The sequence below is a fragment of the Bufo gargarizans genome, chromosome 4 (assembly GCF_014858855.1).
Source record: "Bufo gargarizans isolate SCDJY-AF-19 chromosome 4, ASM1485885v1, whole genome shotgun sequence".
NCBI lineage: Eukaryota > Metazoa > Chordata > Amphibia > Anura > Bufonidae > Bufo > Bufo gargarizans.
Window position 1 is genome coordinate 192428481 of NC_058083.1, and position 72089 is coordinate 192500569.

Here is a 72089-nt window from a genome sequence, read left to right on the forward strand (position 1 = left end):
AAGGGCTAGAAGCTGGAGTGGCTTGTCCATGATAGGAGACTCCATGGGCTGGAAGTCTGATGCTATTCAGAGGGTCTCCTTTTTGAAAATCAGTGTCTTCAATAGGAAAGCTCTTTGACTGTTGTATTAAGGCCTGGATAACTGTCAGCCTAGGCTCAGGTAGAGTTTGCTGTCTGTGAAAAAAAAAAAAAAAGAGAACCAAAGAGAGGTAAACAGTGCAGCACTAATACATGGAACAGGCTTTAGCTGGGTCCTGTCGGAGGTTGTGGAAGATTTCAGCGCAGGGAGGGACAAGCAAGGGAGATCTGGTTGCATTGAATCCTGAAGTGTTGCCTGGTTGCTCAGTCCTTATCAGTAGAAAACTGATCTGGTTTTCTATTAAGAGAGGTGCTTCAATGGAAGCAGTGCTACTGTCCCAAACTTGAGATCAGAGCCAAAGGAGGAGAGGTTCTTAGGAACAGGGCCAGGAGTATCAATGACCCTCCAACTATGTACAGAAAATTGTGGTGCGTTTTATTGAGAGCTGTCATTTGGGTGTCTGCAGTACCCTAGAATAGGTTAGGGCTCTTTCACACCTGCGTTCTTTTCTTCCGGCATAGAGTTCCGTCGTCGGGGCTCTATGCCGGAAGAATCCTGATCAGTTTTATCCTAATGCATTCTGAATGGAGTGAAATCCGTTCAGGATGCATCAGGATGTCTTCAGTTCCGGAACGGAACGTTTTTTGGCCGGAGAAAATACCGCAGCATGCTGCGCTTTTTGCTCCGGCCAAAAATCCTGAAGACTTGCCGCAAGGCCGGATCCGGAATTAATGCCCATTGAAAGGCATTGATCCGGATCCAGCCTTAAGCTAAACGTCGTTTCGGCGCATTGCCGGATCCGACGTTTAGCTTTTTCTGAATGGTTACCATGGCTGCCGGGACGCTAAAGTCCTGGCAGCCATGGTAAAGTGTAGCAGGGAGCGGGGGAGCGTCATCCATGCGTATGGGGAGCGCCCCGGGAGCCGCGCGGACTGTAAGTATGCTGCTCCCCCGCTCCCCGCTCCTACTATGGCAACCAGGACTTTAATAGCGTCCTGGCTGCCATAGTAACACTGAAAGCATTTTGAAGACGGATCCGTCTTCAAATGCTTTCAGTACACTTGCGTTTTTTCCGGATCCGGCGTGTAATTCCGGCAAGTGGAGTACACGCCGGATCCGGACAACGCAAGTGTGAAAGAGGCCTTACTTGCAAACTATTCTTGTCATGTAATGTTATGTGATGTTATTTAATGCTTTGCAATGTACCCAGTATACAATAGTTCTGTATGGATCTGCCAAGGGTTAATAATACTGACATCGCATCTTTTCATATACCTCTGGTTCATCAACTTCCTGCTTACTTTTCTAACCAATGTAATGTTTCTCAAGGCTTGATCCACCTGCCACACTGCTCTCTATAGCGGTCACAACCCCTACAGCTCCCCTGTCCAGGGGTGTAACTGCCATAGCGGCAGACCATGCGACTGCTATGGGGCCCAGGGCAAGAGGGGGCCCAGTCTTAGTTGGGATTATCTCCTGTTCTACTGGAGGTGAAAACTTGGTCAGGACTCTACCCTCTAAAGGAACAACTTTTAGCAAATAAGGCAGTGGGAAAATGGCCCAAGGGTCATTGAAAAGGGTTTAGGCGGAAACCCATCCTGTGTGGGGGGGGGGGGACCTGGTTTGATCCTTGCTATGGGGCCCTCACTTCTCTAGGTATGCCACTGCCCCTGTCTATAGTAGGTAGGCAGAGCAAACCCTGTGCAACATTACAGAGCAAAGCATGCTGGGTTTGGTTAGAAAACCAAGCAGGAAGCAGATGCAAACAGGAAGTTCTACATGTAAACATCCTGGCAGGATACTGTGATGCTGAGGAATGGGGATTCTTCTGTTTGGGGTACTCTGGGCTGACAAACATTTTTTTAGAATCACAGCAACATTCACCTGCCTTCAACCAACAGTTGAAAGCCATGGGTAAATCTCACAGCATAAACTGACATTCTGCAGACTGAAAACCTACACCACAAATCAGTTTATGATGCAGCTTTTTTCCAGTGGAAATCTCATCCATTTTGCTGTTGCTGAACATACCAGGTAGTCCTCACAAATATCACAGATTTACCAGAAAATGTACTGTGCATAAGTAATTGTACTGCATAGTATATGGCAGGAATCAGGGGCGGAGTGGGAACTTAAGGAGGCCCTGGAAAAATACTAAAAGTGGCCCAGTTTTGTAGTTGGTTCCAAATTGATGGGAGGCAGGGTCAGCAATACTATATTGTGGCACATTATACCACCCCAACAGAGCCAAATACCACAGTGTATCAGAAAATACTACCAACAGGACAAAATACAATCCCCAAAACTTCCACTTGCCGGCCATGAAGAGGGCTCAGGCGACCCCCTAGGCATCTGCCCACCGGGAAATTTCCCTGTAAGGTCTATGGCCAATCGCCCCTGGCAGGAATGGCCAACCTGTGGCTCTCCAGCTGTTGTAAATCTACAACACCCACCATGCCCTGCTGTAGGCTTATAGCTGTAAGCAGTCTGGACATGCTGGGAGTTGTAGTTTTGCAAAAGCTGGAGAGCCACAGGTTGGCCATCCCTGGTATATGGTATGTAAGAAGTACTAAGCCCTGACGTCTTAACCCTGGTGACTCAGACAGGAACTAGCTGAACAGCTGGTTCTGCAAAATGATAGAATCATGAGCATTGCTTCTTACACAATGTCTGCATGATGTGTAAGATATGGCTTAATCATAGCACAACTCTTTGATTAACGGACAGATTATTGAAAGGGGAATTACATGCTTCCCCCCACCCCCGGTCCTCAGGCACACACACACAAAGTAAGGCCTCATGCACACGACCGTATGTATTTTGTGGTCCGCAAAAAATACGGATGACGTCCGTGTGCATTCCGTATTTTGCGGAATGAGCAGATGGCCCCTGATAGAACAGTACTATCCTTGTCCGTAATGCGGACAATAATAGGACATGTTCTATTTTTTTGCGGAACGGAAATACGGACATACAGAAACAGACTTCACACAGAGTAACTTCTGGTTTTTTTTTGCGAACCCATTAAAATGAATGGTTTCGTATACAGTACGCAAAAAGCCCAGAACGGACACGGAAATAATATATGTTTGTGTGCATGAGGCCTAATAAAGAGGACTGTGATTATAGTGTCTCTTCTACCTGATGCTCCCACAAACTTCCTCCAACTTCTGCTGTTGTTTGATTTTATAATAAGTGTGCAGGGGCACGTAGACCTATAGCTATAGGGTAATATCTGGAAGAGTTGATTGTATTATTTTGTACGTTTTAACCAAACAGAGATTTAATTGTTTAAATGTCACATCTAACATCCTTGAAGGGGCCACAACTGGTCTTAAGGACTACAATGTAGCAGTGCATCCACAAGAATACATGGGGTCCCAGTGCAACTGTGATCTCAGAATTGCCAAAAATCTAACTCTGCTGTGTGTTGGGCAGGGTAGTGGTGGAGGGGGGTGCAGAGATGGTGACCTGTGCTGGCAGAGCACTGATAAAGAACGTCTTGTCGCAGGCGGTGCCAGGGAGTTGTATGGTGCCTGTGGGTGATCTTAACTAGCCACAGGAGTGAGGATTGCAGAGAAATAGCTGGGGTTGGGGGGGGGGGGGGGGGGGGGGGGGAATTGTAGGCCAGTCCAGCCGAATTCTGCTGCAGGTTCAGCTAATATTTGTCTAATGTGTATGGCCACCTTTATACCACTGCTTTCTATTAAACCATCATAGATATTTGTATAGACTGTTTCACTGAATCATAAGGAAAATCAGTGTTCTGCTAAGTTATACTAAAACTATATAGACGCACATGGACAAGATAAGACGTCCAAGTTTGATGATCTTATTTGTCTAAAAATTTTCATATAAATCATAGAGAATGGGAAATGGAAAAACAGACTTTAGTTCTCGTGAGACCAAGAGCCCTGCCAAGATCCCTCTCATTTTGAAGAATGTTCACACATATCCCATAAAGAACATTGCAGACATTTGTGCATCTTTTTTTTTGTGACAAAACATTTTTGCATATTTGTACCATGACAATGTCATTATATGTAAAAGTTTGGGCACTGGTACGCAACTGAAACTTTACTGGCCACAAGTCAAAAGCAATAAATAATATTTCTGCAAAGAAAGAGTGCAGGGGTGTAGCTTGAGGTGGTGCAGAATCAGTAGTCACACCTCAGCTCCTGCACCATATAAGAAGACAATAGTATTATGAATGGCACCTTTAGATGGAGGGCTTTTTCACAGATTTTACATTAGGACCCTGGAATTTATGCATCTGATTACTATTTTCTAACATACTCTCCATGTTTACCATGGAACAGACCATGCAACTGCTATGGGGCAAGGGGCAAAAAAGGCCTCAGCACCTAACTCCTCATGCTTACCAACATCAATCTATGGTATTTTCCTGCAGCTGCCACTAGGGGGAGCTTATTTCATAGATATTTTTAAAGCTACCACTGAGTTTAAGGTAACTGTATAAATTACTATGCCCCAGAGTTCCCCTTAGTGGTGGCTGCAGGCACACAACTTCATGTACTGAAGAGATTTATCAATGCGCTTATGACAGTTTTCGGGTGTGAATACATTGAGATAAATGGTGTTCAGAATGATTGCCATATTTATGAAGTACCTCTTCTACTGTACTTTTTCTGACATAGAAGTTTGGCAAAGTGGAGTCAGAGAACATATTTTTCTAATTACCAAAATAATTCCTGCAACTTATAAAAAATTGTAAATTCTACAGAACACTTACTTTGGAGGAAACTTTACCGATTATCAAGGATGAAACAGTTCTAGTCCCATTCACTGAAAAAAAACTAACTGCGTGTAAGTAGGGTGAAATACAGTATATATGCTTCACTTGTACAGCACATAGACTATAGTTGTATCCTTTACCAATGGCTGCCTATAGTGCTATTTATCAGGAAATAGAACAGACAGTGACTGAGGCCTCATGGTGAGGTGTGCGGTGGTTGCAGTAGCTCCCTCGACCCCTGTGAGACACAGCTGAAGATAGGACAGGTTATGACATAGTAGGATAAAAGCTGGAGCACAGTGGTGGTCTTGTGAGTGGCAGACCTAGAGGTTGCTTGCCTAGGTATTGATGCCATTGTCTTTTATGTATGTAGTGTGCTTGTGATGTAAATGCTGTGTGTAGGGTGCATGCTGTGTTTTTCTGCTTTGCCCCGTACTGTTGAAGCAACTGTTGGAGTCAGTTGGTAGTGGGCATGACTCTACTCCATGACACCTCCATATTTCTCGTTTAGCAGTGTATGTTTGCAGCACCACCTGGCACTAACATGCTGCAATTTAATGCCAATAGAGGGGGTGCATATGGAGTTCTGCTTGACCTAGGTGCCAAGTAAAATTGAGGCTTTTTCCACTAATTCGAAGCATAGCTTACCTGCAGTTTGAACATGCCCACATCCCTGCAGATGTGAGACATGAGTTGCCTGGTGCACTGAGGTGAACCACTGAAGGAAAGCAGTGACTACAAAGCAGTCATCGCAAAAGAAGAAAGTGAGCTAGCTTAGCAACCATTATTTAGACTGGGGATTAGGTAGGCTAATGGTGGAGGCAGGCAAGCTTGTTGTATAGATCAGTGTTTCTTAATATCTTCATGCCAAGTACCCCATTGTGAAAAGAAGTTCCAATCGGGTACCCCCAAGGAAGTGATTAGTAATTTGCTCCGAGCCTCTATCAGCAGTTCCTTTAGATTTAACAATAAGAGTGGCAAAGCGTGCAGCAATAATCTTTCCGTCAAAATGACAGACAGCACATTTGGACCCATGATGAATGGCTCTTACTTTTTAAATTATATTCCACACTACCAAACATACCGGAGAATACAGCACTAGATACCCATTATATCCAGTGACATTTCCTCTGGTGTAGACATTCTCTTTCCTCTTCACCATTCTGTCCAGACCACCATAATGACTTCTTCAACCACATCTTGTCTCTGCAGTTTGCCACACAGACATCTTATGTTCATCACTTTTTCATAATCCTCCTCGCCTTCTGAATACAAACCCATCTTCCTAGTGACCCCACACTGTTATCCTGCTGCCATCCCCAATATTGGGACCGCTATACTCCCCAATGCTGACAAATGCTACACTGCATAAGTCCCACAAATAGTAATTATTCTAGTAGGCGTGCCCCTAATAATTATTCCCCAGAGTGACTATAGTTGTGATAACCCCCCCCCCCCCCCCATAGTGCCCCAGGCATAATAAAACCAACCATAATCGCCCATAATGCCTCTAGAAGTGTTAGAGCCCACCATAACACGCTCAGTAGAAATAAACCCACTATGGTTCCCCCAATAGTAATAATGCCTCCCATAGTGCCACAAATGTAATAATGCCCTCCTATAGAGACTCTGTAATACTGCTAATATCACCCTATATTGTCTCCAGCAGTAAAAAAAAAAGTCACCATAGTGTCCCCCAATAATAATAAAGCTGACCATAGTACCCTCAAGTAGTAGTAATAAAGCCCACCATAGTTTGCCCAGTAGTAAAAAAAAAACCTCTGTAGTGCTCCTAGAAGTGATAAAACTCACCATAATGCCACTCAGTAGTAAAAACGCCCCCATTGTGTTCCCCAGTAATAAAAATGTTATCTAGAATGCCCCCAGTATTCCAAGTAGTACCAATGGCCCTATAGTGCCCCTAGAAGTTATAAAGCTCACATGGTGCCCCAAGTAGTAATAAAGCCCCCCCCCCATTGCTTCCATTAGCATACCTCTCACATCCAGTGCCTCCCAGGTGATGTCTCCTCCGATGAAGATCTTCTCTGTCATTATCTTCTCCATTTGGTCCGTACAACTACTTTGAGCTTCGCCTCGTCTCTGCAGAGTGTGACACACACATTTCCTCACATTTCTATAATCATCTCCCAGCCTGGAGTCCCAACAGTGTTATCCTGCTGCTCGCTGGGTTCCCCAATACCACCAAATACTATCCTGGAGAATAATTATTGCCCCATAGTAATAGTGCTCCTCATAGTCCCACTAATAGTAATTCTGTTCTAGAATACCCTCATATGTAATACTGCCCCCTACAGTGATAATGCTCCCCAAGAATGCCCCATTTGTAATACTACCCCCTACAATGCCCCCCAAGATTGCCCCCATTAGTAGAAGAGACCTCCAGTATCAATAATACCCTCACAAAGCCTCCAGTAGAAATAAGGCCCCCTATTGTTCCCCCAGTTGTAATAAGGCTCTCTACAGACCCCTCAGTAGTAATAAGGCCCCCATAGTGCTCTTAGTAGAAATAAGGTGGATCTAAAAGTCACTCCTATAGAGCCCCCAGTAGTAATAGGAATGCCTATAATGTTCCCTGGATTTATAATACCCCTACAGTGCCCCCAGTATTTATACTGCCCCTACTGTTATTATACTCACCCTCAAGTGCCCCCAGTATTCATAATGCCCCTGCAGTGCCCCCGTAGATATATTCCTCCCTCCACCATACAGTCTCATGTGATCAACATCACACCATCTCTCCTGCCCCCTCCAAAATACAGTCCTATGTAAATAACATCTGTCCCCTCCCTTCAGCCCCTCCAATTTACAGTCCCATGTAAATAACACTATTTCCCTCCCTCTGCCATAGAGTCCCATGTAAATAACATCACACAATCTCTCCAGTCCCCTCCAATATACAGTCCCATGTAAATAACATCCCTTTCTATCTACAACCCCGTCCAAAATACAGTCCCATGTAAATAGCATTCCTTCCTCCCCAGCCGCCTTCAACATACAGTCTAAAGTAAATAATATCACCCTCTCCCCAGCCACCTCCAACATGCAATCCCATGTAAACATCACCCCCTCAACATTCAGTCCCATGTAAATACAAACCGGATTCCAAAAAAGTTGGGACACTATACAAATCGTGAATAAAAACTGAATGCAATGATGTGGAGGTGCCAACTTCTAATATTTTATTCAGAATAGAACATAAATCACGGAACAAAAGTTTAAACTGAGAAAATGTACCATTTTAAGGGAAAAATATGTTGAATCAGAATTTCATGGTGTCAACAAATCCCCAAAAAGTTGGGACAAGCCCATTTTCACCACTGTGTAGCATCTCCCCTTCTTCTTACAACACTCAACAGACGTCTGGGGACCGAGGAGACCAGTTTCTCAAGTTTAGAAATAGGAATGCTCTCCCATTCTTGTCTAATACAGGCCTCTAACTGTTCAATCGTCTTGGGCCTTCTTTGTTGCACCTTCCTCTTTATGATGCGCCAAATGTTCTCTATAGGTGAAAGATCTGGACTGCAGACTGTCCATTTCAGTACCCGGATCCTTCTCCTACGCAGCCATGATGTTGTGATTGATGCAGAATTTGGTCTAGCATTATCTTGTTGAAAAATGCAGGGTCTTCCCTGAAAGAGATGACGTCTGGATGGGAGCATATGTTGTTCTAGAACCTGAATATATTTTTGTGCATTGATGGTGCCTTTCCAGACATGCAAGCTGCCCATGCCACACGCACTCATGCAACCCCATACCATCAGAGATGCAGGCTTCTGAACTGAGCGTTGATAACAACTTGGGTTGTCCTTGTCCTCTTTGGTCCGGATGACATGGCGTCCCAGATTTCCAAAAAGAACTTTGAATCGTGACTCGTCTGACCACAGACAAGTCTTCCATTTTGCCACACTCCATGCTAAATGATCACTGGCCCAGTGAAAACGCCTGAGCTTGTGGATCTTGCTTAGAAATGGCTTCTTCTTTGCACTGTAGAGTTTCAGCTGGCAACGGTGGATGGCACGGTGGATTGTGTTCACTGACAATGGTTTCTGGAAGTATTCCTGAGCCCATTCTGTGATTTCCTTTAGAGTAGCATTCCTGTTTGTGGTGCAGTGTTGTTTAAGGGCCCGGAGATCACGGGCATCCAGTATGGTTTTACGGCCTTGACCCTTACGCACAGAGATTGTTCCAGATTCTCTGAATCTTCGGATGATGTTATGCACAGTTGATGATGATAGATGCAAAGTCTTTGCAATTTTTCGCTGGATAACACCTTTCTGATATTGCTCCACTATCTTTCTGCGCAACATTGTGGGAATTAGTGATCCTCTACCCATCTTGGCTTCTGAGAGACACTGCCACTCTGAGAAGCTCTTTTTATACCCAATCATGTTGCCAATTGACCTAATTAGTGTTAATTGGTCTTCCAGCTCTTCGTTATGCTAAAATTTACTTTTTCCAGCCTCTTATTGCTACTTGTCCCAACTTTTTTGGGATTTGTTGACACCGTGAAAATTTGAATCAACGTATTTTTCCTTTAAAATGACACATTTACTCGGATTAAATGTTTGATCTGTCATCTACGTTCTATTACCAATAAAATATTGACATTTGCCATCTCCACATCATTGCATTCAGTTTTTATTCACAATTTGTTTAGTGTCCCAACTTTTTGGGAATCCGGTTTGTAACATAATTCCCCAAACCAGCCACCTTCAACATACAGTCCCATGTAAATAACATCGCCCCCCACCTCAGCATTCAGTCCCATGTAAGTAATATCACTCCCTCCCACAGCCGCCATCAATATACAGTCCCATGTAAATAAGATCACTCCCTCCCTCAGCCCCCTCCAACATACACTACCATGTAAATAACATTGCTCCCTCCTACAGCCACCATCAACATACAGTCCCATGTAAATAACATGACCCCCTTCCCAGCCCCCTCCAACACACAGTTCCATGTAAATAACATCCCTCCCTTCAGCCCTAACATACAGTCCCAGTTAAATAACCACAACTCCAGGCATTGCCTCTCCCTTCACTTACCTCTTCTTATGTAGCAGACATCACCACAGCTTCATCCCCCAGGACTTCTCTTCTTCACTGCTGTCCTCTCCTGCACTGGTCACATGATGGTGACATCATTGCAGGTCCTTCTAAACCACTGCTTATTTTACTGGTCACATGAATGTGACATCATTGCAGGTCCTTCTCAACCACTGCCTGTTTTACTGGCCACATGACCTGTGATATCATCACAGGTCCTTCAGCTCTTCCAGTGCATTAGATTCAATTGTATATTGATGGCGGCTGTGGGAGGGAGTGATGGCAATACAGTTGTATCTAGCTGGCAGGCAGTACATTCTGGGCCTGGGACAAAATATCAGGGGCCTAGGCCCCAAAAGTTTTGACCTTGCAACGCCCCTGCCTGTAGGCCAGTCTGAGCCTGGGTTCCAGAATGTTCCTGTCCTCTTGGTTTCCAGAGTGACCATTGGCTTACAAGCAACAATGGCACATGGAGAGAACAGTAACTGCCAAGCTTATGTACCACTGCATCTGTAGCGGAGTTTAGTAAAAACACCCTTTGCACTGTTGTGGTCTGCAATTCCTTCTTAAAGGGGAAAGCCACTGTCCCACCATGTGTGGCCAGTCCCTGTCAAAATGGCCATTACAACTAAATTTAGTCTGCTCCTCCAAGGAAATAGCACTAAGACAGTCGTTAGGATTACTGAGGATTCCGGTGCCCAGACACCCACTAGTCACTATGTATCACTTATATCTAGTTCTGAGAATGAATAAAGGTAGACTTTTTGGGTCTCTGGACTTTCTGTGAGTAATATAAAGAACACTGCAGTCAGCTTCTCCCTGACCTGAAATGGCTTATAAAAGAATGTACTGCACCCCACAAATAAATATAAGTTTCGGGCTTAAATTTCTTTGATTGAATATTATTGTGTTGATGTTATTTTGTAAAAGATGTTCCTTAAAGCACTTTCTGATATACTTTATTGCTAAAGAAAAAGTGCCTAATCTTCTGCTGTCAGCCTCAGTCCCATGTCCTGACAACTCTACTTTCTTCTTGCGCTCACCCTAGAAGTCTCCTGCATCCGCACATGACCTATGCTGTATGTGAAGGGGTTGGCTGACTGACTTATTTAAATAGTTAAGCCAGCCCCCTTCTTGTCGTGACCGAGATCCCAAGGAGGGCTAGCTTAGCTATTAAAATGAACCAACCAGCCAGCCCTTCACATACACACACAGGAAACTCCTGCGTCCAACACAAACTGGAAATAGAGCTTTCAGTACACTAGTCTGTGGTTGACAGAAGACTGGGGCACATTTTGGCAATAAAGTTTATCAGTAAGGCCACTCATTTACATAACACATACATTGGAATAAATGTTTTCCCTGCTAGAAAACTCCTTTATTAAATCTTTTATGGTATTACCATCAGAATCTCAGTGTTGATCTCTATTTTGCATTCATTTTAGTGAAGAGGGAAAGTCTGCCCCTTCTATGGTCAGAAGTATGCATTTGTTTAGATTTTCTTCATTTCTAGGAGGAGTGAAGGAGTCACACTGAAACTTTTCTACTCAGTGTATGAAAATGAACTTGAGCTCAAGTACAGAACTAAACACAAGAGAAAAAAAGATTTTGTTCTACAGATTAATAGCTTAATCACTGGGAAATCCCATTCCAGAGTCAGGCAAGCAGTAAGGAGGAGGGCAGTACCCACCAACCACCAAAACTACTATGACTCCTGGAAAAACTGAAGAAATGCTTTAACCTATTGACACATCCCCCTCTGCTGATTCATTGATCTAAGAGCTTTATATAGGAGGGAACCAAACCCTTCCTCAGTCTATACAGCTGCAACTCAGAGAGCTACAGGATAGCCAACAACCAGGGTAGGTGACATCTGGATGCTCTTATGCTGTGTGCTGTGTTCTTACTATTCTGAATAGACTTTCTTTTCTACTGAAACTTTCTATATTTTCACTAGACTGAATCATAATAAGATCTATATTATTATACAGTTTTCATTATTTATAGGTCTACATACCTCCCTTAGACCATATAAAACTGTCTGTAGATATCAGTGCATTGAAACAGAATAAGATCTGTTCAAAATATAACAAAGCTCCAATATTTGCCATGAAATGTTCTAACAAATATTATACAATCTAGCAAATCAATATTTGAAAATTTCATAGCAAATTTTTTAATATTTTTGAACAGATCTCCTTATTCTTGTACTGATATTTACAGTTAGTGGAATACATTATATATGGTCTAAGAGACTTATGTACAACTTAGATTTAAGGAAAGCACAGCCTGTTTAGATTTTCTAACATTGCACTGTGGGTGCAGCCTATATAAAAGCATCATGTCTCAAGAAGCTGCTAATATATGCTGCATGTTCCTCCGACTTCACAGTCTTTAGTGAGTGTCTAGTTCAGTCTGGAGCAGGACTGATACAAGCACACTTGGATTGCTGAGTTTCTTACAACACATCCTGAGACCTGCAAGTCAGAACAGCGATTACCGATGTGAGCACCAATTAAGATGAATGTGCTTCGATTGACTCCAGCTCCTCAGAGTTTATAATGAAACGTTTCCAATGCAATGTATATAACACGCCAAAGCACTCCGTAATCCACATTTATTGTTCGAGTGCACAGATTCCAGACCTAGAAGAGTTGACTTGGAAACGTTCCAGTTAAAATGACGTTACTTTTGGATACAGATACAGTGATTCAGTGCGTGTACAGTACAATACAATATTGGGACCACATGAATACGTTTGTCAGGAAATCCTTCTACAAGGATAAGACATTGTTTTGGCTGAGTTCAAAGTGTTCAAGACAAAGCGCAGCCTTGTATACGTGCAATACGGTCCTTGTGAAAAGAAGAAAGCAATTTGTGCAGAGCACTACTCCCTACAAATGAGCTACATGATGTGACCCATGTTAGATGCAACTTCTTGTAAAAGTGCATGATTGAAAAGAACCCAATGGAGAAGTTAATTTTTTGCCCTCATTACATTAAGATTTTCACAGTTGTCTGGTTTTATTCCCAAAAGTTACTTTTCCATGTTTCTTCTACTGGGATCCATTCATTGGAAAGAAGACTTGTATTATTCTTCTGTAGACATGTTGACATGAAACATTTTATTACCTTATAATAACAAAACTTTCTACCAGTCAAGGCATTTAGAGAGTGAAAAAATACCCAGAACCCGTGGGAAAGCATTGTTAGGAACTTAGGATCTTAGGGGGATCAATTGTTAGTATTAGGGGGATGTATGATTTGTCTTTTCTAGCAGTTAGGTTACATGATCCTATGTTATGTTTGCCGAGTGGCTCAAAATTTGTCTGATCGAGTGCAGAATTAGCCTAATCTTCTATTTTATACAGTAAAGTCACACCCAAGTAGATATTGCATGTGATAATACTCAACTTTATTGATTCCCACTGATTAACTGTTGAAATGAGAAGGCACACAAAGACAGAAAAGGGTCCCTACCATATGTAAGAACACTATATGGGCCCCTTGGTATCTAACAGTCTATCAAAGATCACCCCCATGTCTTTCTCCCTATCCAGCGGTAATTGAGAGATTGAAATTTGTCGGCTCAGACAGTAGGAAGCTGATTTTAAGGTGTCAGTTGGCCATCTTTTCTGTTGGGCCTCAAGTTGCACATATGGTGTGTCTGCCTGTGTCCCAGGAGTTCTCTGCGTAGCTTCACCACTTTTTGCTCTTTTCCTAACATTTTGTGATTTTCTTTATCCCTTACTGACTTGGACAAAGATCCAATTGCCTGTGTGGTTTCTATGTGTGTTACAGCAGTGGGGAAATGTATTATATTTTACTGGTATGCCAGGAAACGGTGTATACATTTTCAGTATTGGTTTGTTCACATTGGCATTTTCTTTCTTCCTTTAGGGTTCCTGTGTATTTGATGCCAAGAATAGTATAGTTTACATAAATATTTTTGCCATCAAAAGCAGCAGAACCTCAATGGAAATCTGATGGATCTCATTATAAGGATGGAAGTCACAACATTCCTGTGTGAGCCTAGCTTTAGTGCTCATGTGCACTGAGCCTGTGAGGAACCAAATAGAGCCCCTGTAAGTCTGTATTATATTTCCGTGGGCACATGTATGGCACGGCATGTGAGGCGTCATATTGCCTCTAGAAGTGAGACGCCTAGGGCAGTAGCTCAGTATACAGCATGGAGCCTGTTCTGATTTTTTTTTTTTTTCGCACAACCTAAGGCTTCTTATATAATTACTTAAAAGCTGATAGTAGTGATAGACTAGACACATGCAATTCATCCCAGCTTTCTGGTGCAAGTAATATTAATTTTTTCTGGCCTTGTTCCTTCTCACTTTTTAGAAAAAGTTGGCTTGCACAAAAATAGACAACTTTTTGGACCACTTTCTGGCCGAGGAGCTTGATAAATTCCCCCCATGTGTTCTATGGCAGTCAGCCCTTTAGCTGTTCTCATTCTGAAAGGATTAATCCGCACCATGTTGATCTATGTGTTGCCAGCATTGTGGCCTTTCCGTGCACCTCTTATCTTTCTTTACCTCAGCAGAATTCTGGGACTGTGAGCGTTTCCATAACCCTCTGCAAATAAATTGTAGACTGCAAGTGTGTCATTTTCCATCTCCTTCATGCTGAACCGCACTAGAGAAATATTCAACTGAAAAAATGCTCTTATTATGAAAGTTATAACTTCATGGAAAAAGGGTGTACAGTCACACATGTAACTGATTTTGCCATTTTGCCGCTTGGTAAATGCCGCTTGTGATTTACCACAAATTGGCACAGTTTTGGCAATTCAGAGAGTATAGATGAAATAAATACATTTATGAAAGTCACCTCTATTTGCTGTACAGCTGAAACATGCTTAACTGCAACAATTCGTTGTAATGTCTCGTGCACATGTGTGCTGCCTGGGCCGTGCATTGGGGGGCTGTAAATTGCGATCCCCAATGCACAACTGTCTGTGTGGCCGGTGCTGATGGATGCAGATAAATTCCACTTGAATGGGCCTGCGATCTCTCTGAGCTGCAAAAAAATAGACCATGTTCTATTTTTTTGGGCGGTGCAGAAGCATATACCAAAATGCCACGGAAGCGCTCCATAGTATTTCCGTTGTATTCTGCAGATTGTGGACTCAAGTAAATAGGTCCTCATCCTTGATACTGTAGTGCCCGTCTATTGCCGCTGTTTGCATGGCCGATGCATGTTTGTGTGCATAAACCCTAAGACTCTGTTTGGTTTTTGCTGGATGATTCTCATAGCTAATGGGAGACCTGTGGCCCAGCCTTACTAATGTGTCTGCGCTAAGAATCTGTCTAAAAAGTGGGGCAGATTAGCTCACTTTTGGTGTAAGTTTGTTCAACTAGGGTTTCTCCAATTTTCCAATTTGCTCAAAAGGGGCAGGGCTTAGACGGAAGGAGCAGGGCTTAGATGGAAGGGGCGGGCTTAGACGGAAGGAGCAGAGCTTAGATAGAAGGGGCAGGGCTTAGACAGAAGGTGTGGGGCTTAGATGGAAGGGGCAGGGCTTAGATGGAAGGGGCGGTGCTTAGATGGAAGGGGCAGGGCTTATATGGAAGAGGAAGGGTTTAGATGGAAGGGGCAGGGCTTAGATGGAAGGGGCAGGGCTTAGATGGAAGGGAAAGGGCTTAGATGGAAGGGGCAGGGCTTAGATGGAAGGGGCAGGGCTTAGATGGAAGGGAAAGGGCTTAGATGGAAGGGGCAGGGCTTAGATGGAAGGGGCAGGGCTTAGATGGAAGGGTCAGGGCTTAGATGGAAGGGAAAGGGCTTAGACGGAAGGGGCAGGGACTTGCTTAAATGGGAGCAGGTCACAAGATGCATCATATTGTGCTAAAATTGAGCTCCAATTCTAGCGTAAAATAATATCTTAGAGTAAGCCAGCCAATACTTGGTATAGACTCAGAAAAAAAGTGTCTATATCAACACCAGAGTTATCATCCAGGCTGAGCCAGTGTGATAAATCTGGTGCAAATCTAGACCGCCTAAGTTTACATCATCTGTAGGTTACCTATAATGAATTATTGCCAGCTGATTACTGGTAAAATCATACCACCAATGGTGATCAGTCACAAATGTTTTGGGGGAGATTTATCATGAATGGCGTTCTCATACAATCTAGGAGGAGATTTATCAAAACGAATGCAAAGAAAAGCTGGCTTAGTTGCCCATAGCAACCAATCAGATTCCATCTTTCATTTGTCAGAGTTCCTTGGGAAAATGAAAGTATCAATCTGATTCGTTGCTACCAGTTTTCTTTTGCATTAATTTAGATAAATATGCCCCTTGTTCTCCTATGTGCTGAAGGAAGATGCCTCTCAATAAATTAGGAGTATCTCTGACCTTCTATGGTTCAGAATCTATGCCAGTTGTTGGCATAGAACAGCTATAGTTAATGCCAGTTTCTAGCAAGTGATAGTAAATCTGGCAGGCCACAGGAAGCCCTGCCCCTTTATTCTCCACTTTAGAAAAGTGCCCAGAAGCTGAAAAAGTAGCAAATTACAATGCAAATATGGTTTCCGCCATATTACTCACCTTTTTAACACCTGAAAAGCGGAATTAAAACATTGATATATCTCCCCATAGTGAATTGTTTCATTCTGTAATAGTAACAATATTTACAAGTAAATTCTGATTTCGGGAAATTATTCTTATCAGGTAAGATCAGAAAATATCATGTCAATGCCTAGGTATAGGTTGTGCGGTTAATACTTTATGATGTGTTACAATGTTTTGTCCACCATTCAAAACTAAAACTTTGCCTAAAGTTCTTCTGACTTATGTTGTAGTATCTCCTAGTTACGACCAGCTCCACAAATCATCAATCAATGTGTTGTAAGGAAATATAGCACCCCAATATGAAAATACAATACAACACAGTATTTATACTTACAATCAACTTTATTGCATAATAAATTAATCATAAAACCACATAATTGGTGATGGCATACATATACAGAAGAAACTGAGAACACTAAAGCTGTGGCAACAATCCATAAAACCCACTACTGAGCCCGGTGCATGGCAATATAGCACCTCGCTTCGTATATATATGCCGCCAAAGTAAAGTGCATAGTGCAGATCAGGAATAAATGACAGTAGTCTATAAGCATAGAATCAATATACTATAGATAAACAAAGCAAAGGTCCAGAAGGGGAACATATAAAATATATGTAGCCTCGACGTACATTTCGACTTAAAGGGGTTGTCGGGTTCAGAGCTGAACCCGGACATCCCTCCATTTTCAACCTGGCAGCCCCCCTGACAGGAGCATCGGAGCAGTTCATGCTCCGATGCTCTCCTTTGCCCTGCGCTAAATTGCACAGGGCAAAGGCATTTTTAGGAGTTCCGGTGACGTACCGGGGCTCTCCATGGGGCTGACAGGAACCCCGGTGACGTCACCGGCACTGATGGGCGGGATTTAGCTCTGCCCTAGCCAGTAAAACGGCTAGGGCAGAGCTAAAGCCCGCCCCTCAGAGCCGGTGACGTTACCGAACACACTGCCGGGCGGAAGTTACCACCCGGCAGTGTGTTATTGAAAACAAAAGAGCCCGTGCCCTGTGCGGTTTAGCGCAGGGCACGGGATCGCATCGGAGCATGAGATGCTCCGATGCTAGGCTCAGGGGGGCTGCCGGGGTGAAAATAAGGGTATGTCCGGGTTCAGCTCTGAACCCGGACAACCCCTTTAAGCTTCCCCAGGGGTTACAACAGTGGCGTAGCTAAAGGCTCGTGAGCCCTGGTGCAAGAGTTCAGCTTGGGCCCCCTCCCCTCAGTGCTTTGTGGCCAGGGGCAGGGGAGCACATAGCCTTCATGCTGCCTGAAGTAAAAATGTAAACTTCAGCCCCCATGCCAAATTCTTGACCTAACCCCTTCCCTCCAGCCAGAGGTGTAACTGGACCAGCATGCACTTTTTATTATACTGGTGTCTTGTTATGCACCACAAGGGTCTTTGGGGCCCCTCAGGCTCCTAGGCCCTGTAGCGACTGCTACCTCTGCACCCCTATAGCTACGCCCCTGGGTTACAAGTGTACTAGTCTATCTCCAGACTGTTGAGAAATCACTAAAAGGAAGGACTTTCAATTGTCTATGTGAGAATATGTAGGAATACAGTTAAATCCACCCATCCATGAAGGCTCCAGACTCTATTGATTTTTTTTAGGAGAAGCTGTCCCTGGGTGACATCACTTGAACCTTACCTCCCAGCATTCCCTCCTTTGTATAAATGTAAAATCTTGCAGCTTTATAGGTTAGGTTGATGGCTTTATTCTGTAAGACACATCCCTGGTGGAAATAGAACTGTTTGGTCACACCAGATCATGTTACAAACTCTGCAAAAAACTTCACTATCTATAGCGAAGAGGAAAGTGGAGGATGCCCTTGGTTATCACGGGAGACAGACATTAGTCCCATAAGTGCTAATGTGGCTGACAATTTTAACTGCCAGAAACTGAAGGCAGGATCCTTTAGATCAAACATCTGATCCTACAATATAAGGCCTATGCCAAGTTAGTAGATATAGGGTATGTTCACAGTTGGTATACTTCTAGAAATGTCAGTCAATGTTCTGTACATCTGAAAGGGGGATGTAAAATGTGTGTCCATTCTGGAGAAATAAAACCACATTCAGATAAATGGAACATATTTCAAGTCTAATACAATTCTGCCAAGTGTGAATATATCCTAAAAGTTCTCAATTTAGTTTGGAGGTCTTCTTTAAAGGGGTTCTGCACTTTCATTTAACTGATGATCTATCCTCTGGATAGATCATCAGCTTCTGATCGGCGGAAGTCCGGCCCCCGGGACACCTGCCGATCAGCTGTTTGAGAAGGCAGCGGTGCTCCAGCAGCGCCGCGGCCTTCTCACTGTTTGCCGCAGGCCCAGTGACGTCACGACTAGTATCAACTAGCATGGGCGCGGCTAAGCTCCATTCAAGTTACAGGGATTAGCCCCGCCCACGCTAGTTAATACTAGTCGTGACGTCAACGGGCGGGCGGCCTGGCGGTAAACATTGAGAAGGCCGCGGCGCTACTGGAGCACCGCTGCCTTCTCAAACAGCTGATCAGCGGGGGTCCCGGGTGTCGGACCCCCACCGATCAGAAGCTGATCTATCCAGAGGATAGATCATCAGTTAAATGAAAGTGCAGAACCCCTTTAAAGCAAATAATATATAGACAGTAAACCTGGTAGTGAAGATCCAGCCAGCAGCCTGCAGTGTGTGTGGGCGCCATTACTTTCCTAGCAAACACTTTCAAGTTTATAGAAGCATTACATTCAAGCTTCTAGGCATTCCTTGTTTATTCTAATCATCTCCTCCTGCCAGACACAGTCTACTTCTTCAATGTGCTCTCTTTTGTGTATACAGTGCATTTGGAAAGTCTTCAGACCCTTTGACTTTTTTTTTTTTACATTTTGTTATGTTGCAGCCTTGTGCTAAAAAAAAGTTCTAATGTTCCCCATCATTCTGCACTTATCACGCCATAATGAGAAAGTGAAAACAGAATGTTACAAATCTTTGCTAACTTATTGAAAAGAAAAAACTAAAATCTTGCATTGAGATAACTATTCAGACCATATACTTAGGCTACTTTCACATTAGCGTTTTTTGCGGAACCATCAAGGATCTGAAAAAACGCTTCCGTTACCATAATACAACTGCATACATCCATCATGAGCGGATCCGGTTGTATTATGTCTTCTATAGCCATGACAGATCCGTCATGTACACCATTGAAAGTCAATGGGGGACTGATCAGTTTTCTATTGTGTCAGAGAAAACGGATCCGTCCCCATTGACTTACATTGTGTGCCAGGATCCGTTTTGCTCCGCACCATATGGCGGACAAAAAAAAGCTGCTTGCAGCATTATTCTGTCTGCGATGTGGACGCAACCAAATGGAACGGAATGCATTTTGGTGCATTCTGTTTCATTCAGTTTTGTCCCCATTGACAATGAATGGGGAAAAACCTGAAGTGTTTTCTTCCGCTTTTGAGATCCTTTGACGGATCCCAATAGTGGAATTGAAAAACGCTAATGTGAAAGTAGCCTTCTTGGGTATGATGCCACAAGGTTTACACACTTGGATTTGGGGATTTTCTGCCATCATTCTATGCATAAGGCCTCATGCACACGAATGTTGTTCGTTTCCGTGTCCGTTCCGTTTTTATGCAGATAGGATGTGGACCGCAAAAAATGCAGACATCACACAGTGTGCGGTAGGCATCAGTATGTCCGTTCCGTAGAAATAGAACATGTCCTATTCTTGTCCGTTTTAGGGATTGTTACAATGGATCTGCAAAAAGAAAACGGATGGCATACGGATGCCATCGTTTTTTTTTTGCGGACCGCAAAACACATACGATCGTGTGCATGTAGTCTAACATAGTTGTCAATCACCAATAGGACAGCCTATTGGACTCCTAAGCATGAAGATAAATGAATAAAGTACAAGTTACCAGAAAACTATTCATCAATCAGCTCAGCTCCTCCTGCTTCATACCATGCTGCCCACAGATAGAACTGCATACATGATGAGACAGGTGCCCTTTAAATCCACTTAGCCTGGAGCGAATACATAAAAAGGGTAGACTTACCTGCCTGGTCCATGCCCTTCTCCACTTCCTGTTGCATGGATGATGTCCCACAGAGGGACGTGCCCTCTGCAGCCGATCACTGGCAGAGGGTATGCTGGAAGAGTTGCCTGATCTTTATGTGGGATTGCTCTTACAAAGAGTTAACTTTTGATGTACAATGCAGGGCAATAAAATCACAGTCATACATTCATCTCAGTGTCTGTAAACCGCTATGGCATAGTATATTTCATGCAGTTCAGCAGAATGTCTCAGCTAAACACATCTCCACTTACCACAGATCACTTAGAAAATAATCGGAATTCTTTGCCTAACCTTTGCCTGTGCTATTCTATCGTATAACCATCTGTGGGGAATAGTTTGGGCAGATAGCGGTATTATATAGTCATTTTTGGTCATTCAGTTCTGATGGGAGATTGAGGAGGCGGCTCGTGTTTGGAAGTCTTCCTAGAGCAGAAGACTTCAGACTGTAAGAGTTACTGGACCGTTAGGATGGGAGGGCAGACGGGGATAAGAGGCTGCTGCCTGCATTCTTGGATTCTGCGCTGCTCAGAAGAAAATATAAAATCTAGTCTTGTAGGAGCTAAATGTGACGTTAGTACAGGGGCATAGTCATACATAATGGCCTCTGGGCTACCAGTATTAGGTTTCCAGCCTGCAGAAGATATGCATGATGGCCTCTGGGCTACCAGTATTAGGTTTCCAGCCTGCAGAAGATATGCATGATGGCCTCTGGGCTACCAGTATTAGGTTTCCAGCCTGCAGAAGATATGCATGATGGCCTCTGGGCTACCAGTATTAGGTTTCCAACCTGCAGAAGATATGCATGATGGCCTCTGGGCTACCAGTATTAGGTTTCCAGCCTGCAGGAGATATGCATAATGGCAAACAAGTAGTGTGCAAAATCTCCATGAGCCCCCACCACCTCTAGTGTGCAGCTGGACTCATAGGGGGAGATTTATCAAAACTCGTGTAAAGAGAAACTGGCTGAGTTGCCCATAGCAACCAATCAGAGTCCACCTTTCATTTTTTAGAGCTTCTTTGGAAAATGAAAGAATCAATCTAATTGGTTCTTTTCCTTTGCACAAGTTTTGATAAATCTCCCCTATAGTCTTCTGCCATAAACATTGTAAATGTCACCTGTATCCTGCCGCTGGAGCGTGGTGGGCGACTTGAATCTCTGCACCCTGAAACAAATCCATTAGATGTGCTGGTTCATGTAGAGAGGGGGCTTTGCAAGACAAATGCATTGTGCCATTCCTCTGTTATTCCACCTGGGAATGTATGAATTGACAATTGGGCATTACCATCAGGGGCGGACTGGGAACTGAAAGTGGCCCTGGAAAAAATACAAAAAGTAGGGGTTCAAGTTGGGTCCAAATTGATGGAAGGCATTGCCAGCAATATTATATTGTGGCACATTATACCACCCCAACAGAGCCAAATACCACAGTGTATCACAAAATACTGCCAGCAGCACAACATAGAAACATAGAATGTGTCGGCAGATAAGAACCATTTGAATACTATGGATAGCCCCTGGCCCTATCTTATATGAAGGATGGCCTTATGCCTATCCCATGCATGCTTGTCCACTTTATTAATACATTTTCAAGAGGAATAACAGAGTGATTGCACAATCCTGATTTCTAAGAAAGGATGTTTTTTTATTTTACAGTGTTAAGTTAAATGAAAACATACGTGACAGGAGAGCTGACCGATCTTAAGCCTAAATATATATATATATATGTAAATATATATATATATATATATATATATATATATACACACACATATACACACACACATGTACTGTAATGCACCAGCATTTGGCAATAAAAAAAGAGTAGAATGCATACTTGAAATAATTTAATTTCCCTAGTAAAACACTGAGAACGTGCTGTTCCTAAGAATGTGGAGGTGAAATTTCCAGCGCCCTTAATGACTTTAAAGACTCTTAAAGACTTTATTCTGAACTGGGCAGACTTAACTCGCTGCTGAATACAGCCATCGAATTAGAGCCATAAGCTTGTTGGCAGCGTGTAACGCTGGACTGGGTGATACAGATGCACTGTGTGAATGGAAATGTCCCACAGTAGTAAAAACTATTATTAACCTCTTCTATGACACCCTGTAGTGAGATGGGGAAGAGGCTTGTCTTCAGGTGAGCAATAACACAGGAGTCACAGAACTGGTGATAATCTCTTGAAATGTCATACTTTAGGAAGTGAGAAACTGATCAATTTGCCAGAATACCAAGTTGGTGCATTAAAGGGGTTCTCTGGGATATTTATATTGATGCCCTATCAATTCAACGGGAGCAGCACTGCAGTGACCAGCTCCGTCCACTACATCAGACAGGGCTGTGCAGTTCGGAAGCTACTCCTGAACAGCTGATCGGTGGGGGTGCCAGGAGTCAGGCCCCTGCCAATCAAATATTAATGACTTTGATCCGAATTTCAGGGAAAATTTGATTCTACGCAAAGCAGAATTTCCTCGTGCTTTGTGGTAATGAATTGATTTTCCCTGAATGGGAAAAAAAATCATACTTACCTCATCCATTTCTGCATAAAGAGCCGGCCGTCGGCATCTTTATTGCAGAGCCGGCGCGAAATCGCATGTGCCAGCAGACGTGATGATGTTGTCACAGGCCACGCAAGATTTTATGCTGGATCTTCAATCAATATGGCGGTGGATAGCTCTTCGCTATCAAACAGATGAGATAAGTATGACTTTATTTATTCATTTTCCTATTTTACACTGTAATATTAATGTCAGATGCCAAGATCAGCTATGAACGTGGCATCTGAGGGGTACAATGACGGGCAGCGGCGCTCCCCGTCATTGCACCCATTACTTGCAAAGAAATGCACTTGACTGTAATAAAGTAATTCGTCATGAAGCAGATTTGTTTGTAAAATTCATCCAAATAGAATTTTCTAATATTTTGCACATCTCTATTGATGACCTATCCTAAGGATGGCACAGTACAACCCCTTATATGGACTGTATATGACATATTTTTAAAATGCTACTCTGTTCACAGAAGAGACTGCACAGCGCTGCTGCCTTCTTTTCTAAGGCTATACAGCGCTGGTGCGGTCCTTTCTAAGGCTACACAGCGTTGCTGTCGTAATTTCTAAGGCTACACAGAGCTGTCGTCCTTTCTAAGTCTACACAGCGCTGCTGCTGTCCTTTCTAAGACTACACAGAGCTGCTGTCCTTTCTAAGGCTACGCAGCGCTGCTGCCATCCTTTCTAAGGCTACGCAGCACTGCTGTCATCCTTTCTAAGGTTACACAGCGCTGGTGCGGTCCTTTCTAAGGCGACACAGCACTGGTGCAGTCCTTTCTAAGGCTATGCAAGGCTGTCACTCTTTCTTAGTGTCATGGAACCATGAACCAGACGTACAACAAGAGATAAGTGGAAATAAGAAGGCTTTATTGAAAATCAAGCTGTAAGGCAAAAGTCCAAACGGATGGCTAAACCGAAGCAGGGTCTTGCGAAGCCAGAGGTCAGGAACCAGAAGGGTAGTCAGACGAAGCCTGGATCAGGAACCAGCAGGGTAGTCAGACGAAGCCTGGATCAGGAACCAGCAGGGTAGTCAGACGAAGCCAGGATCAGGAACCAGAAGCAGCAGCAGTCTTAGAAGCATGTGAACACAGGAGGACCAAGCAAGGAACTGAAGCCACAGACCTCCTATATATATGAGCTAGGCATCCAGCTCCTCCCAGTGGGAAGGAGAAGCCGCAGGGTGGGAGGCTACAAGAAACCCAGAAACCAAGATGGCCGCCAGCACATGTCAAACGAAGGAGAACAGCAGAAGGTAAGACCATGACAGTACCTCCCCCTCAAGGGCCCCTCCTCCGCGGAGTAAAGAACGGTTTCTGAGGGAAGCGTGCGTGGAAGGCTCGGAGCAAGGCAGGAGCATGGACATCTGCGGAGGGAACCCAGGAACGCTCCTCTGGACCATAACCACGCCAATGGACCAAAAACTGCACCCGACTGCGGACCAGGCGTGAGTCCAGGATATTGCTCACCTCATACTCCTCACGATTGCCCACTTGGACCGGACGAGGCCGAGGAACCGAGGAAGTGAAACGATTACACACCAGTGGCTTCAACAGGGAGACATGAAACACGTTGGAGATCCGCATGCCAGGAGGAAGCGCAAGGGCATAGGCTACCGGGTTTACCCTGCGAAGCACTCGGAAGGGACCAACAAAGCGAGGCGCCAGCTTGGGAGTGGGCACTCGAAGGTTGAGGTTGCGGGTGGACAACCATACGCGGTCTCCGACCTGGTAGGAAGGAGCGGGCGCTCGTCTGCGATCAGCCTGGAGTCTCTGGCGCTGCGCAAAGACCTCAAGGGACCTCTGGATCTGTACCCAAGAAGCACGTAGGACGGAAAGGTGATCCTCCACAGCCGGAATATCCTGGGGAGAGAATACCTCCGGTAACACGGCAGGTTGGAACCCATAATTGGCCATGAAGGGAGACGTCCCAGAGGAAGAGTTCACCGCCGTGTTCCTGGCAAACTCAGCCCAAGGCAGGAGGTCAACCCAATTGTCTTGGTGATCGGAGACATAGCAACGAAGGAATTGCTCCAAGGCCTGATTGGATCGTTCTGCGGCCCCATTGGACTGAGGGTGGTAGGCCGAGGAGAAAGAGAGATGAATCCCCAACTGGGAGCAAAAGGCGCGCCAGAACCTGGACACAAACTGACTCCCCCGATCCGACACAATCTCCTTGGGCAAACCGTGCAACCGGAAGACCTCCCTGGCAAAAATCGAGGCCAACTCTTGTGCAGAGGGTAACTTCTTGAGAGGAACACAGTGGCACATTTTGGAAAACCGATCCACAATCATGAGAATGACCGTATGGCCTCGGGATGCAGGGAGGTCCACAATGAAATCCATCCCCAGGTGTGACCATGGACGCTCCCCGGTGGCTATGGGTTGCAAAAGGCCCAACGGAAGGTGCAGAGGGGACTTACTCTGGGCACAAACGGAGCATGCCGCTACGTATGCGGCGATGTCGGAACGTAGAGAAGGCCACCAGAACAGACGTGAAACAGCCCAGGACAGCTGATTCTTTCCAGGATGCCCCGCGGCCTTGGAGTTATGATAGGTTCGCAACAACCGAGTGCGCAACTCCTCAGGCACAAAACATCTGCCGTTGGGTCTCCCAGAGGGAGCACCAGATTGAGCCGCCAAAATCTGCTCACCCAGGGGAGAGGTCAGGCTGGTGCGAATGGCGGCCAGGATCTGATTCGGAGGTATGACCGAAGTCGGAATCGACTCCTCCCCAGACAGCTCGGAGTACTGCCGTGATAAGGCATCCGCTCTGATGTTCTTGGAACCAGGTAGGTAGGAGACCACGTAATTAAAACGTGACAAGAACAGAGCCCATCTGGCCTGACGTGGTGTCAATCTCTTGGCCTCAGAGAGGTAGGTCAGATTCTTGTGGTCCGTCAGGATGAGAACCGGAACCACCGAGCCCTCGAGCAAGTGCCTCCATTCTTTAAGGGCCTGCACGATGGCCAATAGCTCCCTGTCACCAATCTGATAGTTGCACTCCGCGGAAGACAGTTTCCGGGAGTAAAACCCACAAGGAAGCAGAGGACCCTCTGGTGTTCTACGCTGAGACAGAAGGGCGCCTACTCCCGTCTCAGACGCGTCCACCTCGAGGACAAAAGGCAACCCAGGGTTGGGATGCGACAGAATCGGAGCCGACACAAAGGCGGACTTTAGAGCCTCAAAAGCTCGGATGGCCTCGAGCGGCCAGACCTGGGGATTACTGCCCTTCCTGGTCAGATCAGTGAGAGGCTTGGCTAGCATGGAAAAGTCCCTGATGAACTTCCGATAATAATTGGCGAAGCCCAAAAAGCGCTGCAGGGCACGAAGACCACTGGGCTGGGGCCACTGTAAGACAGCCGAAACCTTCTCAGGATCCATGGAGAACCCCTCAGCGGAAATGATGTAACCTAAGAAGGTTACCTGGGATCGGTGAAATTCGCATTTCTCAAGCTTACCGAACAGCTTGTTCTCTCGTAACCGTTGCAACACTCGTCTGACATCCAGAATGTGGGCCTCCATGGATTCAGAATATACCAAGATGTCATCCAAATAGACCACCACACACTGCTGCAACAGGTCACGGAAAACATCGTTGATGAATTCCTGGAAGACTGCGGGCGCATTGCACAACCCAAAGGGCATAACCAAGGATTCATAATGACCGGTCCTGGTGTTAAACGCGGTCTTCCACTCATCGCCCGCCTTGATCCTTACCAGGTTATATGCCGCCCTCAGGTCGAGTTTGGTAAAGACCGTGGCCCCTTTGAGGCGATCGAACAGCTCGGAAATCAAGGGTATCGGGTAAGCGTTCTTGATCGTGATGCGATTGAGACCCCTGTAATCGATGCAAGGCCTCAACTCACCGCCCTTCTTTTTCACAAAGAAAAATCCAGCCCCTGCCGGGGACGAGGATTTGCGAATGTGTCCGCGTGAAAGCGCCTCCCTCACGTACTCCTCCATGGCCTCATTCTCCGCTACCGACAGTGGATAGACTTTGCCACGAGGAGGAACGGCACCAGATTGTAACTCTATGGCACAATCGTATGGGCGGTGCGGAGGTAGGGCAACCGCACGCACCTTATCGAATACATCCCGGTACTCCTCGTATTCAGGAGGCAACAGAGAGTCCGAGGAAGTACACAGCAACTTGACAGGCCCATGGATGCAACTAGCCCCACACTGCGGTGACCACGAGAGGATCTCGGCCGATCTCCAATCGAAAGTCGGATTATGCTTCTGGAGCCAGGGGTACCCCAAGACCACCGAGTAGTGTGGAGACGAAATAACCTGGAGACAGACCGACTCTCTGTGAACGGCACCAATGGCCATCCCCACTGGAAGGGTCTCCTGAGTCACGTGTGGCGGCAGAAGGGGTCTGCCGTCTATCGCCTCAAGAGCCAGTGGGGAACCTCGAGGCTGCAGAGGAATGGAATTGGCGGCAGCGAACACACTATCAATGAACAAACCACCAGCACCAGAGTCCACAGGGCCGATCCTACACGGGGTGCAGTGGGTGCCCCGCACCCCAGCGCTGTCACCCGAAAGGCGCCGAGCGCAGGGCCGGACTGGCCTGCCGGGATAGCGGGAAATTTCCCGGTGGGCCGGCAAGCCTGAGTGCCGCAAGGCCGCGGCCCTGGTGACAAGTGGGGGCGACCGCGGCCGGCGGCAGGGCAGAGCAGGAGATGAGCGCCTCCATTGCGGAAGCGCTCATCTCCATAGTCATCTGTATTGCCGTCCTCAGGACGGCAATACAGATGCCTGTGCTGCGGCAGAGGAGGGAGAGGTGTGTCCCCTCCTGTTCCTCTGATAGGCTGCCGGCTTAGTGCTGGCAGCCTATCAGAGCTCAGGCCGGTGCAGGCGGCGCGATGACGTCATCGCGTCGCCTGAGCCGTATAGCGAGGGACACAGACGGAAGAGGCGGCCTGCATCGCATCGCATTGCTGGAGGTAAGTATAAGTGTATTATTTTTTTTTATTTTTTTATATAGGTACAATACTGGGCTGGCACATGATAAGGGGGGCTACTGGGCTGGCACATGATAAGGGGGGCTACTGGCACATGATATGGGGGGCTACTGGCACATGATATGGGGGCACTCTGGCTACTGGCACATGATATGGGGGGGCTCTGGCTACTGGCATATGATATGGGGGGCTCTGGCTACTGGCACATGATGGTGGGGGGGCTCTTATTTCTGGCACATGATTGGGGGCACTCTGGCTACTGGCACATGATATGGGGGGCTCTGGCTACTGACACATGATATGGGGGGGCTCTGGCTACTGACATGATATGGGGGGGCTTTGGCTACTGGCACATGATGGTGGGGGGGCTCTTATTACTGGCACATGATTGGGGGCATCTATGGGGGCACATCTTACTGCAGATTATTGGGGGGCACTATAGGGGCATCTACTGAGGCTAAAAAGAAGATATTTTATATGGGGGCTCTGTATAGGGGCATTTTATACTGGGACACATTATGGTGGGTACTATGGGGAAGGGGGGGGGCACTATGGGGGTCATCTACGGGGGCACTGAGAAGGGGTATTTTATATTGGCACATTATGGGAACATTAGCTCAACTGGGGGCATTACAAATGTTTTGCATATTATAAGGAGAATTATTACTACTGGGGGGGCATTATGGTGGGCTTTATTACTCCCCCATGGTATGACCCCCTAGTAGCAGCACCAGCCTCTCCCTGCTCTGCTATCACTCTGCCCTTTCTCCAAATCCTTATTATGAAATCTTTCTCATTAGGTTAAAGCACAACATCAGCTCCGCCGAGCCCCCGGCCAAAGTGTTGAAGTGGCGTCCGAGATCCCCAAGGGCCAAGTCAAGTAACTGTAAGTTTTTATGGGGGTTCTACAAAAGAGCTATCGTGGGGCAAAGTTCATATTCGTGTTTACACACGTGTTTTAAAATGAATGCTTTCTCCTATTATAAACAAGTAAATAATGACGCAATGCTGTGGGGCTGGTGTGCAACTTTTTCCAGGGCTGGTTTTTATCCCCAGTCCGGCCCTGGCCGAACGAGCCGCCGGGACTTTTTTTTTTTTTTACTTTTTTTTTTTTAAGCCGAGCCGCCGATTCGTGGGGCTGATGTTGTTGCCATAGAAACATTGTAAAGGGGAGGAGTTAGTAAGATAACCACGCCCATGTGGGGGCGCCAGAAATATTTCTGCACCCAGGCGCCTGTGACCCTAGGAACGGCCCTGAGAGTCCACCAACGCCTGGGTCGTCACCGAGCCCCCGACCCAGGAGAGGACAACAGTAATCAGTGGTTTGTCAACACGGGAAACCGGGGACGAGGAGACTCCACCCAAGATCTGCCCCCGACAGGATCTCAGGTGCGAGCGTTTCCCGGACGGTTCGGGCATGCCAACCGAAAATGCCCACCGAGACCACAGTACATGCATCGGCCCTCGCGTCTCCGGAGTACCCTCTCCCCCTCGGACAGGCGAGCAAACCCCAGCTGCATGGGTTCACCCCCAGACAAGTCATCCCCAGGAGGCGTGGGAGGAGAGGGAGGCACGGGTGGGACAGCAAACGTAGGCGCCAATCTGTTAGAAGACCTCCGCAGGCTCTCCTTAAAGGAAGGTCTCTCCCTGAGTCTGGTGTCAATCAAAATCAGGAAAGAAATAAGAGACTCGAGCTCCACTGGTAGGTCCTTAGCTGCAACCTCATCCTTCAAGGCATCCGAGAGACCATGAGAGAAAGCAGCGACCAGAGCCTCATTATTCCAGCCCACCTCTGCTGCCAGGGTACGAAACTCAATGGCGTATTCAGCTACGGATCGTGAACCCTGTCTGATGGACATAAAGAGCTTCGCAGCAGAGGCAGCACGAGCCGGCACATCGAATACCTTCCGAAGAGAAGCAACAAAACCGGAAAACTCGGCAACCACCGGATTGTTGTTCTCCCATAAAGGGCTGGCCCAGGCCAAGGCCTTGTCCGAGAGCAGCGAGATCAAGAAGCCCACCTTTGATCTCTCAGTAGGAAAGGCATGTGGCAGCAACTCGAAATAAATGCCCACCTGGTTAAGGAAACCTCGGCACTGAGTTGGCTCTCCCCCAAAGCGCTGTGGAAGGGGGGCAGAACCGGTCATACCCCGAAACACTGCAGGCGCAGCAACAGGTGTCGGGGTAGACTCTGGCGCAACAACCGGAGCGGCAGTAGGAGCGGGCCCAGGAGCGACAACCGACCCATCGGCAACGGAAGCTAAATGAGCCGTGCGTTCAAGCAGGGTTTGCAACGCCACAGCGAACCGACCCAACAGGTGATCCTGCTGATCAAGTCTGGCAACCAGCGTAGGTAGCGAGGATGGCCCTGTACCGTCAGAATTCATGGCTTGGTCCTAATGTCATGGAACCATGAACCAGACGTACAACAAGAGATAAGTGGAAATAAGAAGGCTTTATTGAAAATCAAGCTGTAAGGCAAAAGTCCAAACGGATGGCTAAACCGAAGCAGGGTCTTGCGAAGCCAGAGGTCAGGAACCAGAAGGGTAGTCAGACGAAGCCTGGATCAGGAACCAGCAGGGTAGTCAGACGAAGCCTGGATCAGGAACCAGCAGGGTAGTCAGACGAAGCCAGGATCAGGAACCAGAAGCAGCAGCAGTCTTAGAAGCATGTGAACACAGGAGGACCAAGCAAGGAACTGAAGCCACAGACCTCCTATATATATGAGCTAGGCATCCAGCTCCTCCCAGTGGGAAGGAGAAGCCGCAGGGTGGGAGGCTACAAGAAACCCAGAAACCAAGATGGCCGCCAGCACATGTCAAACGAAGGAGAACAGCAGAAGGTAAGACCATGACACTTAGGCTACACAGCGCTGCTGTCATCCTGTCTAAGGCTACACAGTGCTGCTGTCGTTCTGTCTAAGGCTACACAGCGTTGCTGCGGTCCTTTCTAAGGCTACACAGCGCTGCTGCAGTCCTTCCTAAGACCACACAGCGCTGCTGTCCTTTAACTACATCTAACTCTCCACAGCAAATCACTGACACATTGGCAGATGTTTGTATACATGGTAGCTCATAATTTATAATTTTGGCATTCCGGATGACTAAAAGTAAAAACGTGTATCAGGTACAAACTATCAAATGAAGGTTGTGCTGTAGTTTATATTAATGTGCACTGATGGGCAGATTCCCTACCACATGGCACCTTTAATCCATAACATAACACCAGCAGCACCAAACACCAAGATGTAATACACAATACCTCCCAGCAGCACCAAACACCACAGTGCAGCAACACTGACAACAGTATTGTTACCCTTATCCACCTCTCCCTCACTGACAGCAGTATTGTACCCTAAACCACCCTCCTCCCGCTAACAGCAGCATTGTTACTCTTAGTAATTCATAAGATAGTCTCAAAGACCACTAATTACAGCCGAAAACAGTCCCCCCCCCCCCCATTCAGTTTCAGAACCCTCGGCCCACTACACCTGTGAAGCATTTATAGCCCTGCACATCATTGCAAGCTAAGTCTTTAGACCTCCATACCTTCTTGGCTTGAGAAATGTTCCATTTTTTTTTACTCTGATTAAAGGGTTTTTCCAGGATGCTAATGTTGACGGCCTATTCTTAGGATAGGTCAGTGATGGCGAACGTTTTAGAGACCGAGTGCCCAAACTGCAACCCAAAACCCACTTATTTATCACAGTCTAATACAGTATATCTTCCATGTACTTTATCACTTAGCTATAATAGCCTGCCTACATTCAGTGCACTGCCTGTGCTGTTCATAGTGTGCCCTGCGCTGATGAATGACAGGAAAAGTCTAAGGCATATTAGATTTTTTCCAGGGCGTGGGTGCCCACAGGGAGGGCTCTAAGTGCCACCTCTGGCACCCATGCCATAGGTTCGCCACCACTTGGATAGGTCATCAATATCAAACTGTGGTGGTCCAAAGCTTGTCATCAGTATTAATCAAACATCACTATAAATCAGCACTTTATTAGGAATGTATGTAATTGGTAACTGGATGGCTGAAGAGTCCTTGCATGAACCTGTGATCGGTATTGGACCAGGATCTAAAGCAATACCAAGACAATGTGAGACAAGAGATTTCCATCAAGGATGTTTGCATGGAGAAGCACATTAAGGACAACTAATGCTTATCACGTGCTACAAGTTGGCTGATCCCTGCTCTATTTTTATCTTGAAAGAACATGGATGTCTGTATTAAATGCAGCTGGAAGCTCAGTCTGAGATACATGTGGCCTGCATTAGACATGTTTTCTTTTCCTATCCCTTCCCCTGGCTTGTCTGACATGATAGAGACAGCAAAACTTTAGTTTCTTGGACACAGCAAATGCTGTAAACCTGCAGATAAGGCACACACTGGCTGTAATTTGAGAGCAGTGTTCTTATTATATATTATTCATGTATCACTCCCTGAAATTGTTAAAGAATATGTTTGCCACATTCCCGATGAATCTTTATTATAAGCTGCATTATAGACCCCCTTCTTATTTATATTAAACCACATAATTAATGTAGCTGGAAAACAAGTCTACATAAAAATGTAGCCTTTTATTCCTAGCAGCTAGTGATGAGCGAAATATGTAAAAATTCTGATTCGGCTGCTTCACTGAATTTAAAAAGAAAAACAAATTGTGCCGCTCCCCGTCATTGCACCCCTCAGATGCCGCATTCATAGCTGATCATGGCATCTGACAGCAATAATACAGTGTAAAATAAAAAATCAAATCAAATCATACTTAGCTCATCCATTTGATCGCAAAGATCCGGCTGGCACCATCTTGATTGAAGATCAAGATGACAATCTTCAATAAAGATGGGGATGGTCCGCTCTTCGCGCTCAAATGGATGAGCTAAGTATGTTTTTTTTTTTGTTTTTTTTACCACCATTTAGGGAAAATCATTTCGCTACCACAAAACACAGGGAAATTTGGCATTGCGGCAAATTGAATTTTCCCTTAAATTTCGATCTAATTCAACTTTGTGGAGTTCGATTCACTCAACACTAATAGTAACGATTTACATCACGCCCATTTTTTTACCTAGTATGAAGAATATGAACTTAAATGTAGTTCGTTGTTATAAGGAGATGAATCACATTTGCCAGCGCTAGCACTGCACTATGTAGTGCATGTATGTGTTCTCTAATTGGTTGGGGTCCAACTGCTGGGACCCCTACAATCTCGGGTCTTGCTCCCTCGTTCTGATGGAGCAACAGGCAGAGCACTCTTCCTGCCAATCCATTCTCTATGGGACTGCTGAAGACAGTTGAGTGCAGTGCTTGACTATTTCTCGCAATCCCATAGAGAATGAATGGAGTGTCAGGGCGTAAGCTCAGCCTGCCACTCCATCAGAATGGAATCCCTGTTTTCGCGATTGGTGGGGGCTCCTGCAGTCAGATCCCCACCGAATTTATGGATAAATTACACCTTTATGTTTAAATATCATTATTTTATGTTACTTCTAAATCTCTTAAATAGTTATTGGCACCTTTATGAACTTTTTGAATAAGGATAATTAGCAAAACCATGTATTTGGTTTTATTGTTTAATAGACAGTAGAGGTAATTTGCAAAATGTGAATGCCAGTTGCCAGGTGTACAAAAGTCTCAAAGTTTTGCACAAGCGGAATTGTGCACAAAAGTGTATGTTTTTGAGTTTCTACACCTCTTTTGCCACTTTCTTCAAAAACAGCTAGCAGAAGGGGCGGAGCCACCTTGGGCTGACACATTTCATATAATAAATGCCAAAAAAAAACTGTCAAATTATAACTGAAGCCCCTAGCCAGTGTAAATTTCAGTTTCTGGGGCAGAGACATTATGGCTGCAACAAATATATTAAGAGGCTCCATCAGTGGTGGTCGTGCTTGTACATTGTAGGAAAAACACTAGCCTTTGTGTCCTCCCACAGTCCCTGGCCCCAAATAGGCCAGCGCTTATTCCTATAGTGTGCAAGCACAACCACTGTTGATGGACTGCAGGATGGTTGTAACCATGGAAATGAGCAGTGTATAATGTGGAAGGAAGCAATATGGATAATAACTACATTAGTAAGTGGTTTGTATTAATTTTCTCTATATAATTAAATGCTATTTGCGGAACTGAGACAACCCCTTTAAGAACTTACGGTATATCACACAAATTAGAAAACTTGCTTATTCTTAAATATGAATATGAAAGATTAAATGCAACATTCTTCCCTTTCTTTTCTAGATAACAATGTGGAAAGGTCACCTTTTTGGAATTGTACTTTACCTTATGAGTCATCTGGTCTACAGCCAGTGCCCTAAAGAATGCAAATGCCTTCGAGATGGTCAAGTGGACTGTTTCGGAGCAGATATTTTTGAGATCCCACGTTCTATCCCTCAGAACATCAAAAACCTTCAGATAAGAAGCACTGAAGTCACTGAAATTGAAGATGGTGTCTTGGAAAACATGACATCTCTGTTAATCTTGAGAATTGAAAAAAATGAACTGTTATCTGTTTTAGCTCCTAATGCATTCAACAACCTAATATCTCTGAGATACTTAAGTTTGGCCAGCAATAAACTGCAAGAATTGCCTGGAAGTTTATTTAAAAACCTCGCCAAACTGGAAACTCTCATTATATCAAACAACCTGATTAGTCAGATTCACCCATCACTTTTTGCTCCACTAGTTAACGTGAAGGAGCTCAACTTATTGGGAAACAATCTTCGAGTCATACCAAGAGGAGCCTTTGATCAGATGAGTGGACTTTTAAAGCTGAATTTAGCTAAAAATAATCTTACACGTCTACACCTCAAAACTCTGGAAAAAGTCACTAAGCTTCAAGCTTTGAGAGTGTATGAAAATCAGCTCAAAGATATCCCTGAAGGTTTACTGAAAACACTTACAAGTCTACAAGAAGTTGCACTGCAAAGTAATCAGATAAGTCAAATATCTGCTGATATGTTCTCCAACAACCCTAATTTACAGAAAATATACTTATCAAATAACATGATCACATCACTGCCCCGAGGATTATTTATGAATTTGCCAGAACTCTCTAAACTAACTTTATTTGAAAATTCCATTAAACACATTTCCACTGGGGTGTTTGGGTCCAATGCCAAAACTAAAGGAACTCTGGTTATATGATAACTTCCTTGAAGAACTTGTGGATAATGCCTTCTCCAATCTAACACAAATACAATTGCTAATTATATCCAGAAATAAAATCCAGTCCATCTCTGCAAATGCCTTCAATGGCTTAGATGAGCTCCTGGAGCTTTCACTGCATACCAATGCACTATCCACTTTAAATGAAGATGTTCTCCAGGGCATGCCCAAGTTGCAGAATATTTCTCTTCACAGCAATAAGATTGAACATCTTCCTGCAGGGATGTTTAGAAACTTGGACACGTTAATGACCATACAGTTGCAAAACAATTCTCTAGAGAACCTGCCAGAAGAATTTTTGGACACTCTAACACATGTAAAAGAAATAAGACTGTTCAATAACCCATGGAAATGTGATGCTCACATTTTTCCCCTGAAGAACTGGATTACTCATAATCTGATAAAACTTGGAAACCAAGGCCAGCTTGTGTGTATAAGTCCTCCCTTCGTAGGTATGCCCATAGCTGAGCTAGATGAAGAAGAACTATTATCTTTGGGATCTACAGTTGCACCAGAAGAGGAACAAACAATATCTATTTATGAAGAAAGTACTACTGTCCCTGTCACAAAGTTCTGAAGAGCCCAAACATGTTACCAGTACAACAATAGCAGAAACAAAAATAACAGGACAATCTGGCAACTCTATGATGATGATATTTTGGACACCACAGAATCAGACATAATCACTAAAAATAAAGAACGTGGTGGAAGCAGGCTGGTTGGAGTTGTTGCAGCAATAATTGTTTTATGTTGCGTAGCAACTGTTTGTACAGTTATTGCATGTGTACTATACCAGAGAAAGAAGAAGAACCATGTTGTACTCATGAGAATGAAACAGCAGAATGAAGCATGAAGGAAATTGTTCGTAATGTTTAATCACTGGGAAACATTCTATAGAAGCACTGTTTTAAGATTGCTTCAGTATATTAGACTTTATGGAAGGTACCTGATTCTTGACCCTTGGATCTTAAATCAGCCAACATTACCTATTTTTCACATGGCTTAGAAAATGTACTTTGCACCGAAGTACAAATAAATTCCACTTTAGGTTTGTCAAATATTCATTTCATACCAGTTTCATATAATAATTTTTATCAAGCCGTAGATAAGGAAAGAAGAAGGGCTAACCTCATTCTCATCACTGATGGTACTACCACAGCTTTTTTTCAAATAGAACATTTTAAGTACTTTTATACAACACCTCTAGAATTTTTTTGGGTGGGCAGGTGTGATTTTTATTTTTTTACTTTGGAGTTGTGGTGATCTTATTACATATTAATGTATATTAGAAGCTGACTGTATGAATGTATATGCATTTCTTCAGTTTAATAAAACTTCCTAGAGGCATACTCTGTCTCTTATCAAGAATTAGAATCAGGTAAGGTATAATGGCAGAACATAACATTTGATACAGTGTCTATAATCATTACATATGCTTCTTTATGATCAATATTACACTAAGTGACAAGGCTATGACTATGGCTCTACTGCTGGTCCACACAATGCAGTGTTGGTACAGTTTTGATACAATCAACCATGCATGTTCCCAGAAATTAATTGGCGTTAAGAAAACAGCTAAGTGAACAAATACCTTAAAGGGGTATTCTCACTTCAGCAAATGGCATTTATTATGTAGAGAAAGGTAATACAAGGTACTTACTAATGTATTGTTATTATCCATATTGCCTTGTTTGCTGTCTGGATTCATATTTCCATCACATTATACACTGCTCTTTTCCATGGTTACGCCATCCTGTAATCTAGCAGAGGTGGCCGTGCTTGCACTCTATAGGAAAAAGCACCAGCCCACGTGCTCTCCAACAGTCTCAGCCGCAAGGGAGGCCGGCTCTATTTTATATAGTGTGCAAGCACGACCAGCACTGATAGATTGCAGGGTGCTTGTAACCATGGAAACAAGCAGTGTGTAATGTGATGAATGAAATGAATCCGGCCAGCAAAGGAGGCAATATGGACAATCACAATACATTAGTAAGTTCCTTGTATTAACTTTCTCTACATGATGAATGCCACTTACTGAAGTGAGACAACCCCTTTAAAAGTCTGTAAGTGTCTCCTAATTGGTTCTTTGATGAGTGCATTAAGATGCTTGCCCGTTGGCAGCACATTTCCCCATGTAAACAGGAGATGTGCTGTCAACATAATGTAAACTGTTTCCATCTGCCGGTGTAAAGGCTCTTGAAAGGGAGTCTGTCACCAGGAAATTCACTGTTAGACCAAAACTGGTGTAAAGGAAAACTGGCTTAGTTGCCCATAGCAACCAATCAAATTCCATGTTTCATTTTTCACAGCTCCTTTGGAAAATAAAACATGGAATCTGATGGGTTGCTATGGGCATCTAAGCCAGTTCTACTTTACACCAGTTTTGATAAATCTCTCCCAATGTCTTGTAGGGCTACCTCAGCTTCATGTAATGATACCGTTCACTTTTTTGTACTTTTAATCCACATGCAAATGAGCAGTTAAGTGTGCTGAGGGCATGCCCAAGCAACTCTGTCCACCCTTGCCCCTCTGCTTCCTCTGCCATACCCTTCTCTCCTTCTTGATTGATATTGGCAGGTTCGTATTGTGCATAGTCATCTCACCTGGTCCTGTGAGTCAAAAGGAAAAGGGAAGGGCTGACAGAGGAGCAAGGGTGCACCCAGTTTCTTAGACTTACCCTCATTGCACTTAACTTCGCATTTGCATGTGGATTTAAAGTAGTTTTTCTCAAGAATGAAGCAACAGATCACTAAGTGAAACGTATCATTACATTCAGCTGTACTAGCCCTACAAGGTATTGTGTCCTGGTGACAGAGCTTTAGTTGTCAACTTTTTTTTTATCACTATAGACATGCTTTATAGCCCTGCATTGGGAGCAATCTGATAAAAATGAAAGCCTCCAGTACTAGTACTATATGGTTCTATGTTAATAGATTTTACTTTGCTGTGGTAGCCATGTTTGCAAAAGTAGAGGAACAGAATGTGAAGCCATATTTGTTGGCATTCTTTTCATCATCTTCTCAATAGCTAATGATTAAGTCTGTCAGTATGTTCAACAAATAACAAGGTGACTGGTTTTCTGCTAGTTGCTTAGAATATTATACAAAATCACAAGCTCACAGCCAATATGGCTGCCTTCCTGTTGTCACTAGAGAAGGGAAACAAATTTTATAAAAAATTCCAGTATGAATTGATTGATATGCATTTTGGGGTAAGAGAGAGAGACTCACACACACAAAAAAAAGAGAGACTAGAGAGAAGAAAAATAGATGGGGTCATTTACGAATAGATACACGCAACTTTTGTGGCGTATATATGGAGCACGCCGGCAGGCCCGTCTCGTTCATCACCCATCTCATTTAGGCATAGAAGATGGGCTAAATGTAAGACAGCAAGGAAGCTGTCTTACATTTCGAATTGACCGTGGATACGCCAAATTTATGTAGAGGCCGACGCCTCTTCATAACTCTGGCAGATCCACCACCAACGCAGGGGCTTATTAAGACCGGCGTCTAAAACGCTGGTCTTAATAAATGTGACCCAGAATTACTAGAAGACCTCAGCGTCTCATACACAAATTTCCAGGCCAATTCCAGCACTTTTGATTGGAGTATAATTGATTTGGTCCCGAATTGAACAGGTTGACCAATTTGGCTGAATTAAAGCCAAGTCAAATTTTCAGCAATTTGCTCATCTCTAGTTGTCACTTTTGCAAAAATAGTTGCCACAACCACAAAAAAATAATGCGCTGACTTCTGATTTTCTTTATATATGGCCATTTTAGTGTTTTGGGATGTAATGTTATGTAAATGATATTACAAGATCAGTTTATTTGCAGTGTAAAGTATGATAATTGTTTATAAGGCTGGTAGTGTGTTAGACTCTTGTTGCTTAAAATGAGAAAATAATCTTTCTATTTAATTCATAATTTTTCAGCTGTTTTCTGGTACTGAAGTTAGTATATAAAACAAATATAGACATGTTAAGTTAATGTTTTGATGGCTAACCTCCGGCACTCCAGCTGTGGTGAAACTACAACTCCCAGTATGCTCCATTTATTTCTGTGGAGTTCTGAGAACTACCAAGCAAGTGGGTATCTTGGGAGTTGTAGTTTTAACACAGCTGGAGAGCCAGAGGTTAGCCATCACAAATATAGAATATTCAATAAAGGGAACCTGTCAACAGAAGATTGCCCTGCAAACTGGAGGCATTGCCTTAGAAATCCTTTTATGTTGTCCCTGATGTACGTTTTTTTCAATTCTTGTGAATTGTAAATGCAATGAAAAACATCTTAAATTTCCCACTCCTGTTGTATGCAAATTAGTGCTTTGACGTGAAAGTGGCCTGCCTCAAGATTGCCACCTCTATATCCCGCTCCGTGCCTATTGATTGACGTTTCCAATCACACGCAATAGGAGGCCAGGGGATGACATTGCCTGTGATAGTGTCAGTGAACAGACAAGTGGAGGGAGTTTGGCATGGAACTCTTTTCTCAGAGGAACTTTAGTGCTAATTATTAGTGTTGGGCGCGAATATTCGAATTGCACAAATTTTAATTGCGAATATCGCCACTTCGAGAATTCATGAATATTTAGAATATAGTGATATATATTCGTATTTTCGAATATTCTAGATTTATTTTTCATCTGAACCTATGATCCCTCCCTGCTTCTTGCTTGTGGGTCAATGAGAAGGCTGCAATGTCTTTGTCTGAGCTTAGCAACATCCCTAGCAACCAATAGGAAAGCTGCCTACCCCTTACTATATAAGAACCTCCCCAGCAGCCATTTTCTGCAGTTTTTCGCAGTTCTGAGAGAGAGAGAGAGAGAGAGTAGTGACATTGCTGTGCTCTGTGCTTTGTGTGTCATTACATTAGATAGTCAGTTAGTTAGCTCATACGGTATATATATATACAGATAGTTAGTGGGAGACTAGTCAGTGTAGGTTATATCCTGATATAGTGTAGCTGATAGTTTCCAGTGCAGGGTGTTAGGTAGTGTGAGAGGTTCTGCCGTCCATACATAGATGCTACAGATATAGTGCTGTGATGTCACAACAATACTTAGTGCACCAATCAGTGATATGTAGTCAGACCTGATCAAATGGGAAGTTGCACATATTGCGCCAAAATATGCGCATCATTAATTGCCGATTTGCGCAATCACAAATATTGTAATGCTCTGCCGTGCCAACCATTTTCTCTAGTCTCCAGAAACTTCTAGCAGCTTGAAAAATGTAGCAAAAGTGTCCCACCCCTGTATTGCGCGCAGATTACACCCGATTTTCGCAATCAAGAAAATAATGGCGAATTTATGACAAATATTTGACCAAATATTCGTAAAATATTGCAAATTCGAATATTGCCCCTGCTGCTCATCACTACTAATTATCAGACCATGGTAGGGGAAGTTATTTTTCTCTGCATTTGTAAAAGAACACAATTAGGACAACGTGAAAGTTTAGAGTGTAACGGTCATGCAGCATTATGCATAAAGCAATCTTTAGTTTCTTCACATACCACTGTTTTCCTTGAGTTTTTGCCTTAGTTATGGCTGTTTTAACCCCTACAATATGAGGACCTTCTCAAGATGGCTCCTCTGCCAGTTCTCTGAGGCCAAAACTGCCTTCCTTCACGTCACATACACACTTGCTGTAGCTAGCAGCTTCCTGCCAGCCAATCAGATTGGATTACTGAGAGACACGCCTCTTTACTCTGAAGTCTAATGCAGGCATTCAATGCCCATCTGTCTTCTGTTTATACTAAAGGGAAGACAGAGAATCCATAGCAATGGTCTTTTGAGGGATCAGTGGAAAGGGACAGGGGACATTGATGAAAGCTGTTATTAGGCAATTACAGATCTTTAGGCAATCATTGACAGACTAACTCAGGTATACATGCCTAGCTCTAATAAACTAGCAAATAAAAAAATATGACAGTTACACTTTAAGGTAATACCGGCAATATGCTGCTGACAGGTTCCCTTTAATTTAATTAGTTTTTAAATTCTGCTCACATCAACATAAACCATTTTCACGATTTTGTACATTTGCAGTTGATTGAGGCAAAAATTAAAAGAAAGTATTTTGTTATCTCCTTTATGGTCCAACATATACCCCAACATATAAAGTCTATACTCACTGCAAGATTAAAGTAATGAAATTTGGCCATGCAGTATACAAAGTCATAAAAAGTGAAAAACTTCATCCTCCCATTTTTCCTCCTATGTTTAGATGCAGTAGTGGGAAATTGTATGACATGATGGTTGAGCATTTGGAAACAACTGGGCTTTAAGCATGTTGTGCCAATGCTGCACACAGTTTCTCCCTATTATTTCGGGGGCAGCTCACCAAGACCCAGGGTATCAAAAACTCAATGTGTTCCCATTTGATTATTCACTAAAAGAATAAATGAATGGTGCTGTTTATGCAGTTAATATTTTATATTAAAAAAAAAGGCTCAGAATGGGGTAAAATGGTAAAATAATGCATACCGGCCTTACCATTCCCCTGTCGCTCCCATGCCGGTACTTAACAATCCTCTGTTGTTCTCTATTTCTTGTGAGTAACAGAACACCAGTGGTTGAGTCATCAGTTCTCTACTAGAATTTTGATGTGATACACACTTGGCACATCCATTTGTAAAATATTGCAAATAAATGTTTCTATACAGAAAAACCTATTTCCAAAGTCAAAATATTGTATGGTGGCATTTATGATTTATGTTAGTGTTATTAAACATTTATTTCAGTTTTATAATAAAATTCCAATTTTGTATTACTGTGTTTCTCTTAATTACTCCATGGAAAGTATATAAATTATATTCATTCCTAATTTTGATTTAGACGTCTCTATAACTTGCTAAAACAGTAAGGCCTCTTTCACACAGGCGTGTCCGGATTAGGTCCGGATGGCTCCTCGGTGCATTGCAGCACACCCGCGCGAGTAGGTACGCAATTGCAGTCAGTTTTGACTGCGATTGCGTTCCGTTGTTCAGTTTTTATCGCGCAGGTGCAATGTGTTTTGCATGAGCGTGATAAAAAACTGAATGTGGTACCCAGACCCGAACATCTTCACAGAAGTTCAGGTTCGGGTTCAAGGTTGTGTAGATTGTATTATTTTCCCATATAACATGGTTATAAGGGAAAATATTAGCATTCCGAATACAGAATGCTAAGTAAAATATTATTTTTTTTTAAATAAGTTAACCATGGTGATGGACCATGTGAATGACCATGTGATGAGCGTAGTGACGTCATCAAAGGTCCTTTTCCTCACAGATGAAGACAGAAGAGATGGCGGCTGCGCTAACAAGTGGATTAAGGTGAGTTAAATTATTTTTAATTTTTTTTAACCCCTCCAGCCCTATTTTACTTAGCATTCTGTATTCAGAATGCTATTATTTTCCCTTATAACCATGTTATAAGGGAAAATAATAATGATCGGGTCCCAATCCCGATCGTCACCTAGCAACCGTGCATGAAAATCGCACCGCATCCGCACTTGCTTGCGGATGCTTGCGATTTTCACGCAACCCCATTCATTTCTATGGAGCCTGTGTTACGTGAAAAACACACAAAGAGGAGCATGCTGCGATTTTCACGCAACGCACAAGTGATGCGTGAAAATCACTGCTCATGTGCACAGCCCCATAGAAATGAATGGGTCCGGATTCAGTGCGGGTGCAATGCGTTCACCTCACGCATCGCTCCCGCGCGGAAATCTCGCCCGTGTGAAAGGGGCCTAAGAGTAAGGCCTCATGCACACGACCGTTGTGTGCATCCGTGTTCGTTGTTCCATTTTCCGTGATTTTCTGTGGACCCATTGACTTTCAAAATGCACCGTTGTTCATCCGCGTCCGTGATCCATGTTTCCTGTCCATCCAAAAAATAGGACCTGTCCTATTTTTTGACGGACAACGGTTCACGGACCCATTCAAGTCAATAGGTTCGTGAAAAAACACGGATGCACAAAAGATTTTCATCCGCGTCAGTGATCCGTGTCCGTAGGCTACTTTCATACAGACGGATCCAAAGATCCGTCCGCATAAAAGATTTTTCAGAGCTGAGTTTTCACTTCGTGAAAACTCAGATCCGACAGTATATTCTAACACAGAGGCGTTCCCATGGTGATGGGGACGCTTCAAGTTAGAATATACTACGAACTGTGTACATGACTGCCCCCTGCTGCCTGGCAGCACCTGATCTCTTACAGGGTGCTGTGATCCGCACAATTAACCCCTCAGGTGCAGGCACCTGAGGGGTTAATTGTGCTGATCACCGCCCCCTGTAAGAGATTGGGATGCTGCCAGGCAGCAGGGGGCAGTCATGTACACAGTTCTTAGTATATTCTAACTTGAAGCGTCCCCATCACTATGGGAATGCCTCTGTGTTAGAATATACTGTCGGATCTGAGTTTTGACGATCTAACTAAAATCCGATTGTATAGTCTAACATAGAGGCGTTCCCATGGTGATGGGGACACTTCAAGTTAAAATATACCATCAGATTGGAGAAAACTCCTATCCTATGGTATATTAATAGGGACTCCTGACTTTACATTGAAAGTCAATGGGGGACGGATCAGTTTGCAATTGCACCATATTGTGTCAACGTCAAACGGATCCGTCCCCATTGACTTGCATTGTAAGTCAGGATGGATCTGTTTGGCTCCGCACGGCCAGGCGGACACCAAAACTACTTTTTCCTTCATGTCCGTGGATCCTCCAAAAATCAAGAAAGAACCACGGAAGAAAAAACGGACACGGATCACGGAACTACGGAACCCGTTTTTGCGGACCGCAAAAATAAACGGTCGTGTGCATGAGGCCTAATGCTGATGCATCTTTTCTTAGAAATGTGTGCTGTTCCATTCCTCTTTTATCCCGCCTGGAAACGTATGACTGGACAACTGGGTGCTACCATTCCACTTGTCATTGAAGTAGGTCCCCACACAGTCTAACACTTAACAATTAATGCTGACAGGTCCAGAGTTGTAGTGACACACTTTATTGACTAGAGCAGTGATGGAAAACCTTTTACAGACCAAATGCCCAAACTGTAACCCAAAGCCACTTTATCGCCAAGTGCCAACTCAGCAAATTAACCTGAATACCAATATAGTATACAGTATCTTCCATGTACTTTATAATTTAGCTACAATAGCCTGCCGACATTTAACGCGCTGCCTGTGCTCTTCATAGTGTGCTCTCCAACGATGAATGGCAGGAAAAGACTTTTTCCAGGATGCGGATGCTCACATAGAGGGCTCTGAGTGCCTCCTCTGGCACCCGTGCCATAAGTTTGATACCACTGGACTAGAGGAATAGTAACACCTAGTTGTCAATGTAATCATATATTTACAGGAGGAATAATAGAGAAATGGTACAATAGTTCTGCGAACAGATGATCCAGCATTATGGAGAATACAAGTTTTTTTTTTCTACCAAAACTGCTGATAAGCTGCTTTTTTTTCCCTAAGGCTAGTTCAAAAGTCTGACCAGATATAGAGTTAAAATGGGCAAGAAGTATAACAGACTTTACTTTTTATAATGCTTTTGTGCAAGAAAGAACAAATATATAAATCTTTCATTTAGAAAATTGGCATTCTATGCCATCAGTGTATGATCAATAGGGATTCAAGAGTTGGGATGGCATATCCTAGGTATAATCCATCAATTCTAAATATGAGAAATCCCTGAAAATAAGTCGTCCTATCATGACAACTCAAGTCCATATGTACTATGTAAGGACAAGTCCTGCTCCGGCAGACCTGGACTGTCCATGCATTACATGGCTGGACACAAAAAAGAATGACCAGCAAGTTACGCCAAATTATCCTATGCTGCAAGGAAAACAAATGTCCAGATGAAGCTTCCCTGGGCAATATCTGATTGCTGGAGGTTAGAAAACGTGATCAGCTTGTTGGAAATTTTTTATTAATTATAAATAAAATATAAAGTCATTACTTGGATCAATACATACACCAAATATACACTTACTTATGATATTTGTCAAACAGTGTAAGAAAAAAAAAAGTGGAATCATGAAACAATTCAAGGCCTCTTTCACACAAGCGAGTTTTCCGCGCAGGTGCAATGCGTCACATGAACGCATAGCAACGGCACTGAATCCTGACCCATTTATTTCAGTAGGTCTGTGTACTTGAGTGTTTTTTTCCATGCATCAGTTCTGCGTTGCATGAAAAACGGAGCATTTTCTATATTCTACGTTTTTCAAGCAGTCATGGCCCCATAGAAGTGAATGGAGCTACAGTGAAAAACGCATTGCATCCTGAAGCAAGTCCGGGTGCGATGCGTTTTTCACTGATGATTGCTAAGAGATGTTGTTTGTAAACCTTCAGTTTTTCAAAACGCATTGCACCCGCACTGAAAAAACTGAACAACTGAATGCAATCGCAGACAAAACTGACTAAATTAGCTTGCAAAATGGTGCGAGTTTCATTGAACGCATCCGGACCTAACCCGTCACGCTCGTGTGAAAGAGGCCTTACAGTATACCTCGGTTTTTTAGCAATTCTTTCATCTGAACTTGCCCTGTCCTATGACTTACTAGGATCAAAGATCCCTTCAGTCATACACCATACCTACCTACTTACCACTCCTGCACCCTAAATTAACACACAGAGATAAATTCTTGGAGAAAAGCCTTCACGGCCCAATTTATTAAAAACAGTACATTATTCACCAACTTTTTCATGATAATAATAATGAACACATAACATATCAAAATGTAATAACATTCCTAACCTAGTAATAGGATCCTAGAAGGCAGCCAGGCAAGCTATGTTCAACACTCTTCACCTCCACTCGTCATGCCACCTTACCCTTGGCCACTGTCACTGACCCAATGGCACCAAATCCTCCAAATTATAGTTCCATCAACGCCTGTTGGCCCCTTTTGCCCAAACAGAAGCCCCATCCACAAGCTTACCGAACCTCATGAGATGCACGCTCCAACTTGTCATGCACCTATTAAAAGCTTGCATTGGCTTCCAGGACCCTCCATTAACATGCCCGTGTAAATACCCTAACATCACCTCCTAACAGGGAGGGTGGGTGGGAAACTTTGCTAACTAGTACTGGACAATGGTGGGAGGTCCCTCCCCTCCCCAGATTATATACAGCCAGTGAATCACATGCACCACCTCTTATCCCAAGGGCCATAGCTAGCTTGAGGCCAAATTAACCCCTTCCTGCCTCCAACTTCCCCCTAAGTCAGGCTACACTAAGCTATAGCTGCGCCCCCGCTCCGTTGCTCTCATGACTAACTAGGGTGGAAGATCCCTTCAGTCATACACCATACCTACCTACTTACCACTCTCTCACCCTAAATTAACACACAGAGATAAATTCTTGGAGAAAAGCCTTCCCGGCCCAATTTATTAAAAACAGTAAATTATTCACCAACTTTTTTACGATAATAATAATGAACATATAGCATATCAAAATGTAATAACATTCCAAACCTAGTAATAGGATCCTAGAAGGCAACCAGGCCAGCTATATTCTTCACTCTTCACCTCCACTCGTCATGCCACCTTATCCATGGCCGTGGTCACTGACTCAAGGGCAACAAATCCTCCAAATTATAGTTCCATCTACCCCTGTGGGCCCCTTTTGCCCAAACAGGAGCCCTATCCACCAGGTTACCGAACCTCATGAGATGCATGCTCCAACTTGTCATGCACCTATTAAAACCTTGCATTGTCTTCCACGACCCTCCATTAACATTCCACAAACGACCAGAGGTGACACAACTCACCTATGGGCTTCCTGCCACACCCTAAGGGCCGTCTCCAAGCCCTCTTTAAGCCCCAATGCCCATAAGTCCATTCCCACACCGTTAAGATGTACCCCGTCATCCCTCAGGAACTGAGACGAGGCTGCCTCCAATTCCCTATGGCGTACCACAATTCCGCTGTGACGCCGCACAAAACGCCCAACTTCCTTATTCAACTTCACCCGCACCTTATTAATCCATTCCACAGATCTCGCAAAATGCCAAGCTCTCCGAGCAACCACCTCAGACAACACAACCAACAACCCTGGAAAATCACACCATACCAACAGGTCCAGTTTAATGTCCCTAATTACCTCTCTAGAACTGCGAACCCCTAAATTGTTCCCACCAACATGCAAAACCAAAATATCAGGGGGCCTGTCAAAAGAAACAGAAGCATGAAATTCCTGAAGCACCCTTCCCCATTAAAGCCCACGCAAACCAATCCACCACACTTGTAACTCGTCGGGTTGGAAACCCAATTGCCTTCCGTTCCTCCTCACGTCCACACGCAAAGCTCCCCAATGTCCAAGAATCCATGCCAAGCACGGTGATGACCCTACAAACAAACACAATTAGACTTGCCGACTGAGTAGCACCAAAACGGGAACCTCATAACATCGCTCCCAAACACAGCATTTACAACATATGAGGACGAATATACGAGCGATAGCACACTGACTCCCAATGACCAACCCGCTTGATAGCATCCTCACCCAAACCCCATCTAGCTGCCTTAGTCGCAGCACCAATCCTAAAAGAATGAGACTCAAACGCAAACAAATTGAAATCGAGACAAAGCTGACCCGTCCCGATGTACCAACAATGAACCCGGAAAATCAGGTCGAACCCTCAAAAATTCTTGCACACACCTAATGGGACTGGATTGCCCCTGACTTCTCTACTCCACCAGAGGAAATTGGATGAGCATAAAGGCACTTTAAATGTGGCTTTTATGATGTATTGAATACACTGTATTCCCATGCACCCCTTCCACCACAAAAACGGGCATATGGTTTAATCTTCCTTTTCTCTTCCTCCTCCTCCATGCTTATTAGGCTGTCCTCGCTCCTAATGTTTTAGAGGGTCAGCTCAGTAGCAGGCCCTCAACCATAATTTTTTCGATGGTCAGCTCAGCAGCAGTCCCTCACCCATAATTTTTTCCATGGTCAGATCAGCAGCAGGCACTCACCCCTAATGTTTTAGAGAGTCAGCTCAGCAGCAGACCCCCTACCATAATTTTTTCGATGGTCAGTTCAGCAGCAGGCCCTCGCCCATAATTTTTTCCATGGTCAGATCAGCAACAGGCCCTTGCCCTAATGTTTTAGAGAGTCAGCTCAGCAGCAGACCCTCAACCATAATTTTTTCGATGGTCAGCTCAGCAGCAGGCACTCGCCCCTAATGTTTTAGAGAGTCAGCTTAGCAGCAGACCTTCACCCCTAATATTTTAGATGGTTAGCTCAGCAGCAGACCCTCACCCCTAATGTTTTAGATGTTCAGCTCAGCAGCATGCCCTCGCCCCTAATGTTTTAGAGGGTCACAGCAGGCCTTTGCTCCTAATGTTTTTGAGGGTCACCAGCAGGCCATCAATCATAATTTTTCAGGGGTGTGTATGATGCCCTCTTTTATGTGTAATAAAAGTTGTATTGGAGTGCTGGTTCCTTGTAATTTTTGGCAGCCCTTTCACTATATACAAGTAATTATACAGGAAAGAATGTTTCCTAACAATTTTTCCTCTAAAATCGATCTTCTGTTTTGTGCGTATTATTGTCAGTCTGTAAAAGTGGCGTACTTCTCGGACAACATCATTCCCAGCAGCGACCTGGGAGTCCAAGATGCATCCAGACATCCTCCCCATGCTGTTCCTGAACCATTTCAGTGGTGTTTCCATCAATTTCTGACCTTTTCCTATGAACCAGGCACCCTCCCCTCTTCAGAGAAGGGGGTGCCTGGTTTAATGCTCGGGTTCTCCCATTGACTTCTACCGAGCACCCGAGCATCCCGAGGTGTTCTACTTGAGCACCTGAGCACCCAAGCACTTTGGTGCTCGATCAACACTACTAAGCATGTTTCTTGTTAACGTCAATTCTGAAATTTATTGTTTGCAAAAATACCTTTAGTTTCCTCATTTCTGTTAAACAGTTTGTTTTAGCAATGGGTAGGCTTGGTACATTTCCTTCTGCTTTGGACATTTCATCATAAGTTTAAACATAAACTTGAGATTAATCCTTTTTCTAAATGCACATTTTATTCTTTTAAGCTTGTTTCAAAAGATATTCCCATCTCGAACAGTGATATGCCCTCAATGTCTGATAGGTGCGGGTCCCAGAGCAACTATACTTAGAACGGAGCCTGAAAAGTACTGGACGGCACACTGCGCATACGCAGCCACCTTTCATCCGTGCCTATAGGAGCTCCGAAAAAATAGCAGAGCAGCACGCTTGGCTATTTTCGGAAGTCCCATTGAAATGAATGGGAAGTGCACAGCGCAGGAGCAGCCACTGCTCTATTCACTTCTATGGGGCTGACGGAAATAGCCAAGCGAGTGCTTGGTTATTTTGAGCACTCCCATAGGAATGAATAGAAGGCGGCCTCGCATCCATGATGCACTCTCCGGAACTTTGCGGGCTTCGCTCTAAGTAAAGGTGCGGGTCCCAGAGATGGGTGCCCCCAATGTCCAAGATGAGAATACCCCTTTAATATTGTTTATGAAGCAAAAATAAAGAGTTGCACATGTCAGGATACAATAAGGCAGGGATCAGCAACCTTCGGCACTCCAGCTGTTCTGAAACTTCAATTCCCAGCATGCTTCATTCATTTCTATGAGAGTTCTCAGAGGAGCATAGCAAGTATGCATGCTGGGAGTTGTAGTTTCACAACAGCTGGAGTGCCGGAGGTTGCCTACCCCTGCAATAAGGGTTTGGAGAACCAATATAAAGATAACAAAAGTCCTCAATGGAGGTGGATTGGGAAGGATGAAAAATTAAACGGCTAATGGGGATAGGAATTATAACTAAAAGTGCATTAATATACAGGTGAAACTCTAAAAATTTGAATATCGTGCAAAAGTCCATTTATTTCAGTAATCCAAAATTAAAAGGAATTGCATTAATGTAGCTTAGAAATTAGAATTTTGTGAAAAGGTTCAATATTCTAGGCTCAAAGTGTCACACTCTAGTCAGCTAATTAATCCATATCCTCTGATCAAAGGGTACCTCAAAATTGTGACTTTGGGGTTTCATAAGCTATAAACTATAATCATCAAAATTATAACAAATAAAGGTTTGAAATATCTCGCTTTGCATGTAATGAGTCTATCTCATATATTAGTTTCACATTTTAAGCTGTATTACTGAAATAAATGAACTTTGCACGATATTCTAATTTTTCGAGTTTCACCTGTACAATGTAAAATAGACTTGAATCCAAGCTGACCATCTGTGTGAATAGTTTAGCGGCTGTGGATTTACCCAGGGGGGTTTCTGGAGCTTATAAGAAATAAGATATCAGATTGGAGGTGGTCAAACACATGGCAAAGGCAGAAGGCTCTATCCACTTTGTAGTGGCATTGCTGGGGTACTGCAGCCCAGCTCCATTTTAAGTGAATGGGTGCTGAGCTGCAATATACTGGTGCTGAAAATTGATGGGTGTCAGACCTCATTGATCTGATATTGATGACTTGCCCTGAAGATAGTTCATCAATATCTAAAGGAGGATTTAGACGGGCAGAGGAGCAGCGGATTATCGGGGAGGGAGCGTTCCTTCCTGACAACCGGCTGCTCATTAAGTGGAGTTGAAGTGCTGCTTTTACATGCAGCGATCTCCTCCACAGTATGAAGATGAGGGTCAGCTATTATGATTGCTTGTTCTCATACAGCTGAATTGTTGTTGGGCAGCAGATCGCTGTTTAGACAGCACGACCTGCTGCCCAGAAACAATAATTTAGTTACCTGCATGAACGACTGTTTCAGCCGATTAACAAGCGTTTCACTTTAGAAGGGCAGATTGTAGGGAATGAGCCCCTGAGGAGGACACTGTCAAGGGAGTGGAGTTCTGTGAAACTCAGTTAAAGGGGCAGGCTGATGTGAAGGTTAAAGTTAAGGGGATGGGCTGCTGTGGAGGTCCCATTTTAAAGTGGCGGGGCACTGTGTGTGTGTGTGGGGGGGGGGGGGGAACTGTGGAGTTCACTGTTAAAGGGTCGGGGTGCTGCAGAGGGCCCTGTTATGGGGGACACTGTCAATATCTTTTAACGACACACACAAACATTACATGAAATAGATTAAATATACCTGTGCAAAGCCGGGTCCTTCTGCTAGTTATTTTTATAAAAAGTCTGATTTTATTTTATTTTTTACATTAGTAAAACATAACAAAAACTATATCTATACTGTATCACTGACATTGTACTGACCCACTAAATTGGGTTTAAATTTTATCACATAGTGAACATCATAAAAACTTAAAAAAAGAACTGGATGGACAGATGTCTTTTTTCAGCCTGTTATGTTACTAAATGATTCAACCCCACAAATATTTTTTTGTTGTTGTTGTGGAATACATTATGCTGTATGGAAGATTAAATGGTGGCAATAAAAAAAAAAACATACCCCTTATAAGAATGTTGATGAAAAAATAAAAAAGTTATGGCTTTTGGAAAGCAGGGAGAAAAACATGAAAACGTTGTTGCTGAAACTGGCTTTGTCCTGAACAGGTTAAAAGTGAATTAGCCATCTGTTCACCTAAGCGATCCTCTAGTATTACTAACAAATGTCCACAAATAGATACAAAAAATTGACAGGCACTCTATAACTGGAAACACTCAGAGGGATAATGTACAGTGAAGGGAACCTTTAATACTGTATAGATAAATATAAAAAGTAATTGTAACAAACAATAACAAATTATAAAAAATTACAAATATCGATCAGGAGCCTCTAAATTGTGCACAGCAATATTGAAGCACAATAAAAACACTTATAAATAATCAGTCCATGGCCACATGAAATGAAGATAATCGATCCGTAATCATATCATATTTTCAGTGAAAGATGTCCAAAAACGGATATGGGGAATCCGACCTCTATTAATAGGAGATAGTTTCCACCCAATTACAGCTGCAAATGTAGGTGGTAATTGTTGTAGCGGTATAGTATATGTTGGTGAGACTATGTTGCAACATTTAATGCGTCGGGGTGCGCTCTCTGCCAGACCTGGGTTTGTTCCATCTGTGCCTCCTATCAACTCTAAGCAATATGTTATAGTATATTTTTATTGTTGTCCCTCCATACTGCTTATGGCAGGCATGTCCAAACTGCGGCCCTCCAGCTGTTGCAAAACTACAACTCCCAGCATGCCCTAATAGCTGTAAGCTATCCAGGCATGCTGGGAGTTGTAGTTTTGCAACAGCTGGAGGGCCGCACTTCTGACATGCCTGGCTTATGGGCTAGCTATAGGTACTGTTATTTCACCCTTTTTTCTGCCTCCTATTTTGCAGTTGTTGTATGTTTATCTGTGGGGGTTGGAGGCTTGTACGTGTATTGGGGGTAGGGTTTATATTGCTTGCTCAGTGCAGCATACACTGTTCCCCTGTTCCTCTTTTGAATTCATTTACCCAGAGTCAGGCGGCTGAGCTGCTTATCACAGCGCTTGTCTGCACTGCTGCTACTCATTTTATCATTGTCTATGGTCTGTTGTTATATTTATTATTTAATAAAATATTTGTGTTATAATTGTACATATGTGTCTTTTGTTTCAATTGGTTGCGATGTAATGTAATAAGTTGCTCCTATTAGTTTGGCAACACTGGATACCTTGATGTGATAGAGCAGATCACTCCTAATAGTTCGTGGATATCCAGTAGAGCAGATCACTCCTAATAGTTCGTGGATATGCAGTATCGGGCAGTTCACATAATAATGTATAAATGTTGCTTAGGATAAATTGCGTTGCATTATTCAAGGGGCCATTATTTGTGAGCGTGGTTCATCCAAGAATCAGATTTATATACCGTATACACAGATCATTCAGGGTTAAGTTAGCAGTCCGGTACTAATGTAAGCCTACAGTGGCGTCCCATCTGGCATTAGTACCCTGACCGCAGTTACCTCTCCCATCGCTCTGGCAGCCTGATATCCTTATGAGTCCAGTCCTCTGTCTCAGCCCCGCTGTCAGCATCCCACGTGGTGCTAGCTGAGTTAGTGTCTCACGTGGTGATGAAGTATTCACGTCCTGGCTGGCAGGCTGTAAGATCACGGACTGGTGTAAGCGACTGCCAATAGGTGAAGTGCTTCAAATTGGGTGGTTTAAACCATATTTCTTCCAAATTAAAACTTGTGGGTACATTGATATTTCACCCGGCGCATTTCGGAGTCTAGAGCTAACCCCTTCATAGAAACATAGAATGTGTCATCAGAGGTCACCCGCATTTAGCCTATCTCACCCCTTTTATACTGTCCATTCGGTGAGAGTAAAGATCTGGAGTGGAGATCATTCTCTATTTTCGTTCTCTCTTATTTGGGCTATTAATATTAAAACTTGTAAGTCTAAAAGGGTACAATCCTTATTACATTAGTCCTTATGTCCATAGAGTGGATAAATGCATATATTACACCTGTTGCTTTTTTGTTGCGGCATGACTGCGTTTTTTTCATATATGTGTTTTTTTGTGTGGGAATGCTACAAACTCAGCCTGATACTTTGTATATAAATAATTCATTAAAAAGTTCCTTAAACATTTAAAAAATGAAGAAGTATTTATTTTAATCCCTGGGTTTGTATTAGGCCAGGGACTTATATGAAAAAAGAAAAAAGATAAAGCATGTCCTGTTGTATTATGCCTTTTTCCGCTTCCTAAGGTGTGTACGACATCTGTCATCGGAATTCACCGAGGACCGCAGAAGAGGACAGAGAATGACGGAAGACAACAAAAGACAGGGTAGGGGGCCCTCCGCCAAGGGAAGATTGTAGAACTTATAAAATAGTATAACACTGATCCTCCGTCGGCCGGGGCCACCCACCCAACTCTACAGGAAGCCAAATAACTCGAGTTCGGCTTTAGGGCCCCTAAAATGCCAGGGCAGTATAAATACCCCACAAGTAACCCCATTTTGGAAAGAAGACACCCCAAGGTATTTCGTGAGGGGCATGGCGAGTTCATGTAAAATTTAATTTTTTGTCACAAGTTAGTGGAATATGAGACTTTGTAAGAGAAAAAAAGAAATAAAAAAATTCCGCAAACGTGTGCCAAAAAAAAAAATATTCTAGGAACTCACCATGCCCCTCACAGAGTACCTTGGGGTGTCTTCTTTCCAAAATGGGGTCACTTGTGGGGTATTTATACTGCCCTGGCATTTTAGGGGCCCTAAAGCGTGAGAAGAAGTCTGGAATCCAAATGTCTAAAAATGCACTCCTAAAAGGAATTTGGGCCCCTTTGCGCACCTAGGCTGTAAATAAGTGTCACACATGTGGTATCACCGTACTCAGGAGAAGTAGGGCAATGTGTTTTGGGGTGTCATTTTTACATATACCCATGCTGGGTGAGATAAATATCTCTGTAAAAGACAACTTTTCCCATTTTTTTTATACAAAGAGATATTTCTCTCACCCAGCATGGTTATATGTAAAAATACACCCCAAAACACATTGCCCTACTTCTTCTGAGTACGGCGATACCACATGTGTGACACTTTTTTGCAGCCTAGGTGCGTAAAGGGGCCGAAAGTCCAACGAGTACCTTTAGGCTTTACAGGGTTGCTCACAATTTAGCCCCGCCCAAAATGCCAGAACAGTAAACACACTCCACAAATGACCCCATTTCAGAAAGTAGACACCCCAAGGTAATTGCTGAGGGGCATATTGAGTCCATGAAAGATTGACATTTTTGTCACAAGTTAGCGGCGGAAAGGGAGACTTTGTGGGAAAAAAAAAAAAACAATGTCCGCTAACTTGTGCCAAAAAAGAAAAATTCTATGAACTCGCCATGCCCCTCACTGAATACCTTGGGGTGTGTTCTTTCCAAAATGGGGTCACATGTGGGGTATTTATACTGCCCTGGCATTTTAGGGGCCCTAAAGCGTGAGAAGAAGTCTGGAATCCAAATGCCTAAAAATGCCCTCCTAAAAGGTACTCATTGGAATTTGGGCCCCTTTGCGCACCTAGGCTGCAAAAAAGTGTCACATGTGGTATCACCGTACTCAGGAGAAGTAGGGCAATGTGTTTTGGTGTGTCTTTTTACATATACCTATGCTGGGTGAGATAAATATCTCTGTAAAATGACAACTTTGTATAAAAAAATGGGAAAAGTTGTCTTTTACAGAGATATTTCTCTCACCCAGCATGGGTATATGTAAAAATACACCCCAAAACACATTGCTCTACTTCTCCTGAGTATGGCGATACCACATGTGTGACACTTTTTGCAGCCTAGGTGCGCAAAGGGGCCAAATTCCAAAGAGTATCTTTACGATTTCACAGGGCATTTTTTGCGCATTTGGATTCCAGACTTCTTCTCACGCTTTAGGACCCCTAAAATGCCAGGGCAGTATAAATACCCCACAAGTGACCCCATTTTGGAAAGAAGACACCCCAAGGTATTCCGTGAGGGGTATGGTGAGTTCATGCAAAACTTTATTTTTTGTCACAAGTTAGTGGAATATGAGACTTTGTAAGAAAAAAATATATATATATCATATTCCGCTAACTTGTGACAAAAAATAAAAACTTCCACGAACTCACTATGCCCATCAGCGAATACCTTAGGGTGTCTACTTTCCGAAATGGGGTCATTTGTGGGGTGTTTCTACTGTCTGGGCATTGTAGAACCTCAGGAAACATGACAGGTGCTCAGAAAGTCAGAGCTGCTTCAAAATGTGGAAATTCACATTTTTGTACTATAGTTTGTAAACGCTAAAACTTTTGCGCAAACCAATAAATATACACTTATTGCATTTTTTATCAAAGAAATGTAGAACAATAAATTTATATAAAAATTTATATAAAAATGTAGTTTTATTTGAAAAATTTTACAACTGAAAGTGAAAAATGTAATTTTTTTGCAAAAATTTCGGTCAATTTCGATTAATAACAAAAAAAGTAAAAATGTCAGCAGCAATAAAATACTACCAAATGAAAGCTCTATTAGTGAGAAGAAAAGGAGGCAAAATTAATTTGGGTGGTAAGTTGTATGACCGAGCAATAAACCGTGAAAGTAGTGTAGTGCAGAATTGTAAAAAGTGGTCTGGTCATTAAGGGGGTTTAAGCTAGGGGAGCTAAGGTGGTCAATAATCTGTTGCACTTTTTTATATTGAGTATTAAAAGGTAATATGATTCGTAGGGTGTCTTCATTTTCTATACTTTTTCATATTCTTATTATCTGTATTAAAAAAAGAATGTCTGTCTAAATTCCTCACTTTCATTAACGAGGCTTCTATGTCAATTGTAGGGTACTCTTTTACAATAAATTGTCCCCTCAATAATTTAGTCTCATATTCAAATCTTTCATCAGTTGTACAACTTCTTTTCAAGCGACGGAATTGACCTGTAGGTATATTGAGGAGCCACCTATGTAGATGGCAACTCGAATAAAGTATGTAACTATTTCTAGCCGTTGGTTTTTGAAAAGGGCAACAGATCAATTTATCATTATCTACCTTAATTTGTAGGTCTAAGAATTCTATCTGCGATTTGCTTACATTAGATGAAAAAATTTAATTGATTGAGTTGTTATTCATTTCCTCAAGGAATTTTTTAATTCTACTTCACCCTTCTGCCATATGAAAATAGCATCATCGATATATCGATGCCATAGCACCAGATCCGTCCCCAGTCTAGGACCAATATAATCATCCTCTCATTGGGACACTGTCTTCTGTCTTCCGTCATCCTCTGTCCTCTTCTGCGGTCCTCTGTGAATTCCAATGACAGATGTCGTGCACATCTTAGGAAGCCGAGATGGCATAATACAACAGGACATGTTTTTTTTGTTTTTTTTATATAAGTCCATGGCCTAATGTAAACCCCGGGCTTATAATAAGTACTTCTTCATTCTTAAAATTTTTAAGGAATTTTTTATATGCAAAGTATCAGGCTGAGTTTGTAGCATTCCCACACAAAAAAACACATACAGTATATAAAAAAAAAAACACAGTCATGCCACAACAAAAACTCAACAGGTGTAATATATGCATTTATCCACTCTATGGACATAAGGACTAATGTAATAAGGATTGTGGCCTTTTAGACTTACAAGTTTTAATATTAATAGCCCAAATAAGTGAGAAAGAAAATAGAGAATGATCTCCACTCCAGATCTTTACTCTCACCGAATGGACAGTATAAAAAGGGGTGAGATAGGCTAAATGCGGGTGACCTCTGATGAAGGAGTCAGCTCTAGACTCCGAAACACATCTGGTGAAAAGTCAATGTACCCGCAGGTTTTAATTTGGAAGAAATATGGTTTAAACCACCCAATTTGAAGCACTTCACCTATCGGCACTCGCTTACACCAGTCCGTGATCTTACAGCCTGCCAGCCAGTAGGCGAATAGTCCTTTACCACGTGAGACACCAACTCAGCTAGCACCACGTGGGATGCTGACAGCGGAGCTGAGACAGAGGACCGGACTCATTTGGATAGTGGTCTGCCAGAGAGATGGGAGAGGTAACTGCGGTCAGGGTACTAATGCCAGGTGGGACGCCACTGTAGGCTTATATTAGTACCGGACTGCTAACCTAACCCTGAATGAACTGTATATATATATATAAATCTGATTCTTGGATGCACCGGGCTCACAAATAATGGCCCCTTAAGTAATGCAAAGCAATTTATCCTAAACGACATTTATACATTATTATGTGAACTGCACTTTATTGCAAGATAAGTCCAAAGGAGATCACCCCGATACTGGATATCCACAAACTATTAGGAGTGATCTGCTCTATCACATCAAGGTATCCAGTGTTGCCAAACTAATAGGAGCAACTTATTACATTACAGTGCTGCAACATAGTCTCACCAACATATACTATACCGCCACAACAAATACCACCTAAATTTGCGCCTGTAATTGAGTGGAAGCTATCCCCTATTAATAGAGGTCACCCGGTGTGACCTGTAGAGGGAAGCATGCTCACCTGCTCCCTCACGCTGGGTTCAGACCTGAGCGTTCGCGATGGAGCGCTCTGTATGCGCGATTGTACGGGCGTTTGCAATCGCGCATACAGAGACAAGCGAACGCCCATTGTCGCGCGTTCCCGAAAGTCTATGTACGGGAACGCGCGACAGGACGTCCCAAAGAAGCTCATGTACTTCTTGGGGCATCGGGCGTTTTACAGCACGATCGTACGCGCTGTAAAACGCCCAGGTGAGAACCATGCCGATAGGGAAGCATTGGTTTCTCCTTGTTGAGCGTTTTACAGCGCGTAGGAACGCGCTGTAAAACGCTCAGGTGTGAACCCAGCCTGACACTTAGTACCAGCTCAGTGGCTCCACACTGTCTTCACTTCACTTCAGTCCCCACATTTAAACTTTCACAATGTGCGCTGCTCCAGCCAATAACTGGCCAGAGTGGTGATGTGACTCAGCAGTGACATGGTGCTTGGAGACATGATACCGCAGCGGCCAGTCATCACTGAAGTTTACATGTGAGGAAATGTAACCCAAAAATGTCTTAGACAGTTTTTATTTTTTATTTTTTACAACATTCATCTGACAGGGAAGATCATGTGATATTTTTATAGAGCTGGTTGTTACAGATGAGGCAATACCTAATATTGCCTAATATGTCATTTTTTTATTTATTTCACTTTAACACAATAATAGCAGTTTTGAAGCAAAAAAAACATATTTTAGTGTCTCCATTGTCTGAGAGTCATATTTTTTTTTATTTTTAGACCAATTGTCTTGTGTAGGGTCTCATTTTTTGCGGGATGAGGTAACAGTATTTTTATAGAGCAGGTTGTTACGGAAGCAATAACATCAAATATGCCTACTTTCTTTGTTTGTTTCAGTTTTACATAATAACGATTTTTTTATTTTTTTATTGTTTTTGTGCCTCCATCTTCTGAATGCCATATTTTTAAAAATTTTCTGCCGATGCAGGGGCTCATTTTTTGCAGGAAGAGTTGACGTTTTTATTGGTACCATTTTTGGGTACATATGATCTTTTAATCATTCATTATTACATTATTTTATGGGGCAAGGTGACCAAAAAATTGGTTGTTTTAGCACAGTTTTTATTTATTTATTTTTACAGCGTTCAACTGAGGGGTTAGGTCATGTGACATTTTTATAGAGCAGATCGTTATGGACCTGGAAATACCTAATATATATACTTTTTCTTTTTTTTAGTTTTACACAATAATAGCATTTTGTAAACAAAAAAAATTGTGTTTTAGTGTCTCCATAGTCTGAGAGCCATAGCTTTTTTATTTTTTGACCAATTGTCTTAGTTAGTTTATGTGATGTTAGGTGACAAAAAATTGCTTTTTTGGCACTGTTTTAATTTTTTTTATTTCTACAGTGTTCACCTTAGGGGGTTAGGTCATGTGATATTTTTATAGAGCTGGTTGTTACAGATGAGGCAATACCTAATATTGCCTAATATGTCATTTTTTTATTTATTTCACTTTAACACAATAATAGCTGTTTTGAAGCAAAAAAAACATATTTTAGTGTCTCTATTGTCTGAGAGTCATATTTTTTTTATTTTTAGACCAATTGTCTTGTGTAGGGTCTCATTTTTTGCGGGATGAGGTAACAGTTTGATTGGTACTATTTTTGGGGGCAGACACCTTTTTGATCGCTTGGCGTTGCAATTTATGTGATGTAAGGTGACAAAAAATTGCTTTTTTTGGCACTGTTTTTATTTTTATTTTTTTACGGTGTTCACCTTATGGGTTAGGTCATGTGATATTATTTTAGAGCTGGTTGTTACGGACACAGCGATACCTAATATGTATACTTTTTAAAATTTATTTCACTTTAACACAATAATAGTATTTTTTAAACAAAAAAAATTATGTTTTAATGTCTCCATGTTCTGAGACCTATAGTTTTTTTTTTGACTGATCTTCTTATGTATGGGCACATTTTTTACGGGATGAGGTGGCGGTTTTATTGGTACCATTTTGTGGGACATGTGCCTTTTTGATCATTTGGAGTTGCACCTTTTGTGATGTAAGATGACATAAATATATTTTTTTGCCACAGTTTTTATTTTTTATTTTTTATAGTGTTTATCGGATGGGGTGGATCATGTGATATATTTATAGAGCCAGTTGTTACGGACGCGGCAATATGTCTATTTTATTTATTATTTTAACATTTATTTTTATTACTTAAATGGGGAATTCTTTATTTTTTACATGTGAAACCTTTTATTTTTTATTTATTTTTTACACTTTGCGTCCCCCATAAGGTCATACAAGACCTCTGGGGGGCATTTAACTTATTTTTTTCACTATTGATTTCTCCTGTAACTGTGGCTGTCATATTAGCCCCAGTTACAGGGGAAATACAGCCCCCAGAGAGGCTGAACAGCAGAATACAACACTGTACAGCCTCGGAGCAGGACTGATCGAGGTCTATGGAAGATCTGAAAGCGCCTGCACTCTCCCTGCCCCGGCAGTCACATGACCAACGGGCCGGGACAGGAAGCGCATAGCGATCTAGAAGGCAGGGACACCGGGGAACTGTCCCTGCCTTCCTGCCTTTTCTCTGGGTTGCCCTGCTGTCACTGACAGTGGGGCCCCGCTCAGCATCTGCACGATAGGCGTGCAGCTGCCATCTCTGAATGGACGTTCCAGAACGTCAATTTAGAGATAAACATCCACCCATAGGACCTTTATATCCGATGGGCGGATGTGAAGTGGTTAAGAAAACTCTATTAAGTTGGAAAAACCCTCTAAGACTTGCAAATGGCAGATGACATTCATTAGTCTAGGCAAATACATATGCATTTTTAGGTATGATAAGGAAACTAAAAATTTATGAGACAGCAGCAATACTATGCAAAGGTTTTAGGTGGGTGTGGGAAAATGCTGCAAAGTAAAGGTGCATTCACACAACTGTATGTACAGTATGTGAACCGAGAGCAAGGCAGGTGGTATGACTCCGCAACCAGAAAAGAGTGCGTACGCAGAAGTCAAGATTAAGAAAATTGCATTTACTATCAATTAATAAAAGCAGGTTAACAATAAAACAGTATGAACAATTCAAGTCAAATACTACAACAATTTCCACCTTTGCTGTGTCCGTGTTCGCGGTGCGGACACTAAGGAATAGCAGTCCCAGGAACTATCCCTAACTGACCCTAACTTTCAAGCGGGTGCGCACCCCCCTTATCCCAGTGGTCCAAGTGGACCTCTTACAGTTTGTGGAAGTGCACGGTGGGGCCCGATGTCGTCCTTTTCCTTTATAACCAGCGCAGGATCCGCAACAAAGAAGTCCTCCTCAGCAGGCCGGAAAACCAGATGGATATAATCCAGAATTTTACAGTGACTGTCCGGTACCTCGACAGCACTGTGAGTCTCTTTACTGTTTGGGGCAATCCACTCAGCCCAATGTCAGCTCCACAGGTTAGCTGCTGCACACAGTCCTTTTTAACTTGGCTTCACTAAATGCACGGTCTCTTTATACTCCATTCGTCTCTAGACTGAAGTTCACACAGCTTGGCTGCACAGGAACGTCCTTTAGTATCTCCACACACGTCTTACACAGCACAGAACTTGCTTTCTATCTAGCCAAGATGGCAGCCGTTATAGTTTCAGTCCCTCTTCCTCATTCTTCCTGCTCACACTGAGGCAGGCTGACATCATAAGGGGCGTGTCACTTCAACACTTAACTGCTGTTTTAAAGAGCCACTATCACATTAATACACTTTCTCTATGGTAAACTTCAATGCAATTTGGTCCTATGCTGCCATCTACTGACCAAACGAATACTGCAGGCATTTACATTTATCTGTATTACTAGAATAGCATTATACATTAAATTTTAACACAGTTTACCAGGATAACGAAACTTAGACACATTACATGACTTTTTCTTACATATTCCCCCCCACTTTAAGATTGGCAGTCCCTGCCAATGACTGAATATCCAGAGGGCTGTACTCTTATATGTAGAGTGGTAATGTACCGTTGTATGGCAGGCCAAATAAACTCATCCTGCGCATACCGAACAGGGGGAATGCCAGCATTTGGTCTAGTGGTGCGTCTGAGAACCACTGGTATACTCTGGGGTACTGTAGCCATAGGCTGAGAAGGACCAGCAGACTCCGCATCATAGGGGGCACAGGCTGGGGGCACACTAGTCACAGGTGGAACATCCTCAGGAGCGGGGATTGGCCAACAATCATCCTCATCATCGTAAGCCCATTCCACACCACCAGTCTCGGACTGTGGGAGCTCGTTGACATTATCAGTTCCATCACAATTTGCTTCTTCAGATTGACACAGGCGCAACATATTTCTGTGAAGTACTCGGACACAATCAGCTCCTTCCTTCTGAACTTCGTACACAGGCCCATTTGCATACTTGCGGGCAACTACACGATATGGCACAGCCTCCCACCTGCTTTCCAATTTTCCTTGAGGCTTCTTGACACGTACCAGCACCAGGTCACCTGGCTGCAATGGTGCCCTTTGCACCGGGGTCTTATCAGGATGAGAATTTTCTTGCAGACGCTGTCGCACCAATCGATGAACTGTCTCAAGTCTCTGCCGGTGTGCTCGCACCCAGGAGGCTGGATCTCTTGGAGGGAACCCATCCACATCATTTAACTGTAACTCTCCGACACTTCGCCCAGACCGTCCAAAGAGGAGAGTATAAGGAGAATACCCCGTTGTAGAATGGACCTGATTGTTATAGGCCCACACCATCTCAGACAAGAACTGAGGCCACTGTAACTTCTTGTCCTCCTCCAAAGTCCGCACCATCTGTAGCAGAGTTCTATTAAATCGTTCGCAGGCTCCGTTTCCTTGGGGATGGTATGGAGTCGTGTGCGACTTCTTTATCCCGTAGATACGTTGAACTTCTTTCATTACATGTCCCTCAAAGCAAGCCCCTTGGTCAGAGTGGATGCGTTGTGGACACCCGTACACTCGGATGAAATCTTGGCATAGGGCTCGAGCTGCTGACTCAGCGGTCTGGTCCTTGGTGGCGGTCACCACCGCAAATTTGGTGAAGTGGTCCACCATTACGAGGCAGTACTGGTGCCCACTGTTGGATGGGCCCACCATTAGGTAGTCTATCATGACGATCTCCAAAGGTTCCTGGGTCACTATGGTTTGCAGGGGAGCTCTTTGTTCTATTGCCTTATGGATCTCACAAGTTCGACATCTATGACATACTTCTTCGACCATTTGACGGAGAGCTGGACAGTAAATCAGTCGCTGTAGCCAACGAAAGGTCTTCTCATGACCAAAATGTCCATTCTTATTATGAGCCTCAAGAGCCAATGATTGAGCCAGTTCACTAGGCACTACGATTTGGTAACAAATGTCGATTTCAGAAGGCAGATATACCTTTCGGCATAGCACTCCATTTTTCATCTCTAACTTTTCCCACTGACTCAGGACTAATAGCATTTCACGGGTCAGTCGTTCTCTTTCCTCTTTACAGGGCTTCTTGCCTTTCTCAACACACTTGATCATTTTCGCCAGCCCCTCATGGGCCTGCTGTATTTGCACCCATTCCTGTAGTGAGGGGCCAAAGAAAGGAGCCGTTTCGGTCCCTTCCACTGCACACTGCATAGCAGTGACCAAGGCTTGTGAAAATCTGCTGAAGTCAGGCATCTCCACATGCTCCAACTCATGATCCACGTTTCCGCTGGGGGCCTGGGTAGTTACCCTAGAAAGTCCATCGGCATTTTGGTTCTCCGTCTTGGACCGATACTTAATGCGGTAATTGAACTTAGACATTCGGGCTATCCACCTCTGCTCCAAAGCCCCGAGCTTGGCATTTTCCAGGTGAGCCAATGGGTTGTTGTCAGTCAGTACTAAGACTTCAGCTCCGGTCAAATACTCAGAGAATTTCTCAGTCATGGCCAATACCAGTGCCAACAGTTCTAACTTGAATGAACTATAATTGTCAGGGTTTCTCTCAGAATCTCGCAAGGATCGGCTGGCATACGCTATGACACGCTCTTGGCCATCCTGGAACTGAGATAGCACCGCTCCGAGACCATACAGGCTTGCATCGGTATATAGCTGGAAGGGCAAGTGGTAATCAGCATACGCTAAGATTGGGGCCGTTGTAAGAGCATCCTTCAATGCCTGGAAGGCGTGTTTCTGTTCAGGGCCCCATTTCACAGACCGGTTCTTCGGACCCCCAGCGGTGCCTAGTAGGAGAGCATTAAGTGGCGCTGCTACTCTAGCAAAGTCCTTAATAAACCGTCGATAGTAGCCGGCTACTCCCAGGAACGCCCTCACTTCTCGCAGGGTAGTCGGTGTCGGCCAGTCTTGAACAGCCGCTATCTTGTCCCTTGACGGCCTCACCCCTTCTCCTGATACACAATGACCCAAGTAATCAATTTCAGATTGAAACAACCGACATTTACTGGGTTTCAGTTTGAGCCCATGTTCCCGCAATCGTTGAAATACTTGTCCCAACTGGCGGAGATGGTCCTCAAAGGTTGCAGAGTACACTATAATGTCATCCAAGTAGATGAGAGTGAATTCAAAGTTGAAGTCACCAAGACAATTCTCCATCAATCGTTGGAACGTTCCAGGTGCATTTGTCAATCCAAAGGGCATCCGGTTAAATTCGTATAGTCCCATGGGCAAGATAAAGGCTGTCTTTTCCTTATCTTTCTCGGCCATTGGCACCTGCCAATACCCACTAGCCAGGTCTAGTGAGGAGAAGTAGCGGGCTCTTCCTAGTGCTGAAAGGGACTCCTCAATCCGAGGTAAGGGGTAGGAATCTCGTACGGTGCAGGTATTCAACTTTCGATAGTCTACGCAAAACCGAATGGACCCATCTTTCTTTCTTACTAGTACCACTGGAGCTGCCCAGGGACTTTGGCTTTCTTGAATGATCCCATTCTGCAGCATCTGGGTCAACAGTTCTTTCACCTCCTGATACATCTGTGGAGGAATTTGTCGGTAGCGCTCTCTGATTGGAGGGGTGTCTCCTGTGGGAATCTCATGGTAGATCCCTGTCGTACATCCAAAATCTTCAGCATGACGTGCAAAGGTTGTGCGGTTTTCCCATAACAGTTCATCTACCTTCCGGATCTGTTCCAGAGAACACAGAGAAGTCTCTATCTTCATCTGTTCTCGAATTGCACCGCCATTCCATTTAGGGGTGGGGTTCTCGCCTTCCCCCATAGACACGGTTACGGCCCATTCACCTCGTTCAGCCGGCCTCAACTGCATCGGGGTCGCTTTCCTCACTTCCTCCGGAGTCACATAGAGGTTAGCCAGCAGCCTTCCTGGGGCTAGGTCTACACTCTGATCCTGAGTGTTCACACATCGGAGGGGTACTCTCCCATTGCGGACTACTGCCAAGGAACGGGCTACTAGCGGATCAACACTTCTTCCGGCTGTCGGCAGTGGTTCTATCAACACAGCTATGCCCTCTAGTTTCCTACAGGTGCCTACAGGCATGGACACTATCATCTCCCGTCTGGGTGGCAACGTAACTTTTGTATGCAGAGGGACCGAAATTCGAGCAAGAGGACACTGTGCATCTGAACTTTTCTGTAAGCCACATGTTCGGACCAGCCGCTGGAAGGCCGTTTGAGTAGGCCGATGGCTAGTGGTTTCTCTCCAATAACCGTGACCTTTCTTTTCAAAGAGAATCTGATCCAATTCTTTTAACACATTCATCCCCAAGATGACAGGGACCTTTACTTCATGTGACTCCTGTACTACCACAATGCCTTTCTTGCCTAGATCTTGGCCACATAATCTGACATTCATCCAGGCCACTCCCACCACCGGTACTGGTAACTGATTAGCTGCGACCACTCGTATGAATGTATGGGGATCATGCAGTGTCCCAGGGGGTCAGTAGTGTATGCTGGGCTTTGTAGTGCAGATTGACTCACTAACCTGGGATCCACTGTCGTCTTCAATTGGGGCAAATACTGGAACAGGCAGGTATTTAAAAGTTCGTGACGCCAGTGTCAATTAAACGGTGACACGCCGTGTATGGTAGTGTAGAATAATGAAGCAAGTGTAGGGTAGCCAACAAAAACTGGAACTTTACTGAATATCAGCAATAATAATACATGGACGCAATTAGAAGCGCCGTTCCATGAAAGACGGTTGGTTTTACATAAGAATACAGGTGGTTCTTGGGGGTTACAGAATGGCCGGTCTTAGCAATGTATAATACAGAGTGTTGATTGCAGGAGATGCAGTACAGGCGGCTTGCACACTATTCCTGACTGGTCCTGACACATGTGACTTTCTCTCCAAGGTCTAATGCCCTTTATCTGGCGTACCCTTGAAGCTGTCCTTATCTAGTACCTCCTCTGTTATCTTGAGTACCTCTTGCTTTATCTGATCGGCCTCTGTGGTATTCTGTGTCTTGGCTGATGGCTTGCTTATGCTGTCTCAGCTAAACGGATGATGACTCAGGAGGGGAACCTTTTCCTTGGATCCGGAACCCGGTTACAGGGCCTTTACTACCCTCTCCTAGTCGGCAGGCTTGGGGCCTGCTTTGCTCTCACAGGCCCATAGCCTGGCTTTCACTCAGACACAGGATCATTTCTGACCTCTGCTCCCACTGTCTGAACACTGCTGTTACTTCCTGACTGGGCCTTATATAACCTAGGGTTCCCTAGCTCCCTCTAGTGACTCAGAGCTGGAATGACACCCTAGCCGGCCTGCACACGCACGTTTCACAGTAACAGGAAAATACATAGCAGTACATTGACAAGATATTCTATACCAACCTCCCCATAAATACAGGGGGAACGACAATACCCAAGTGACCCTTCTGTAGTGACGGGGTATTACTCTCCCGTACACTACAATCATATTTCACATGTCGCTGAAAATACAGTTCGTAACAGTCTCTACTCAGGGTCGTTACTTGGGAACCCGTGTCAATCATCCCGGTAACCGGAATACCTTCCAATTCCATCTGTATGATGGGACTTGCAGCGATCAGATCCTCTTCAGGGCATTCTCCTCTCATAGTCTCCTCAGTTTCCCCTACTGCCCGCCCTACTGCAGCAGGGGATTTCAGTTTAACGGCGGTCTCTCATAAGCTTGTCGCTGCTCTGGACATCTAGCAGCAATGTGGCCCACGCGCCCACAATCCCAGCAGCGTATTTCCCGTCGCTCTGGCCATCGGTTTGGGCCCCTTCGGTAAGCCCCATTGTTCTCTCCTGAGAGTTGTACTACATTATTGGGACCCCTTCGGTAGGTCCTATCCTCATCCCTCCAGTAGGGTTGTGGGTGATTCTGACCTTCTTGGTGTGAACGGCCCACCCCTTCGTCTCTAGTTTTCTGGAGGCCTACAATTCTCATAGAATTCTCATTACAATTGGTTTGTAGGTGTTCCATTTGCTCTTGCAATTTCTGCATTACTGTAAGTATCTCTTTAACTGTCCCTTTTTCCACTGTTTCTGGGCCAGAGCTAGCCCCCTGCGACAATGTAACTCCAACTGCGGTCTGAGGCTTCTGAACCATACTATTGGCACGTGAGATGGCCTCCACCTGTACGTCATGAAATTTAGCATCAGTCTCCCGTCGTATAAAGTCCTGCATAGCAACAGTCAAACTGCCATCACGGATCCCCAGGACAAACTGGTCACGGAGTGTCCGATCAGGGTTACAGAAGGCTGGTGAGCCCCCTCTTTCCTTCCCTTGAATATCTCGGAGCAGTTCTTGTAGGGCATTTGCATACTGAGGGAGACTTTCATTCTCCTTTTGTACCCTCTGGAAGAACCGTGCCTGCAGGGACCCCAGCAATGCGGTTTCTCCATAAATAGTTTCTAGAATCTGGACAACTTGCTCAAATGTCTGTCTTTGTTCAAACGGCCGCAATATCACTGTAGTCTTAGCATCTCCTTGTAACGTCAATATGGCTAGCTCTACTAGTACTTCTGGTGCAGTCTGGTACATGCGCTGTACCATTCGTATCTGCTCTGCCCACACACTCACAGACATATTATTGCCATCAAACTTTGCTAACTGACTCATTACAGCCCCTGCTGGCATTCTTCCTCCAGCACCATCCCTCCTAACGGGTGCGTCGCCGTCCATTCTGGTAAGCGGATCCTGCCGACTACGCCAATTTGTGAACCGAGAGCAAGGCAGGTGGTATGACTCCGCAACCAGAAAAGAGTGCGTACGCAGAAGTCAAGATTAAGAAAATTGCATTTACTATCAATTAATAAAAGCAGGTTAACAATAAAACAGTATGAACAATTCAAGTCAAATACTACAACAATTTCCACCTTTGCTGTGTCCGTGTTCGCGGTGCGGACACTAAGGAATAGCAGTCCCAGGAACTATCCCTAACTGACCCTAACTTTCAAGCGGGTGCGCACCCCCCTTATCCCAGTGGTCCAAGTGGACCTCTTACAGTTTGTGGAAGTACACGGTGGGGCCCGATGTCGTCCTTTTCCTTTATAACCAGCGCAGGATCCGCAACAAAGAAGTCCTCCTCAGCAGGCCGGAAAACCAGATGGATATAATCCAGAATTTTACAGTGACTGTCCGGTACCTCGACAGCACTGTGAGTCTCTTTACTGTTTGGGGCAATCCACTCAGCCCAATGTCAGCTCCACAGGTTAGCTGCTGCACACAGTCCTTTTTAACTTGGCTTCACTAAATGCACGGTCTCTTTATACTCCATCCGTCTCTAGACTGAAGTTCACACAGCTTGGCTGCACAGGAACGTCCTTTAGTATCTCCACACATGTCTTACACAGCACAGAACTTGCTTTCTATCTAGCCAAGATGGCAGCCGTTATAGTTTCAGTCCCTCTTCCTCATTCTTCCTGCTCACACTGAGGCAGGCTGACATCATAAGGGGCGTGTCACTTCAACACTTAACTGCTGTTTTAAAGAGCCACTATCACATTAATACACTTTCTCTATGGTAAACTTCAATGCAAATCGGTCCTATGCTGCCATCTACTGACCAAACGAATACTGCAGGCATTTACATTTATCTGTATTACTAGAATAGCATTATACATTAAATTTTAACACAGTTTACCAGGATAACGAAACTTAGACACATTACATGACTGTTTCTTACATGTATGCAACTGTATGTACAAAATATGTATGGCGTCCCTGTGATGTTCGCATTGCATTTGTTTTTTGCAGCCCCATTGTAACAATGCCTATTTTTGACCAAATAACGGACAATGATAGGACATGTTCTATCTTCTTTTGTGGGACTGCGGAATGGACATACGGATGTGGACATTGAAATAAATAAGTCCGCATCCAATCTGCAAAAAATGCGGATCGGATACAAACCAAAAACGTTGTCATGTGAATGGGGCCTAAGAATGCTTTCAAAATAGAAGTGTTAATAGTTTATTAGCCTATTGACAAAATGGAAAGTAAATGAACAAAAGAGAAATCAAATAAATATTTGGTATGACCACCTTTACCTTCAAACCAGCATCAATGCTTTCAGGCAAGGAGGTTGTTCCAAACATCTTTGAGAACTAACTCCACAGATCTTCTGTGGATGTAGGCTTGCTCAAATCCTTCTTGGTGATGAACCATGTGATGAGGGCAGTGACGTCACCAAAGGTCCTTTTCTCCCAGGTCCTCAAAGATGAAGAAAGAAGACAAGCCGGGCTGCACGAACAAGTGGATGAGGTGAGTTAAATTTATATTGTTTATTTTAACCCCTCCATCCCTAATTTACTTAGCATTCTGTATTAGGAATGCTATTATTTTCCCTTATAACATGTAATATCAAAATCTACAGAATGCCTAAGCCAAACCTGAACTTTAGTGAAGAAGTCCGGGTTTGGGTCTGGGTATCACATTCAGTTTTTTCTCACGCGCGTGCAAAATGCATTGCACTCGCGCAGAAAAAATGAAAGAATGCAACACAATCGCATACAAAACTCACCCCAGGATTTTCCTGCGACGCACCCGCATCCTATCCGGCCCTCATACGCGACGCCCGTGTGAAAGAGGCCTTAAGGTTCAGAGAATAGCAAAGTCCGATGCAAGCTAGGGTCAGAGCCATAGAACCAAACATATCAGCAACTGAAGGGCAGAGGGAGAGAACATCTTCAACAAGCCAGAGTCAATACAGTGGAACAATAGGTCTCAGCAATTCATGAACAAAAAAATAAACAGGTCAGACAGAAGTCCAAGGGTCAGTAAGAATGAGAGAATCAGGAGACAACTGGGCAGAACAGAGAGAGAGACTAGCATAATACCAATAATCATGTAACGTTTGCAGGCTGGGAAGTGATCTGCCACCCATGACACCATCTTAAGGTGCTGAGTGCATACGATAATCTGGCTTCCTAGTGCAGGAGAGAAGGATAAGCTTCTGCCTCTCATTGGATCGGAAGTGTCACCTCATTCACCTGACTGCTAATCCAAACACTGGCCTCGGCAGTTCATACACATGTGACCACTGAGGCGATTGGCTGAGCAGTCATGTGGATACAGCACCAGAATGAAGGTATCTTTGGGTTCGGATTTTTATTTCTTTTATAAGCCTGTCTGGTAATGCACAGGGTGAAAGCTACACAGGGGCAGACTGGGAACTTAAAGAGGCTCTGGAAAAAAAATAAAAGTGGCCCCATGTTGTAGGTGAGTCGAAATCAACAGAAGGCCAGCAGAACCAAATACCACAGTGCAGCACAAAATACTGCCCCCTCTGTTGCAAATTCAACTGTATCACCATCCTGAGGATGGTGATACAGTTAAATTCAAGAGGGCGCCTGCAACCACTGTCCAGGTACTTTAATTAATGCTAGGATCATCAGATTTCTACTTATAGGCCAACAGTCCTGTACGGTCTATGGCCAGTCCACCCCTGAAGCCGCAGCATGATTTGCTACTACAGTAAATTGATTTTTCTTTCCACTGCAAATGACATCCCATTTGTATGTGCCCTAACGGCCCCTTTAAACAGACCATCAGGGCATATATTGGAATTAACATTTCTACAAATGCTTGATCATGATTATTGCCCAATGTAAATGTGCCACCCAACAAATGATAAATTACCGTATTTGCCGTGTGTTCAAATCATCATTCATAGTCAGCACATCGTCCAGGCTGTGTGAACAAACAATGAATCTAATCTATATCGGGCAGTAGTAATCGATCGTCCACATACTGAGTAGATGATTGGTGTATGTGAATGCAGCTTAACAAGATGCTCAGCTCAGCAAAGAATGGCTAATTCCCGATCATTACCCTGTGTCTTGGACCATGTTAAAGGGCACATACATGGGGTCCAAAAGACATTGGAAAGGTAGGAATCAGAATGTGTCTTCTAAATGAGAATCAGCTGTTGCCAGGTAATGCTTCATTTTCCACCGCATTCGTACAAGGGATAGGTGGTGAGGGTTGAGTGGATGGAATACAACTACTTCTAAGAAGACTTAAAGGGGTTATGCTATGTAGTTGGCAATCTCTTTCTAACAAAGCTAGAACCAGCCCTGTATCTGACATGGTTCCAGAGATTGCTCCAGTTGTTCTGCTAGAATTATTTCCAGATGACAAATTGGGGTTGGGCATGTCCTTTTCGCTGCAGCTCTCTCCCTGTGTTTATTCTCTCTGTCCTGTGACATCACTGTGTTTTTTATCCATGTGTTTGGCTATCTTTGGATTTCGATATTTTTTGTTAGCAGAAAGATAAACTGCTACCAGAGGAGTCTGTCAGTGACTTTCTCTCCTTTCTTTTCGCTACATATTCACACTTGGTTGAGCCAAGCATTCATATGTATGGGATGATCGGGACAGATCACTGTCATTTGAATGAGTGTTTGGCTGACAGCCCATCTCATGTTTATGGCCAATTTTAGTATATTAGGTGCAAAGGTTGCAGTTGCATTTAGGAACTGGTGCCTAAGGTGGCCCAAGGCTTTTTCAGCCACATGAGAGGATACTGGAAATGTT

At 43.8% G+C, this 72089-nt stretch overlaps 1 protein-coding gene across 1 annotated transcript; it reads left to right on the forward strand.

The window, feature by feature from the left end:
• Positions 1–28889: 28889 nt before the first annotated feature.
• LOC122934471 (leucine-rich repeat-containing protein 15-like) lies at positions 28890–36565 on the forward strand. Its single transcript, XM_044289953.1, is given in 4 exon segments — positions 28890–28937; positions 31104–31105; positions 34292–35158; positions 35160–36565. Coding segments are annotated over 2 exon segments (1773 nt in total). The 5' UTR covers positions 28890–28937; positions 31104–31105; positions 34292–34297; the 3' UTR covers positions 36072–36565.
• Positions 36566–72089: the final 35524 nt, after the last annotated feature.